This window comes from Mercenaria mercenaria, unplaced genomic scaffold (genome assembly GCF_021730395.1).
Source record: "Mercenaria mercenaria strain notata unplaced genomic scaffold, MADL_Memer_1 contig_4408, whole genome shotgun sequence".
In the NCBI taxonomy this organism is placed as follows: domain Eukaryota; kingdom Metazoa; phylum Mollusca; class Bivalvia; order Venerida; family Veneridae; genus Mercenaria; species Mercenaria mercenaria.
In genome coordinates this window covers 1-67,435 of record NW_026462634.1, presented here as the reverse complement: position 1 = coordinate 67,435, position 67,435 = coordinate 1, and the positions used below count along the sequence as shown (strand labels likewise).

Below are 67,435 nucleotides of genomic sequence, written 5' to 3'. Positions count from 1 at the left end.
TTGTATCGTGTTTTCGCGCTTTCGCCTTTGCAGTTGAGAGGGCAAAAACGCGAAAACACGATACAAGATCGCGAAAACACGATACAAAGAATATCGCGTTTTCGCGCTATCAATATCGTGTTTTCGCGTTTTCGCCCTAATTGTCACGAAGGCGAAAATACGAAAATACGATGGCAGATCAAGAGCGAAAACGCGATATTTTTGCTTCGTATTTTTCACATTGTAGCATCGTGTTTTCGCGTCAAAATATCGCGTTTTCACGTAAAAATATCGTGTTTTCGCGATTTCGCACTTAGGACGACAACACGAAACTGCGATGGCCCCAACGGAACACCGTACTTGACCGAATACAAGGTACAAGGAATCTGATGGGTAGAGAAAGGGAGAAGAAGCAAAATATCGTGTATAACTCTACTGAATGAGAGTCTGTTTTCTACGGAAACGTTTATGGGCCTCGCAATGTCGCGTTAGATAATGCAAATATTGACATATTTTCGCGAGAAATCGACATATTATCACAACAAGTCGATATATTTTATTGACTTATTGCATTCATTTTTTCAATGTTTAATAATTTTTCTCGAGATCCGCGTAAGCTATAAAGATATCTCGACATAGTATGACGATATAAAACGCCCCTTTCTTGATTTACTAAAGTGAGTTCTCGTAATATATTCTAGCATAAAACTGCTGTTCTTGTCACTTTTTGGGGGTGTTTTAACAAGAGAGAAGACGTGTGTTAAACGAGAGATTTTCGCGCTCACGTGCTGTTATAACACCGTTTTATATATGCGCGTTCCGTGGCAAAGCGTAAACGTATTACGGCTCCAAACGAATAATTCAAATGGAAATGACGTCAACGTGAAAAAACAACTCAGATATTCCCGCGCATTTCATGGAAATTTAATGACGTTGATGTAGAATGTACTTTTGTTTTAAGTGTTAACAATAACATGGTTAAGGACTATTACCTTAATAGCCCTTGCTTCAACTACCACTTTTAATTCTGTCTTGATCTTTCATCTAACTAACAATTATTGGTAATTAATTCTTTTATTATCACATCATATACAAAATCCAACCAAATGTGTCATAATGAAACAGTGATTACACAAAAAATTACCCTGATTTTACATAATTATTAGTAGTCAGTCACTCTCAATACATGTTGTACTTCTTTTACATTTTTCTATAGAAATGCATTACACAATGCAATACAATGAGATGTTAACAAAGAAATGCATTAAGTTGTCTAGAATTCCTTTACAGCATGCTTTTAAATCAATTTTTAAAATATTTCAACAAAAAAAAGTCAAAATACATGTGAACTGGAATAGGCTGAAAACCAAAGAAAATGTTCAGTTTTTAGGAGATCCTGATTTAGAGAGATTATTTTAATATAAAAAAAATCTATATCGATTGTTCAGTTTTCAGAGATGTCGGCACTTGGCAGTTCCAGTTTGAAGAGATTTATAATTTCTATATAAAGATTTAATTCTGTACTAACTGTTCAGTTTTTAGAAATGTCACCTTTTCAGATGTACCGCTTTGGAGGAACTCAGAGCTGTATTTTCAAACTTTCCAGTCAATTTTGTCAATCTTCTATTGATTTAAAAACCAGTAGACAAAAATCTTTTTGTTATAATCCTTGTATAACAGAAAGAGAGCTACAGTGGTGTAAGGGTAAAAATTCATATACCTAACCCAGAGACTGCAGACTCGAACCCTGGTATAACTTTTAAATATTCACACAGCAGTCTCCAAAGTCTTAAGCACAAACATTAGTGAAAAGTCAAGAATGCAGCCACAGTTACCTTAGTTCACCCACCTTGTAAGATCTTTCTCTTCAATAAAAGTGACAGAAATAAGTTTAAACCCTGAATATCTGATAATTCACTGTCTATTTCACAGAACACAGTTATCACATTCACCTTAAGAATGTGGTGTATTGGCAAAGAAGGTTGGATAGTTATATTGACGAGAAGGCCCAGATTCAATTCCCACAGTGGCTAAGTGAATCAATTGCCACTAACTGATGTGTGTTTGAAATCTCCCTTGACCTGAAGGCTTATTTCATGTGAAAAAATATCGGTACATCCAGCTGACTTACGAAAGGTCAGTAGTTGAACCCAGTACCTGCCCATGACTAAAAGAAATGCATAAAGAAGCACCAATGGTCTTCCACCACAATCAAAATATAACCTATAGTTGTGTTGGTGTGAAGTTAAACCTAATGAAAATAACAAACAAAAATTGTAACAGTTTTCAATCAATTCGCTAGGATATACCTGCATTCAACATGCAAATACCAGAACTTAATAAAATTTGCTTATTTTATAATTATATTTTGTGGGTTTTTCTGTTTTGGACTTCCTTTATGTTGGATGGCCCCTAAGAAATTTTGCTCAGTGTTATTTGCATTATGATTTATACTGATGAACATGTAAATAGAGTTTATACAGTCCCCCAGTGTTATCTTGATACAGCTTTAGCACAATATTATGATGTTGAAAAATGTCGAAATAATGACATCATAGCTGTCAAAATATCAAACCATGTTCATATGTGAAAAAATAACAAGCGGCTGTCACTATTAGGCCTAAAAAATTCTTTGTTTCTGGTAACATGCTCAAAAAATTAGGGTAGGTAGGTCGCAAAGTATTTTTTTTTTTTTTGATTTTTTTTCAAAATTATTTTTGTGTCCAAAAAATGAATACAAATAAGGGGGTTATGCCTTTAGAGCATCAGAAAGTTGATTTCTAACATCACTGGCCATGTCAAAAGGACTGGGAGTTGCACATGACACTCTGTCTCACTGAAGCAAACATTTATGCCAAATAAAAAAAAAGATTACAAAAAGTTACAATATAAGTTATTTGTAGTAATAACAAAGGGAAGTAAATCTTAAAAAAAAATTGTAAGTCCACACAAAAATCCTTTTCAGTAGAGATATGTCAATATACACCTCAAAATTGGATGTAACATGCATGTTGTACTACAGAAAAGTGGTCTTATTTTTCCCTACGACCAGTAATAAACAAAGTTACAATATGAGCTATTTATAGTTACAACAAAGAGAAGTAATTCTAGGTTCTTGCGCATGACACTCCATCTCATGATGGTGAACAATTGTGCCAAGTTACATCAAAATCCCTCTATGCATGAAAAAGAAATGCTCCGGACAAAGTCATTCTTGTATCTGACATTTGACCTCTAAGTGTGACCTTGACCTTAGACCTAAGGACCTGGTTCTTGCGCATGACACTCCGTCTTATGGTGGTAAACATTAGTGCCAAGTTACATCAAAATCCCTCTATGCATGAAGAAGAAATGCTCCGGACAAAGTTGTCATTCTTGTATCCTTTGACGTCTAAGTGTGACCTTGAACTTTGAGATAGGAACCTGGGGTTTGCGCATGCCACCCGTCTCACTGTGGTTAACATTCACGCCAAATATAAACAAGATTGCTCCATGCATGTCAAAGTTATGGTCCGGACAAACAAATCCGGACGAACGGACGCACGCACACACGCACGCACATACACCGAACAGCCATTTGGACAACTATGTCTTCGCTTCCGCAAGAGGGCTCAACAAAAAGTGCATTAACTTTAAGTTTAAGTTTACATTATTTCAGGTACGTGCGGGCATTTTGATCTTTTTTCTTTTAGTTTCTTAAAATCGTCGGTCTTAGTCTCATTCTCCCTGTGCCCACATTATCCTCCTTTCTCCGCACCCCCCCCCCCCCCCCCCCCACCCCCTCACACACACATAAACCCCCTCCCTCTCCCTCTTCAAAAAATATAAATATATTTTCTATTAATTGTCTTGGTATTTGTGTCATAGATTTCTGTGTCATCATTCATCCCGTTCCCCATCCATACCAAACCCCTACAAAGGGGAGCGGTGGTCTAGTGGATAAGGTGTCGGCCGCTCAATCCAGAGGGCGTGGGTTCGAGCCCCACTCGGGTCACGACCATGACTTCACATATGGCATCAGTACTGGTTTTCCAGGAAGCGGACTCGAGAGTGGTTCCAATAAGCATGAAGCTTTCATCACAATCGAGCTTAAACAAATTAGTATAAACTAAACCCCTACAAACACACAATTCCATTACCAAATCGTATTTAGTTAGTTGAAACTTCATAATATTTCTGTTCTAAAACACTGGCCCTACAACAAAATAATTTCACAGCTATTTTTCTTGTGTGACTATTCAAGCAAGGTGTGGAACTCAGGTGAGCGATCTAGGTTCACCAAGGCACCTTTGTTTCTATACGTAATAGCACGTATTATCAAGATAATTATTGGTATAACATAACCCTGTTAGTTCTTCTTCCCTCGAAAAAGTATACAAGAATGTATGCCGTCGGCCTTAAAGCTAACACCATATTATTCTATTATTGAAGATTCACGTTAATTACGTAAAATAAAATTTTGAAATTTACACAAGGAATTGTTTATATATGACATAATGTCAAATAGGAAGTGCGACATTTTAGCGTTGGTGTTAAGACATATAACGGTGGGCAAATTTTTGCGACATTTAACGTTAAAGGTGCGACATTGAGCGTCAACCTTGCGACATTTAACGGTGGTTGCGACATTTAGTGGTGTTGCGACATTTAACGTTGCCACACCCAGCCATTGTCTGTGTCTCAAAATTCAAATTTTGTTGCACTTATGATTGATTAGCAATGGATTGAACTAGCTAGGACTACACCAACAACAATCAAATAAATAATGAATAGAATGAACTTGAATACATGTTTATCTTAAAATCACGCTCACATTCCTTTCGGTCATTTGTTTTTTGGAAAGACCGAGAAGAAGGATACCAAATTTTCACGAATGTTTTACCAATAAAACAGGAACAATAAAACAATTAGTCCTATTTCAAATGTGTGTTTTCACTGAAAAAGTAATCACATAAAATATACAAAGATATATACACGCTTTTACCATTTCTTTTCAAGAACGTTTGGATACTCTCTGATTATATACACACCAACACATTTTAAATTTGAAAATGATGTTGTTGTTTTTTTAACTTTCCTTATATGGAACTTCTTTGGTCCAAACCTTTAAATAATGCTCGACAGAATTTTATTAAAGACTTATACATGGTATATCGTCATGCATATAATAAACAACATCTGCCCCAATCTGAAATTGCTTCTTTTAGCTCCCGCTAGTTGTGACAGGATATTTTTTCATTTCAAGGACAATCTATCGCAGATTACATCTGTAGTAAATGACATACAAACATATATATATATATATATATATATATATATATATATATATATATATATATATATATATATATATATATATATAGACAGACTGACTGATAGACAAAACGACACACAATATATGGATACAATATAGAGAGAGCATTTTATGACACTAGGCTTATTCCCAATTGATCACGGAACTCAAGCCGACGTGCTATTTAAATTTTTTTTTTTTTTGCAAATAAAGTATTGATGCGATTTGGGTGGTTATTCTATTTCTGTCAGTAGTGTGAAAATGTAAAAGAAACAAGTTTTATTTCGCGTAATAGCAAAATATTCAATATTTTTTATATTGTTGTTAATCTGAATGCAAGCATTTTTCTGACTATATATAGCGCCGTATGGAAACTATAACTGACTCCCGGCATGCAGAACATTACCAGTTTCTATCTTTTTCTGACCTTGTAGCTATTTGAGAAGCGGTATGATATTAATTCAGAACAATGTAAAAGTGTGCCATTGTGTTTCTCGCCAATCTAAATGGATGTTATTTTTATGCCCCCGGCATCTACTGATGCGGGAGGCATATAGTGATTGTCCTGCCGTCCTTCCGTCCGTTCGTCCGTCCGTACGAGGTTAACCAAATGGGACCGTTTCGTCTAGCATCGATACCCTTTACTAGAATGACTTGATACTAATGCAGATGTAACCTGTGGCCATTCCTCATCTTCAAAGATCACCTGACCTCAGTTTGACCTTGACCTTGACCTCGTTTTGGACCTAGGTTGCTTTGTATGGGCCATCTCTTGGATAACCAAATGGGACCGTTTCCTCTAGCATCAATACCCCTTACTAAAATGACTTGATACTAATGCAGATGTAACCTGTGACCATTCCTCATTTTCAAACATCACCTGACCACAGTTTGACCTTGACTTTGTCCTCGTTTTGGACTTAGGTTGCTTTGTATCGACAAGGATGCCACCGGGGACATCAAGCGTTTATTGAACGCAGCTTCTTATTTTTATTTTTATTCTTTTTTGGAGGGGGAGGGGGGAGGGGGAAGGGCTGAACTTGGGATTTTGACAATGACATCTTAACGTTGATACAGTCGAACTTCGATGGCTCGAACTCGAGGGTCCCGTTGAAATAAGTTCGAGTTTTCCGTTGTTCGAGCCATCCAAATGGCGGCCATTTTGAATTTGGGAATTCGAGAACATGATGTGTTACAAACCTTACATCGTAATATATTGTCATATTGTACCTACATGTGTGTATGATACGATGATTTGTAAAAATAACGCTGAAATAGTCTTTATTATTTATTTTCAAACATGACATAGATACGAAAAAACATAGATAAAGCACTAATATATAATCATAAGAATTTGGTGAAGACAGCATTAAATAAGAAGACATGAATAGCAAACCTTTATGAATCATAGTCCAGTGCAAATATTTTCAAATATAAACACGTTAAAACGCAAACAATTAATTCACGGACATGTACACAGAAATATTTGAAAACAGTACTAAATGACGTCACATGTAGACATAGGCTATAAATAGACACATGAAATCTACTCAACTAATGAGCATATCAGTGAGTCATGTACAGTATACAGTTTTACAGTTTATTTTTTTGAATAAATCATTGATGGAGAACCACCGAAGGTTTGTTGAACTCTAATTTGGAGAGAGATTTGTACATAGTTCTAACACATGAGATTGAGTTTTTCACATTTGATGATGGCGTTATATATTTAATTTCTAAAGTTTTTTTTATCTTATTTTCGTTTTGTTCCTGGCTTTCCAGTAGCCGACTTAGCTATCCCCCAGTTTCCAGGTCCTAAGTTATTCAGCCATGCTAAAGCAGTATGAAAGTTAACATTGAATCTCCCGTTTTTATGCAGAAAAAATAAAAACAGACATTGCTCAATTATTTTAGATAATTTTATTCGTATTAATCAAAGCCCATTAAAGCATTGCAGTGAACGAAAGCCACTTTGTTTAATTTGTTTGTCGTATACCGACGCTAATTACATAAGCGTGTGAAAATTACGCACGCGCCGGTTAAAGGGGAAGCTTGGCGAATGTCAGGCAGAGGTGTGAAACACAAGCCATTCCGGCGACAAATTGGCTGTTCGACTGAATGGGTGTAATTATCACTGTAATTGAGCCGAAGGGACCACCAAATGAGTTCGAGAGTTCGAATTTTCGAAGTTCGAGCGATCCGAGGTAGAACTATATAGAATAAAGAAGGAATAAATTCTGAACCGGGCGAAGAGTTCGAGCGATCCCGGGTGTTCGAAATATCTTAAAGTTGATACATGTAATTTTAATGGTTATTCTATTCGTATGTTACTATTTTCTAAGTGCAGATGCGGCTATATATTGCCGTTTTATACACTTAGTGCGTGTTTCAACAAGAGCATCGCCTAGATTCACACACTATTTTTATATTTATACTTACAAAAAAGAGGAATACATTTAAAGACATTTCCCTGCTCTAAATAAAATACTTGTAAACTGGTACGTAAGTATATCCTTCAGACTGCCTTCTAATTATAAAACAGATTTCATGTAAAAACACATTTAATAAAGTCTTAGCAAGTTCTACCTTATTTGACTGATGAAAAGGTAGACAGGCGAGCAAGCATATACACGGATAATATTGAATAACAGTGATCTTAATATTAAAAAAATTAAAACCTATATCACCTTTAAAAAGAAAATATCAACTCAATGCCGATTTCATCATTCTATTACATGTAATACATATTATCTTTATCAATTAACTCTAAAATGGATTAATAACTACACTGCTACATATTTTAACCTCCATGCTTATCACACAATAGGTGTCGAAAAAAAGATTAGATTGGGTTTGAAATGTCCAAGTAGGGGTCGAATGTCCAAGGAGTTGGGGTTGAAATGTATCGGGGTCGAATTTATGGTCTCTTGAAATGTCTTGCAATCGCAAGTCCAACCGAAAGGCTAAATTACGATATTTGATCTGCCATCGTATTTTCGTATTTTCGCCTTCGTGACAATTAGGGCGAAAACGCGAAAACACGATATTGATAGCGCGAAAACGCGATATTTTTGTATCGTGTTTTCGCGATCTTGTATCGTGTTTTCGCGCTTTCGCCTTTGCAGTTGAGAGGGCAAAAACGCGAAAACACGATACAAGATCGCGAAAACACGATACAAAGAATATCGCGTTTTCGCGCTATCAATATCGTGTTTTCGCGTTTTCGCCCTAATTGTCACGAAGGCGAAAATACGAAAATACGATGGCAGATCAAGAGCGAAAACGCGATATTTTTGCTTCGTATTTTTCACATTGTAGCATCGTGTTTTCGCGTCAAAATATCGCGTTTTCACGTAAAAATATCGTGTTTTCGCGATTTCGCACTTAGGACGACAACACGAAACTGCGATGGCCCCAACGGAACACCGTACTTGACCGAATACAAGGTACAAGGAATCTGATGGGTAGAGAAAGGGAGAAGAAGCAAAATATCGTGTATAACTCTACTGAATGAGAGTCTGTTTTCTACGGAAACGTTTATGGGCCTCGCAATGTCGCGTTAGATAATGCAAATATTGACATATTTTCGCGAGAAATCGACATATTATCACAACAAGTCGATATATTTTATTGACTTATTGCATTCATTTTTTCAATGTTTAATAATTTTTCTCGAGATCCGCGTAAGCTATAAAGATATCTCGACATAGTATGACGATATAAAACGCCCCTTTCTTGATTTACTAAAGTGAGTTCTCGTAATATATTCTAGCATAAAACTGCTGTTCTTGTCACTTTTTGGGGGTGTTTTAACAAGAGAGAAGACGTGTGTTAAACGAGAGATTTTCGCGCTCACGTGCTGTTATAACACCGTTTTATATATGCGCGTTCCGTGGCAAAGCGTAAACGTATTACGGCTCCAAACGAATAATTCAAATGGAAATGACGTCAACGTGAAAAAACAACTCAGATATTCCCGCGCATTTCATGGAAATTTAATGACGTTGATGTAGAATGTATTCATTTATTAGGTCTTTTCCGCTAAAATGTACATTAAACATAAAACTGCTGTTCTTGTCACATTTCGGGGGTGTTTTAACAGGAGAGAAAACGTGTGTTAACAGAGAGATTCTCGCGCTCGCGTGCTGTTATAACACCTTTTTATATATGCGAGTTCCGTGGCAAAGCGTAAACGTCATTCGGCCCCAAAACGGATAATTCAAAACAAAATGACGTCAACGTAAAAAACAACTCAGACATTCCCGCGCATTTCATGGAAATTTAATGACGTTGAGCTAGGATGTATTCATTTATTAGTATTTTTTCCGCGTTTTATGCTAGAATAGCGTTAGCGCATGTTCGTTTCGTGTTATAACATCTGCAGAATCCCTTGGGATACGTTGGTACCCTCGCCCTACGGGCTCGGGCACCAACCAATCCCTCGGGATTCTGCAGACGTTATAACATGAAAAAACATGCGTTATCCCTACATTCTAGCATAAATCTGCTGTTCTTGTCACTTTTCGGGGGTGTTTTAACAGGACAGAAAACGTGTGTAAACAGAGAGATTCTCGCGCTCGCGTGCTGTTATAACACCTTTTTATATATGCGCGTTCCGTGGCAAAGCGTAAACGTCATTCGGCCCCAAAACGGATAATTCAAAACAAAATGACGTCAACGTAAAAAACAACTCAGACATTCCCGCGCATTTCGTGGAAAATTAATGACGTTAAGAGACATTATATCCATTTATCAGTTTTTACGCGTCTTATGCTAGAATAGCGTTAGCGCATGTTCATTTCGTGTTATAACATTTGCAGAATCCCTCGGGATACGTTAGTACCCTCGCCCTAACGGAATTGTAGCACTAACCCTGTTCCTAGAAGCCTGGCTTACCACCAATATAAAGTGACCGTAGTGCAGTTTAAACTGTACTTTAACAATTACAGCACTTAGTTTGCAATTTTTGGGAGCGCAGTGTCCTAAGAAGCGGTTCCTAAAAACCACAATAACGTCATGATTCCCTTGAATTCTGACAACACACAAAAGAAATACGAATGTACACAAAAAGTTCCATATTTCCTGCCATGAATAAAAGTATACACTATTCAAGTTGACCACTTATAGTATGTAAGTTCATAATCCATGTGAGGTGACAGATAGCAGACAGTGTTACAAACACATTTGTCCGTCAAATGCAATGCTACAGATATTTTAGGATATCCAAGCAGTCTTAATTTTCTTCATATAAAAACATCAACATTTTATTTATTTTTGCCTTTAATCACCTTTTTAAAGAAATCCGACTGTATTCTAGATTGAACTTATTTATATTTTTAATTAAAAAAATTGTTGTTATTTTCGGACGTTTTTTAATGAAATACATTCATAAAACATAATCATTGTATTTTCTTTTAATTTGAATATTTACTTTTTCTTATGAAATCCATGTTGAACCTAGATCTGCTTTATGAAAAACATCATTTTTGTTATTTAATACAAAGGTTTCTTGGTGTTCATTTATGAAATCCATAAAAATAGAAAAAATAATTTTAAAAGAATTGCTTCTCTTTCACAACATCTGACGGACGTCTGTTGTGAAAGTAAAGCTGTGGATATTTTACTGTGAGGTTGTTTTCTTTTTTAATTTTCTTTATGTTTAATTTGTTTGCTGTTGCTGTTTTGGAAAAAAATATGCACTCAGAAAATATTTATAAAAATGTGTTATGTGCTAGTGATATGTTATTTGTTCACAGACAAACCAAACGGTGTATGCAGTTATTCTCTGCTTCATACTATCTGTCAACGAGTAGCATTAAAGCACTTACAAATTGCCGTAAACCAGAAATAAATTTTTAGTCTTGCTATAACTAGCAGCTTTACCGAGTCCCTTTATAAAAAGGCAAATGATCCGCCGAGTGAATATTTGGTGCCTAAGTACTCGTAAACTGCCTATACACAGTGAATCCGCATTTTATTCTGGAATTACTATACGTTTTTATTTTATATTTATATTCATTCTTTACTCTGCTTGACAGTCCGCCCGCTTAGCTCAGTAGGGAGAGCGCAGATCTACGGAACGTGAGGTCGTGAGTTCGAGCCCTGGGCGAGGCGTATGTTCTCCGTGACGATTTGATAAAAGACATTGTGTCTGAAATCATTCGTCCTCCACCTCTGATTCATGTGGGGAAGTTGGCAGCTACTTGCGGAGAACAGGTTTGTACTGGTACAGAATCCAGGAACACTGGTTAGGTTAACTGCCCGCCGTTACATAACTTAAAATACTGTTGAAAAACGGTGTTTAACCCAAAACAAACAAACAAAACTCTGCTTGACGAGACCCAAGATTCACGCATACATACTGAATCCTTAACCCAACCCCACCTTTCCTACGCCCCTGGTCACTGTCACTGAAGTGACTTTGTTTACATATAGTCGGGTTAAGTCGAGAACTTGCGTTAGAAAATCAAGAAAGGGGTGGTTTATATCGACTTGTTGTGATAATATGTTGATTTCTCGCGAAAATATGACGAAATTTGCGTTATCTAACACGACATTGCGAGGCCCATAAACGTTTCCGTAGTTTTCTGCTCTCCAGGACTTCAGGTTAATATAATATTACTGATACCAGATTGGCGAGCGTATCGAGCTGAAAATTTCTTTCAAAAATGCTCTGATATAATAATATGATAATCCTCCCCGTAAAGTTTGGCAATTAAATATATTTTGCATTCCAAATCCGGAATTCTTAGTGGATTTTAACACAGAAAATTATGTTTGTTGATTACTTTAGGGTTAAGTAGTATAATGTCAGCAAGCCTTGGGAAAAACGTATTATGAGAAGAAGCCTTTATTAGGGTGCAAGATCCTTGTAGCAAGTGGTAAAAATGGCAAAATTTTACATTTGTATCGACTTTTAAAGATAATTTTAGTTAATTTAAAAAGCTCCTATCTTTACATCTAAAGAGAAATCAAGGGAAACCGTCAAACAGACGTAGAGTATGTAAAAACGAAAAACGTGTTATTAATAGATAGCTTACTTCGATACGTACTGCGGGCCACGGACTGTGGACTTACTATAGGGGTTTTCTCAAACTGTATATGTGGAAGTTATGCATATCTGAACAGTGACATATTTATCATCCGCTTCTAATGCCGTAATACTGTTTCCATTTAAAATATCTGAGAAAAGACAGTTATAAGATTTATTAATATCCGTCTTACTGTATAAGAATTACCGATATATTTTGTGTTACAAGCATTCTTTACAGCGTGGGGGCATAAATTGTTTACCCTTTTACCTTTTATATCGCTTTTTGTTTAATGTATCCATTCAAATCTTTCGACTACCGTATTTATAAACAAGAAGCTAGAGGATCTATATCAAGCTTGTTCTTTTTTATTAGAAGTGCTGCAACTTATTTATATGTTTGCTGTCAATTTCGTGAAATTCTAGTTAGTATTCGCTAGCAGTGAAAACGGCTGTTTATTCAACAATCAACATACCCTATAATCCAGTATTTGAACCAATGACCTCCTGGTGAGGAGACAGACACTCGTCCCCTGCGGCCGCAAGAGGTTCGCCTATTTTAGTCAACAGGCCCCTAGGCCTAAAAAAAAATAGCTGAGTTTCTGGTGGCATGGCCAAAAAAAGTAGGGTCGGTAGGTCGGTATTTCTTTTTTTTGTGAAGCATTATTACCAAGTAAATGTAGCCCACAGTCAGGCTTTGAGCTGTGTATTCGCCATCCCTAACTATAATTGTCGAAACGACATGTCATAAAAGCAACCTGATAAATATAAGCCAGTTAGTTCGATCGTTTATTCAACACTCTGTCTAAGAGCTAAAAGAAGTGTGTCGGTATCTTGACATCTGAAGTGGAGATCAAAACGGTATAGTTGCCCGAGATTGTCATGGCATTACGTCATGTTTTCGCGCCATGTGACACATCACTGTCTGATTGTACCGCCTCGGTTCTTTAAATTGCTGAGAAGAAATCAGTAAAAAAGGTTTCTTCTTTATTTTTTTTTAAAGCGAATGTGCAATATCCCGTATAAACTGATAGGTAAATATGTTAAACGATGAAAGTGGATATCCTACCTTGGTGACCTATTTGCTCTCACGGAATCTACATTATTGTTTGAGAAGATGATTACGTAGTGTCGTGTCAAAAATACATGTACAAAGATTCATTTACTTATTAAACTTATTAAAAACCACAGCGACATCATACTGCCTTATTTTAAAACCACAACTCTATTTACGTTCACGAGGTCACGTAAAGTGTTCTGCCGCACTTACAGTAATCTGTTTGCTAAAAATCGTTTAACTCGATGTATTTAAATTGCTGTCGTTGTTTTCATTGTTTAAGATTTTTTAATGCTGTTTTTGTACTTTCTTGTCAAAAGTCTGAATTTTATTACCATAGTATGTATTATTTATTTACTTTTAAAAATAAATATATAAGTAAGATCGCGCTGTTTGAAAGTTTACAAATAATTGTATGAAAATTTGATCGTTTTTATAGAATTTTGCCTACATTTCTGTCGATACCTTATTAAAACTGTCATAGAATTGGAACTGTATTACTTCGTAAGCGGTGTTGAAAATTTGAAGCGGATATATTTAAAGATGAATGCACTACATGCCTTTTTAGCTCACCTGTCACAAAGTGACAAGGTGAGCTTCTGTGATCGCGCAGCGTCCGTCGTCCGTCCGTGCGTGCGTCCGTCCGTCCGTGCGTCCGTCCGTGCGTAAACTTTTGCTTGTGACCACTCTAGAGGTCACATTTTTCATGGGGTCTTTATGAAAATTGGTCAGAATGTTAACCTTGATGATATCTAGGTCAAGTTTGAAACTGGGTCACGTGCGTTCAAAACTAGGTCAGTAGGTCTAAAAATAGAAAAACCTTGTGACCTGTCTAGAGGCCATATATTTCACAAGATCTTCATGAAAATTGGTCAGAATGTTCACCTTGATGACATCTAGGTCAAGTTCGAAACTGGGTCACGTGCCTTCAAAAACTAGGTCAGTAGGTCAAATAATAGAAAAACCTTGTGACCTCTCTAAAGGCCATATTTTTCATGGGATCTGTATGAAAGTTGGTCTGAATGGTCATCTTGATGATATCTAGGTCAAGTTCGAACTGGGTCACGTGCGGTCAAAAACTAGGTCAGTAGGTCTAAAAATAGAAAAACCTTGTGACCTCTCTAGAGGCCATACTTGTGAAAGAATCTTCATAAAAATTGGTAAGAATGTTCATCTTGATAATATCTAGGTCAAGTTTGAAAATGGGTCACGTGCCTTCAAAAAGTAGGTCAGTAGGTCAAATAATGAAAAAACATTATGACCTCTCTAGAGGCCATATTTTTCATGGGATCTGTATGAAAGTTGGTCTGAATGTTTATCTTGATGAAGTATAGGTCAAGTTTGAAACTGGGTCAACTGCGATCAAAAACTAGGTCAATAGGTCTTAAAATAGAAAAACCTTGTGACCTCTCTAGAGGCCATACCCTTGAATAGATCTTCATGAAAATTGGTCAGAATGTTCACCTTGATGATATCTAGGTCAAGTTTGAAACTGGTTTACGTGCCATCTAAAACTAGGTCAGTAGGTCAAATAATAAAAAAAAACCTTGTGACCTCTCTAGAGGCCATACTTTTCATGTGATCTGTATGAAAGTTGGTCTGATTGTTCATCTTGATGATATCTAGGTCAGTTTTGAAACTGGGCCAACTGCGGTCAAAAACTAGGTCAGTAGGTCTAAAATTAGAAAAATATTTTGACCTCTCTAGAGGCCATATTTTTCAATGGATCTTCATGAAAATTGGTCTGAATGTTCATCTTGATGATATCTAGGTCATTTTCGAAAATAGGTTACGTGCGGTCAAAAACTAGGCCAGTAGGTATAAAAATAGAAAAACCTTGTGACCTCTCTAGAGGCCATATTTTTTATGAGATCTTCATGAAAATTAGTGAGAATGTTCACCTTGATGATATCTATGTCAAGTTCAAAACAGGGTCACGTACCTTCGAAAACTAGGTCAATAGGTCAAATAATAGAAAAACTTTGTGGCATCTCTAGAGGCCATATTTTTCAATGGATCTTCATGAAAATTGGTCAGAATTTTTATCCTGATGATATCTAGGTCAAGTTCAAAACTGGTTCACATGAGCTCAAAAACTAGGTCACTATGTCAAATAATATAAAAAACGACGTCATACTCAAAACTGGGTCATGTGGGAACAGGTGAGCGATTCAGGACCATCATGGTCCTCTTGTTTTTGTGTACGTGTCGATAAAAAAAGTAACGGCGATGATATTACGATAGGTCGCACGTGCTCGTGGAATGGAAAATTACTGGCATGACGTTCGCGGGTAAATTCCAGTCAATCCAGGTATTTTTTAGGGATGTAATTTCTTAGTTTGGTAAAGTTACGACGTAAAAACAATACGCCCGATCGGCCGAGTGCACAGAGATGTCCACTTTTTAACTCGCTAATATGGCGGGCAAGTAGAATTTTACACAAATACCGTACAGTCGGTCCGGCCTTTACTCGGAAAACGGCGGTCCGCGTCAAAATCTTCCGGTCTTGTCCGTCGGACCGACGAATTTCGCGATGAGTCTGGACATTCGCGGTTATTACCAAGAATTTTGAAATCTGACATGGTCGTAGATTGATTTTAAGAGATGCCAATGAAAAACTGCAACGAACAAGCATATATCATCGGTAAAAAAATAACTTTTATCATAAATATAGGTCAGAAATTGTTACTTTATTAAAAACAAAAGGCTAGCTTTGAATTTTGTTCGTATGTCACATATTTTCGCAACCCCAATTTTCGGAAAATTTTTGTCATTTTAATATTGAAATATTTACCTATGTAAATTAATATATTTGAATATCAATTATTTTATAAAACATTGGGAAACACTCGAAACATTTATTAAAACTGTAAAGAACTATAACAGGGGTCCGATAAGGTGATTACATCGCGTATTGAAAGTCCAAAATCGCAGAACTGACACGTGTCAAACGGAGTAAAATGACACTTGTCAAACGAAATACACGATAGGAAGTGGCATATTATTATAGTAGTTGGTATTATTATAGTAGTTGGATAAACATCGGAAATATTGTGTAGAAAATGACGCTATTGAATTTTTTAAGCCAAGTAAATGACATACTACCGGTCTTCTACAGAACCGGTACCATCTTGCGTGTAATGTCGTCTGCCTTAAATTGATTTTGCATCGTTTACTTCAAGTGTTTAAGGCTGAAAAGCATCGTATTTACATAGATAGGTGATCAAAATACAGCCGTGGTTGGACGTAAATCTAGTTAAATTCAAAGTTTTAAGCAAATCGCAAAGTATTCCGTAGAGTTCATTTCATGCCTAAAAAGTCGCGTGCATCAGCTTTCGTGTTTGCATGCATTTGGTGCAAATTATATTTTGTAAGCTTGAAATAAAATTAATGCAATTATAAACCGTCAGTCCGCTCTGTGTATTTGTCATCCTTGAGGTAGTGACACGTGTCACGAGCAAACGCACTTAAGCGTGACTTAATTATTGAGTAAATTGTAGTGACACGGAAGGTATAATAGCACAGCGGTTTTGTTTGATCTTGATGTCCGGGACACCGCTTCCGGTCTAAAATGTAAACAGACCCGGAAATGAAATTCTTATAGAATATAGCAAATACACATGATATACGCAAATAACAACCACGGATACTGTTATACACCATTGACACTATATCAGTGCTATCTATTAACATTCGTTTAGTGCCAGGAAATCATCACGTCGACTACTACGCTAAAACCTGAGGTGCCTCCACCCACTGCTATAGCTTTTCCACCGATCTGTCAAAATTTTTAATGTTATATGATCATATTAGATCTGCTTGATGTGTTGAGCTTGTTTGCCTGTAGAGTGTGTCTACTATTTTACTATCTTTTTCTCTTTGTGTAAATTATACATTGAAATCAAATATATACTAGTCACTATAAGCGGCTGTGCCGTACACACACCTATATACCAATACATATTTACATAGCGGCTGTGCTGCATACACATTATGTATAATAAAGTAGCACGGAAAGGCCCAGGCTGACATTTTCTTGATATCTCAAGAATTGTGGGTTCTACGCTAGACCCGAAAGAAGAGCACCATGTCCGGTATAGTGTGTCGAGGCATATTTGTATTTTAAAGGGTAAAACAGTGAACCTCATTGAAAATTTAAACTTGAGGAAAATATCATCAGAAATAGGGAAAACCCTTGGAAATGTTATACGTGTTACACCACTGGCGTCTGGTAGTCTACTGTTAGAGTTGAAAAGTGCGGAAGCACTGAATATGGCCCTAAACCTCTCCAATGTATACATTGGAGGGGTTTATTGTGACATTCAACTGCCGTCTTCAACTCCGACATTTGATACTGTTATACATGGGGTGCCGGTTTCGGAAAACGCTACAGATTTTGTCAAACAATTAGAATTTGACACATCTAGAGGAGCTATTATACTCACAGCTCAACGTTTAAAAACCAGATATGGAAAAGATTCTGGGGCTATTAAAATTACATTTAGTGGAGCCTGTCCTTTGCAACTCAGGCTAAAAGATACTAACATAGTCTACTTGACTGAAACATATGTACAGCCCCCAACTCGTTGTTTTAATTGCCAAGATTTTGGCCATGTGGCAAGTGGTTGTAAAAGACTCCCCCCCCCCCCCCCCGGTGTTGCCGATGCTCCGGACAACATAGAACCGACTCCTGTAGTTCGCCATATATCAAATGCATAAATTGCGGAGATGATCATGCGGCGGCCTTCAGGGGTTGTGTTCAATACACAAAAGCGACTGCTATTACGGCTATATCAAAAAATAGAAAAATCTCATGGGGTAGAGCGGAGGCTATCTTGGCGGAGGAATATGCCAAGATTGAACAAGAAAATCTAGCCCGGGGTCCGGGGACTGAGCCCCCCCCCCCCCCCCCCCCCCCCTGTTCACCGATAAAAAGACAGGGGGAACAGTTAGCACACCCGTTACAGGGTAATCAAACAGTACATGATCTGTATAGTGAGTGTGTGCGGGGGAGGGCTGAGTTCCCGGAGGCCAGGGATTCGAACCATTCCGGGGTTGTTTTAAACAATATGTATGGTAATAAAAATGAAACTTCGCAAAAGGCATCTACCCCTATGGGATTCAAAGTACAAAAGATAAATATGTACAAAATATTTCAGAAATCTCATCTACAAAAGAAAATACTTCAAATAAAGATAGAGTGGGAAATAGTGAAGTTCCACAACGTGAGACGCCGAACTCACCGTCAGTCTCTGCGGGGTCTAAGGACGTCACTGTCAGTGATGACGGGGGGTTCGACGTCACGGATGAGGACTCAATAGTTTCATTGCATTCGTCACTTTTCGATTCTAGCACCTCTCCTCCAAAAAATAATAGTAAAGGTAAATTAGATAATTACAGTAATTTATCAATTTCGGGTTTGGTGGCCATTGATGAAACTCCCACAAAAATGGAGTCCATAGTAGTTGACAGGTCTGCACAAACGTCACCTCAATCTGGTCAAAAAAAGTCAGTTCATTTCAAAATTCAACATCAGGAAAAAATAAAGCATGCAAATATTGACGATTTGACTAAAATTATTAAAAACATCATAGTAAGTAAAGCTAGACCTGCAAATAATAAATTACATTATTTCATTCAGAATAAACTAATCAGTGGTCTGGATTTAGGATCTAATAAGGATGAGGTGCTAGATAGTAAAATCAGCAGGAAAAACATATATAGAGCAGTATCTACCCAGGGCACCGCCATGATCGGTGGGGGTTGTAATATTCCTAGCACCCCTAGAAAGTTAAAATGCGGTAGACAGCAAATCAGCAAACTTATTAAGACGGTATTAAGTAATAAAGTAGGGGGAGGTAACATCAACCATGTCTAAGTCTCTAGAAATTATCAGTTTTAATATGCAAGGCTTGTCTAGTGTCAAACATACTGAATTAAAACTTTTTTTAGATAATAACCCCCAGATTAATATTGTATGTGTTCAGGAAACAAAATTTACCAGTAACCGTATTAGGACTATTCCTGGATATTATTCAGAATTCAAGCATTATTCTAAGCCAAAAATTGGTAGAGGTGATTTTGCAGGGGGACTAGCAGTATATATCAAACATGGTATTAACTATGAGGTGGTCACTGTAGACAACCCCAGGGACAAAGATGGGGAGGTGGTCTATGAATTTCAATTAATAAAAATATATACAGTAGGATCCCCCCTATTTCTGGTTAATTTATATGTAAGGGGAGATAACCTGGAATCACTGAATAGGATAACAGATCATCTTATTCAAGATAACAATCTACAAGACTGTGTGATAACAGGTGACTTTAATGCTCATCATGAAAATTGGGGGTCAAATTATACAAATAGGAGGGGGAGGGATATTTGGAATCAGAATTTGGTTATTATGAATGATGGTACCCCCACAAGGTTAGATAAAGGTAGAGGTATTTTCTCCTGCATAGACCTCACTTTGGCCAGTCCCAAGATTTCGCCACAATTGGCATGGGGAGTTATTAATGATAATATGGGTTCAGACCACTTCCCTTTATATATATCTTTAAATGCAAAAATACAAGAAAATATAGAACATAAATATGGGACAAAATACAATTATGAAAAGGCAGATTGGTCTACTTTTCATCAGTTATGTTTAGGTATTGAACCTGAGGATGTCTACAGTGATGAAATTGACACCTTTACCACCAATTTAACTAATAAGATACTGGACATGGCTGAAAAATCTATTCCTGTCTCTGCCTCTGGACCAAAAAGGGGCAGGTCAGTCCCGTAGTGGAATGATGCCTGTAAAAATGTGGTACAGGAAAGGAAAAAATCAATAAATCAATTTAAAAGAAACCCTAGTCCTGGTAATCTTGACAATTTGACTCAGGCAGAAAATAAAACTAAACAGGTTATCTTGGAAGCTAAAAAACAGAATTGGGTAGAATTCTGTGAAAGTGTATCAACTAGTAAATGTAGTGCAAAAATATTTTGGCAAAAAATTAATAGAATTAAAGGTATAGCTTAGAACCCTGTACCACTATTAAAATTAAATAATAATATAGCAAAAAGTCCCCTTGAAAAGGCTCAGTTTCTGGTGACGCACTACAAACAGGTCTCAAGTGACTCAAATATGTTACCTGAAACCCTTCAATACCAGGCAGATTTTGAGTCACGTCACAGAAATACAATATATGAGCCGGGGGAAAATGATACCCCTTTAAATTTACCATTTACTCTTCAGGAATTAAAGGAATACATTTGTTGTAAAGTTGGATTTTTACAACATCAGGTTACGTAACATACAGTTTTAGTATTGCATAATATAATCTAACAGTAATACTTTATCATAAATGTTTGTATTTTCATATAGTATGGTATTTAAGTTTTGAAAGCATAGACTTTTAGCTAGTCTATTAAGGGCATTCAGCTAGTCTATCAAAGACTGCTGATTTATGTAGACAGATCATTTTTCACATTTACACAGTTCAGTATATTCATTTGCTACTTTATTGTTGCTTATATACTTCATAGTCATCAGTACTTTCTGTTCATCTTTATTGTTACAGACTGCATTCACAGGCACCAGTATCGGACCTGGGACAAAGAATATGGCCTTGTTTGTCATCCTAAATGAGTTCAAAATGAAAAATATGTAATGAAATATGAGCCCCCTACAAAAGATACATATGTCTACTGAAGGCCAGAATCTCGAGAATCGAGCCTGCGAGCAATGGGTTCAATTCCCGGGCCGTTGTGAAATAAATTCTCTAGACATTTGAACAAACTACCTATCACTATTTCACATGTGCATTTAGCTACAAAATGAGACCGAGCCCAAGTCTCTAGCCCTCTCCGTTCATGAAATATCTATCAGAAAACGAGCGACTTTTTGCTGCAAGTTCTAGGTAGACAGAAATGTGGCACAACGAAACGGTACGAAATCACGGACTAAAAGATGTTTGTCAGCCTAGCAAGGGTCAAATTCATTTGCCATTAATAACAAGTATTACTAAATATGTAAATCATGGCCACTCACCACCGTCAGTAGCATCTACTATACGTGATATTTACTTTTATATTTTTCCGTCGGTCTTTCAATTGTATTCTCCGCCATTAAAACCGATACGATAATATCCGAGTAGTTTTGTACGAAACGTTGCGATTCTGTCGGAGGTGTGTCGCTATTGGCCAATCAGAAATTGCGTTTAAAAATACCTAATGAATTCTGTGCAATGGCGTAGCATTCAGTTGAAAGACAGTGGAAAAATTTGAAACGCCAATATCGCGTGTTTGAGATTCAACTGACGATTGTGAGTGGCCTTAGTTTATGTGTTTATTTATACTATTTAGTATTTTTTATTGAATTTGAGCCGTACTCGGCGGACAACCATACTTTAGTCTATGTTTACGTACCGATTCTTTGTGCCGCATTTATATCTACCAGGGACTTTCAGCAGGAAATCACTCGTTTCCTGATAGATATTTCATGAACGGGAAGGGCTAGAGACTTGGGGTCGGTCTCATTTTGTAGCTAAATGTATACAGGAAAAAGTGATAGGTAGTTTGTTTAATTGTCTAAGAAATTTATTTCACAACGGCCCGGGAAGTGAACCCTTTGCTCGCAGGCTCGATTCTCGAGATTCTGGCCTTCAGTAGACATATGTATCTTTTGTAGGGGGCTCATATTTCATTACATATTTTTCATTTTGAACTCATTTAGGATGACAAACAAGGCCATATTCTTTGTCCCAGGTCCGATACTGGTGCCTGTGACTGCATTTAATATCATTACATATTTTCATTTTGTATTTCCATCAGCTATTTTTAGTAAGACCAGCTATGAAAGAACTTTGAGCTATTTTTAGATTATAGACAAAGAGTTTACATAAGCATTGTCAAGGTCATAGCTGATTTGAAAGATAAATGTTGAATGGCTTATCAGAAAAATGCTGACCAATCAGAATGTACTTTACATCCTTCATGGATGACTGCATTCTGGAAGAGTTTACCTCAGTAGAATTTGAGAGCCATTTCTTCACTCTGTAAGGAATTTTTGGACTGACAACATCTTAAAAACTCTCTTAGGGTTTAGTAATTAATAATCAATTAATTTTGTATTTATTTTTGGCTATTTATTTAACCTAAGAGTTTTACTAAATTCATAGTAACTTTTCTTTAAATCAGTAAGTAATTTTCTTTAATTAAGTAACTTAATTTCTATTGTTTTAACAGCAATTACTCCAGATTTTTATCTTTAAATACTTCAGTAATTATGGGTAATTAATTTATATTGCTGTTATTTTTAGGCACAGAGTCATATAAGTACAGTCACAAAATACATTAGGATACTTTAATTATACCATTTAACTGTGAATATTATTTACTGATTTGTCATCTTTATCAGTATTTTTGGCATTTTTCTAACTTGTATATTTAGATCACTTTGTAAAATATTAGTTTAGAAAGATAAGTAAAAATTTGGTTGGTTTTCGAATTAATTCAGCATTTGTGGTTTTATTTTCCCTTTCAAAGCAAAGGGTGGTGTCATCCTGACGTGTCAGTTATTCTGACGTAATAATTTACTACTAGTAATCTGCTAGACCACTGCTTCCAAGCAAACTATTAAACGAACATATAGTCATACTGTTCAAAAAGACAGCGGTTAAGTAAACTAAATTTTTATTCCCCACAACACATTAATAAAAGGCGTGATTCTGCGGCGGGGCTTGATATCCTGTCCTACCAAATGTTCAAGCACCTGCCCGATACTGCACTGGAGTTATGGTTGATACTATATAACAGGGTGTGGCAGGGGGGTGTGTACCCGGCAGTATGGAGGGAGGCATGCGTGATACCATTACACAAAAATGGTAAAGATAAGAACGATCCCAAATCGTATAGACCAATTAGCCTTACCTCCCACTCAGGGAAATTGCTTGAGGGGATGGTTAAGGCCCGTTTGGATCATTTTTTAGAATCAAATAACATTATAAACCCCTTTCAATCTGGCTTTAGAAAGGGAAGAAGCACTTTGGATCAGCTTGCTCGTTTGCAGCATGATGTGATCTATGCCAAAAACAGATCACGTTCAGTGCTAGCAATATTTTTGGATTTAACTGCAGCCTTTGATTTAACTTGGCACTTTGGTGTACTATATAAGCTTAAAGAATATGGTATCACGGGTGCCTGCTTCCAATACTTAAGGTCCTTCCTTGAGGGCAGGAAAATTTCTGTTAGGGTAGATGGGGTACTCTCGGATCAAGAACCTCTTGAACGCGGGACACCTCAAGGTTCGATCCTCTCACCGTTGCTCTTTTCTATTATAATCAACGGTCTCCCAGATACTCTTTTAAACTCTGGGATGGTCATCAGCCAGTTTGCAGATGATTCTGGAACATGGAAATCAGGGTCCAATGTGGTCAAACTAGCCCAAGAAGCACAGGCAGGGTTGGGCTCTCTATGGGGATGGGCTAAAAACTGGGGATTCAAAATTTCTGAAACTAAAACAGTAGCTATTCTTTTTGGAAATCAAAAACAGCACACTTTGAACGTTAATTTAGGCGGCACACCAATAAAATTTGTTAAAGTTGCTCGATTTTTAGGAGTATTATTGGATAAAAAACTCACATTCGAGCAACACATATTAGACTTGGTCAAACGGTGCCAGAGGGACTTAAATGTTATGCGGATGTTAAAAGGCACAGATTTTGGGACTGATAAAAACAGCCTTTTACTACTGTACCCTCATACGTTCAAAAATAGATTATGGTGCTCAAATCTATTCTGGTGCTAGCAATACTCTACTCAAGAAGCTTGATAGAGTTCAAAATACTGCCCTGAGGTTGGACCTGGGTGCCCTCAGCTCCACCCCTGCACATGATCTTGAGGTGGAGGCAGGAATACCTCCCCTGACACTAAGAAGAATGGAACAAACATTAAAATATTGGACCAGAATTAAGGCCTGTAAAACTAATAACCCTGTTCACTCTTTATTAGCGACAGGATATTTCGCTAGGTCTAAATTCAAAAACTACAGTCTTCCATTTGGTGCTCATTCTCAGGAACTAGCTGAAAATTGTGGCTTAAAGGATGTAAGAGTTGCTGAACACAGGCCCTCCCTGGTTCCGCCATGGACTCTCAAATTGCCAGATATAGATATTTCATTAACAGAAAAAGTGAATAAATCTGATTTGCCGCAATTCGCAAATACAGAAACAAAAATCTATTTTGAAAAATATACAGGTCATTTACATATATTTACAGATGGATCAAAATGTCCAAAATCAGGCAAGGTAGCTTCTGCTGTTGTGGTACCATCAAAGAGTTATGAACAAATAGACAGGTTAACTAACAATACATCCATCTATACAGCAGAACTCCTTGCCATCAGAAACTCTATGTGCTGGATTTTGGCCAACAAACCAAGTAAAGTGGCCATATTTTCAGATTCACTCTCTTCACTGACCTCACTGTAATCAAATAATAGTCAGTCGAGGCCAGAATTGCTGACAGAAATTATTAATTTATATAATGAGGGCCTAAACGCAGGTCTAGATGTCACCATAGTATGGTGTCCAGCACATATAGGTATATCTGGTAATGAGAGAGCGGACTTGGCGGCCAAGGCGGGACTGTTGTTAGACAACATAACCAAAAATATTGACCTCTCACCCACTGAGGTATATTCCAGGATTCGAACCTATATTCTTGCCAAATGGCAAGCATCATTGCCTCTAGGCGAACCAAAAATTAAACATATTAAGACCTCAGTGGGGCTCAGCCGTCCACATAACTATTCACAAGATAAAAAAGTAGATAAGGTCATAACACGGCTGAGACTGGGTACAAACCTGCTGCCAGGCCTTAACTATACACTTAAAAATATACTAGATCCACCAAAAACTAATAGAATAGCTGTTTTTAAAGCATTAGAAAAATTTATTTTAGATTGAAGATTAACAGATAAAATTTAAATATAAATATCAATATGCTCTACTGCTTCCCACATGTGTTTCCTACCTTATTTAAAACATTAAGTACAAAAATAGTATAATGGCTTATACTGATATTCTTATACTTGACAATAGAATGACAAGTATAATATTTTATGAGATAAAACTGATATACTTATATATTTATAGTAAAGGTCTAGCTGAGTGATCTATCAGAATTGCTTTTTGTAATGTTGAATCTAGTTTTTTATGAAATTCTCAACTTTTTATACTTGACAAAATAATCATGTATAAAGGTATATTTATTAGATTTGTCAGAAATAACAATCCATTTTTATTAAGATTTCACTAGTGGTATCAATATGTATAATGAAAAAATCAGATTTTATAATATTAATAATGTTTCATACTTGACAACAACAAGAAGTATGAAATAAATTTGTCAGATTTGTCAGATATAATAATTATCTCCATCAAATTCTAAGTTGTGTTTCCTAGAGGAGCGTGCGGACTGACCGTACATCCTTGCTGTATTTAATATAGTTGTAAAGTCTAAAAATTAAAAATATTAAATAAATAATATAAGGACTGTCTTTGATATATCTTATTACTTTAATAATATAGAGCACAAAGATGGGTAAGCAGTAGACACAAAATAACAACAACAGAATAGATCTAGGGGTGCTAGTAGTTTTTATATGGATAATAAATTAATAATAGTTATCCATCTGTTTTTCAATAATTTATAGAGATATACCAAAATAAGAATATTTAATTTAAACAGTAGGCACTTTGTGCCCTGTATTATGTTAATTAAGAACAAATTCCGAAGGCGGCCAGTCTTGCTTTCAACCAGTGACCATACTAGTATGACACTAGAAATAGTAATATAATTAAGTTTCCTTGCAACAATTTATATCATACTAGTATCAATAGACTAGTATAATTATTTAATAGTGAATCAGAACATAACTAGAAGCTTGTAGTATCATACTGCTGTTTCTATTTCATTTTTAATAAGAAAGTAAGGTTGATGTCTGGTATATGTAAGGATCGTCTGAACAGTCTTACATCCCTCTGCATAACTGGATATCAACCTGAAACCAAAATACATACTAACAGCAAATAAACAGTTAGGCGGTCAATTTATACTAACAGCATCTTTGGTTACATACTGACAGCAGATTGATATATATTGGTGTTTACTACAGCTTCTTTAATACATATTATTCATTGTTGTCTGGTGTGGTAGACAGATTATATATTGAATAAGAAAAAATTAAAATGAAGTGGGGTAATATAGTAAAATTGAGGATAATTCATGTTAAAAACATATATTTTAAGAAAAAATGATTATAAGTAGCAGTAATAAAGCTATATGTTAACTAATAATACATAAATAAGGATATAATAGAGATAAGTATATGATAAAATGCTAGTTTATATATAAAATCAATAAAAATAGTAATAATATAGTATATGACAGTCCCAGATAAGATGGTGACTTTGAGATCCATATTATATATAGAAAGGGATGAGAGAAAATTATCCTAACTCATAGTTATTTAGATATATATTTACACGGCTAAATACAACAAACAGAATCTAAAAATATTAAAAAGTAAATCTTTTAGAAAGAAAATAAGGATGGGTGAAAATGGCTTTTTTTCAAAAGTAGATTTTTAGTTTTTGACGTCGGAAATTTTTTGGGTATGGGTGTGATATGAATGGTTGATAACATTAGATGCGCATATATACAAAGGACAAAATATGAAAATTTCGTTAAAAAAATTATCAAGAAAAAACGTTTTTTTAGAATTCTCTAAATTTACCATGTTTTCCTCCCCCCTAAAAAACGTTAAAAAAAACTAGTGGGAAAATATATTATATAATGAACTTCAAATATAACATTTAAAAAGTAGTTTCTGAAAGTTTGAATAAAAAACATCAAAAAATGGTTGCTTAGCAACCGTTTTCTATACATATATAAAAATTCATGAAATGGCCGTATTTCCCCTAATATGTAATAGATTTTAATCATATTTGATAAAATAACACCTATATTATAGATAAACATAATAGACTAAATGTGATTTGAATATGTATTAAGATATAAGTACTAATGTGCTTTGAAATTTTTTACAAATCCTGACAGAATGTTGATAGAACAACGTATTACACCCTGCAGGATACCTCAAAACAACCTAATTGGAGCCTCACATTCCATTAGAATCACGTGGTGTCTGGGTTATGTCTGCGCTATATTTAGTAACTTCGGTTAATTTTTAGAACATTTTAGTTCAACAATATAAGTAGGGAGAATTGGGATTAATAAATAAAAAAACAAAACAAAATAAATACAGGAGACTGGCCGCACCGGAATAGTGAATCACTAGAAGGAATAGTCGAGACATATTATATTTATCTATAACCGGTCACCCCAGAGAACTCTAATAACTGCTAAGATATGAATTCAGCTATATTTACTAATAGCTGATGCAGTTAAGGAGAGAAAGACAGGTGTAAACAAATAGAACAAAAACAATAATTAACTAAAAATGTGTTTGTTGTTTGATGACCTGTATCCTTATAAGACAGTACAGACGCCATGGTGTACACGAATGTTATATTAAAATTGCATAATTTTAATTGTTGCCATATCATGTGACCCTTATATTTAACTTGTATATATTTCACATGTAATTATTTTATATATTCTGTTATTTTAACAGTGGCCCTAATAAGTAAGCCGTGAAGCGGTGTCTTACATATATTTGATTGTTTTTATTACTTACATTTTAAATAGGGTCACATGAGAGGCATTGTCTTAAATGTTTTTGTCTGATGACCAATATTGTTTATATGGGAGGTCGGAAGCTACATGTTGCCTGATATGTTAAAAGACTCCATATTGTACATAAATATTTTTTCCTCTTTTAACATATATAATTTTAGCAGTTTACTGCAATAATGGGCTCATTGTAAATAATATGGAGTATAAGTCACCTTGAGCCCATACAAGAGTGGGACTATCTTATATATTATGTTCATCAAGATAGCCGCACCACATACCAGGCAACACAGAAATTACTGATAGCAAAATGGGGCATTATTGTACAACTCAGAATTTTTCTGAGGGGTTCGAATCTCAATGTGTTATCTGGCAACATTGTTATTCATATATGGTCATCAGCAAAACCCAGTAATAATAAGGTCCAGACAATATACAAGTATGAAAATTGAATATAGATAAAATGACTGAGACAACATATAAAAAATGGTAAATTGCTATTCAAAATTATTTTATTAAGTATTAAAAATGATTATTTTCCATCTACAGCAACAATCAGGTGGCTCAGTTCGGTTTTTCTGGATTTTCATAAAAATCGGATTGACCTACTTGATTTGTAAACAACTTTCAGTCAGCCAATCACGACAAAGGATGCAATGAGGTCTAAGCCAATCAGCGCTGGCCTACCAAAAGCGTGGTTCGGCTGGTAAATGTAAACAAACCAAAGTTTCTTAGGGAATTTAGGACTTTGTTGTCTCTGTCAGTCCTTGAATATAGTTTTTAAATAAAAAATAAGTTTTAATAAATGATATATCTTAAAATGGGGAAAGCAAAATGCCTTGATACACTATATGAGGTACATAACAGAGGCCAAATACATATAAATGATGACACACAAATAAGACAGTCTACTACTATTTTTCTTCTAACTGTAGTTTTTAAAGTAAATGTATGGGATTAAGTTCCCATCTTATTCACAGCCCACTGGCGGTTACTTTAACTTACTTTGGACTGTGAATTATGGTACACACTCTACATGTAGCATATAAAGTGTAGTTAATTAATCGTAGCTATGCTCGCCCATATGGCGAGGGTAAACAACCTCAACACACACACTTGATCTTAAAGTCAAAACAACGCGCTATCGTGGTCATGCATTAATCAATCTAAGCTAAAAAAAAATTACGGTCGGCAGTTAAAATTTACACAGCTATTTTTTTTAGGCCCTATGCCTATGGGATCACAGCAACGTATGTTACAAGTTAGTACTTATTATAATAATTGAACTTTTGGTATTAAAGTATGTATATAGTGTTTATGGAAACATGGCGTTTCGTATTGCACTCGCGATGCTGAACTGCTACTGTACGACGCACAATGTTGAATATGCACGATACAATGCGTGACATTTTAACGCACCGCAGTAAAAAAATGTCGCACGTGCTATAATATATTATTAACCATTTCAAACCCTACAAATTAAGTTTTATAACGTACTGAATTCATTCAGTTTTCCCGGCCACCCTATCGTGATATACATGATGGCAACATTATGAATTTTTACTTGAATATTAAATTCCAGCTGAGACATGACAATCCTTACTGAATAGTTACTTGAAAATAGTCATGAATTTAAAACTTAAATTAACATGCAATTTTAATATCAATTAAAATGTTCCATTATCGAAAGCATGACTCAAAATGTCAATATGAAAATGTCTTTGCGTGACCTCAGTCATCAAGACCGAGCCTGTATTAATCATTTTTCAAAATCTGATACCAGATTATGTGAATACGAAGTGGCTATTCCTTTTTTTTATTTTTAAACATGCTGACACATAAATGATTCAGGATGTTGTCGCTAATTATGGTAATGTTTCCGATAAGCTATTCTTTTTTTTTATTTTCAAACATGCTGATACATAACTAATTCAGGATGTGGTCGCGATAATATGGTAATGTATCAGATATCGTTTCGGCGGGGATAAAAGATACATGTATGAGAACTTTCTGTATGTGTACACAAAATGTTGAACGAAATCATTCAAGATATTTCATTAAAACTTCTATCTTATGGAACATTCTACAGTTATCAAAATTAATGAAAGATAATGACTTTTTCCATACAGAAGTCTACCAGAACACTGTATTTATACTATGCAACAAAAATTAAACTGACTTTCATTTTATTCAGAATTTTAATTATTTTTTCACAACAATATTTTGTACTGCTTTTTTTCTTATCTTGTTGCTAGAAAACCAAGTCTAGGATGGACGAACACAAATTAAAACCAAACTGTTTTATAGGAATCGCCGTCATCTTCAAATCCATGTTTCAAGTTGTACTTCTTAAATGCATGAACTTATTAATTTTAAGGTGAAGTATTATCGTAGTATCGTGGGTTCGAAACTTCACATGTCGTGTAGTTCAAGTCGCACGGAAGATAGGTAATGCCAGAAATGTCTCGATATCAAAACAAAATGTTTAAGCATATGGATATTCGAAGAACATGCTAAAGGCAAGTAAAATGCGACTGAGTATTTAGATGACATCTGAAAATTGCGATTACATGAGTTAAATGTAGCCTGTTTACTATTCATACATTTTCAAACGTATGTATTGTATAATAGCAGATAATTATATCACAATATACTGATTTCTACAATGAAGGCAAAAGTAACTACACATATAGGTAAAAGAAACATATATATCATAAGTATGTTTTCTTTCTTGCGAACCTTTAAATATTTTGAGAAAACCCCTACTGTAAGTACGCTATCCGCTATCTCTAGTAGGTTGACCTGATTTCAAATATTATTTTAAATAGTGATAACAGTGTTAAATTTAGAGTAGGAATTTCCTTTATTTGTTACTATTAAAAGCTGAGACGGTTATATCGGTGTATTTTAATTTAACTTTTTAAACATTATAAACATTATTGTTTATAAATCATGTATTTTCAAAACCGAAATATAATTAAATAGATAAACAAATTATAAATTGAAAGAATGAGAACGACAAAGAACGATTAGGTTAATCACCTTTCAACTTACAAAGGTATGATTTCTTATTTATGTTTTTCCTATTTATTTGTTTTTGTTTCGCAATGTTACTGAGAACTTTTATCATTGCAGTGTGATACAACTTTTATCATTAAAGATCTATGTTTCAGTCAACGACTGCTGTTGTTTATATATATATTTATTTTACTTTATTATAGAAATTTCATATGTATGTTTAATAAATGTTCTGTTATATAGATAGGTTATCGTAGTATTTCTTTACATTAAAAACTTTTTTGCGCCATTTGGCGGTTCCACACGTTCCCACTTTGCGTTGTGGGAGTCTCCGAGGCCGAGTGGTTAAGGTCGCTGACTTCAAATCGCTAGCCCCTCGCCGATGTGGGTTCGTGCCTCACTCGGGGCGTTGAATTTTTCATGTGAGGAACCCATCCAGCAGGCCTACGGCAGGTCGGTGGTTCTACTCAAGTGCCCGCTCGTTATAAATTAATGCAAGGAGGGGCACCAGTGGTCTTCTTCCACCATCAAAGCTGGAATGTTGCCAAATGAACTACGACCTTAAACCCAACAAAACAAATAAATGACCCCCATACTATTATAGCATACTTCAAATACATTTTGACTTAGAGTCATGAAATCATGTAAAAATGTTATCAATTTTTATTCAGCATGTAAATTTATGTACCAAAGCTTTGCCTTTTAATTTAGATTTCACTCTGCAAGACCTGAGTTATGGCCCTTGTCAAAATATGTATCAAGGCTATAAAAGTTTATGTTCCATGTATCTAAAGTTGTGCACTTTATATTCTGTTTTGGATTTCTCTCTACCAGACCAGAGTTATGGTCCATCACTTAGTCCATAAAAGTTAGTGTTGCATATATTTTTAAAAAAAATTACTTAAAGACATGAACTATGTCTAGTGACAGGAAATGAGGGTACCAGTTTCCTATGGACACACGTCAAGTTTACAGATGTGTTATGTATAATTCATAATATACGTACAGCTTTTCATAAAGAAATCATTAGAAAGTCTTATTATTAAAATATTATAATGAGAAATGTAATTAGATTTGAAATGTGTATCATTATGTAAGTTTGATATCCTTTTATTTTACTATCTCATTTAACTACTACCTCCTGATTCATATCATTTTATCAAATTGAAAATGTCTGATCAGTTCAAAGTTTTAAGTAACACATATATAATAAATGGACCTCCAGGTTCGTATCATTTTTACCAGATTGAAAATTTCTGATTCGTTCAAAGTTCTCAGTAACACATATATAATACAGTCAGACCTGTGTTAAAGACCACCTCTGCACAGAGACCACTTGGCTCTAAAGACCAAATGTTTTGTTTCTCATTGTAACATTTACAGTGTTTATTACCTGACTGTATTCTATTGTTTCTCTGATTGGCTGAAAACGGTTCGAAAAGTAATGAATACATATCATATCAACTTATCTTGGGTTATAAATAGTACGAAAATAAAAATAGATCGAAGTAGGTGCTTGGAAAACCAATATCAACCTGAATTGGTCTACATTTATTCGTTATTTCTTTATTAAAGATAAAATTGTAATAACACGACTGACTATACATTTATTCATGTAATAAAACAATTATTGACTTTTTCATAGGTTGATATCAGGATTTAACAACCCTCAAAAAGTTATATTCACCTCGCCTTCGGCTCGGTGAATATAACTCTTTTCGGGTTGATAAATCCTGATATCAACCTATGAAAAAGTCGATAATTGTATAATATTAACCTGTGAATAAAGACCACCTCCCAATAAAGACCACATCTTGGCTGTCCCAAGGGTGGTCTTTATAGACAGGTTTGACTGTAATTGAACCTCCAGTTTCATATCATTTTTAACAGATTGAAAATTTCTGATTCGTTTAAAATTCTCAGTTAAACATACCTGTTTTAATGAAAATAAAAGATGTTAGATGCAAATAGTTTTGTAAACAAATAATATATTCTTGATAATAGTACTTTCATATCCATATTAATCTACAAATGTTTCTAAATGAAAATTCTATTTTCGTAATATTTCAACACATTTCGCGTTATTGGAATACAGATTGTATTTTTGAACAACATTGTTATGTTGAAAATCATCATTTGAAATAAGTTGTAATTATATATTTGTTTTCACTAATTCTATTTCAACAATGGCGAAAGTTTCTGAAATCAGTAAAGGTTTTTGGGATAATTTTATATCAGTTCTGACGTTGCAAACACTGCAAATTATAAATTCACATTCTTCGATATTTGCACGATTGCTTCAGGATTTGTTGATGAAATTTCAATAAATATGAAGGATCATGTCATTGTCAATTTTAGCATTATGTAACTTGGGCATTTTGAAGTCCCACGTTGTATTTCCATATACCATTTTTCAATTTTAAAATAACTTTATTAAAGTCTATATCAATATTTAGAGATTGGTTGTGAGAGAAAGATTTCACTTACACTGAACAGATGGCGGATAAATACTTCAGACTTGTGTGCTTTGTGGTGAATATTTGTCCTGAACCTTTAAGAGAATTTTTCATTAAGCTTGCTAAGGATGATCCTAGGACTTCCTATACGGACATTGATGCATATTTGTCCCAAAGACATCAAGATGTGATACAATTAAAAAGGAAAAGAAAGGTTAGGGATGATCAGTATGACTTACTGTATCCTGGCAACGGCACCGCTGATGTAAATCAATGGGATGTGTGCCTGCTTATTACATTGATTACGGAAATGTTTGATGCAAGTCTTCAGCCAATGCAAAAATATCATCTAAATGAAATTCGCGGGATAAGAAACCAGTTGCAGCATCTTCCAAACACATCAAGCATATCCGACGAAGATTTTGATATCTATTGGGGACGCCTTGATACAGCGACAATGACTTTAGCTAAGGAGATGTTCAACGCTACACATGAAGCAGAATTTCGCCAGAAAATTTGTGACGCTAAAACTAGTCACTTACCAGATCTTGGTGATGCTTTACGGATATGGTATGAAGAAACAAATCGGCAAATGGCGGACACAATTCAGGAAATGAAAATCAAATTAGATGAAGTTGGATCCAATACAATGGAAGCAACGTCAATTCTACGGAAGGTGACTGTAGGAAAACCAGGGCATGCAGGTAAATATTATAGTCAGTTACATTCTGTATATAACGTATATTAGTTAAAATATGTATTAAGTTCCGCCGTGTAGATTACCATAATCCTTTCACCACCAAGGCATTTAAACAGTTTAAAGCCAATTTGTTAAATTATTTAACACTTTAACCTTTCCATTATATCAGTTTCACAAGCATAAGAGTTGTTTACCAGGATAATATGGCAATCGAGGTTATAGCTATATTTATTTTTTTATTCCGAAACATATAAATAATATCAAACAAAATAATAATTGGAAACTCTTAAATCTAATTTTAGACATAATGCATAATATTTTTTGTTTCGTTTCGGTCTTCTTTGTTTGATATGAAAGCAAATTGGGCAATGATATGGTGTTCAATGTTAATGAAAAAGAACGTTACATTTAAATAATCAGTTCAAATGTAATATGTGTGCTATGGAATAAAGCAAATTGTCTTTCTAAAACTAAGAAATGAAAAGTAAAGATAAGTTAAAAGAAGGCAATGCGAATACAATAAGATTGCACTTTCTTGATGTTTGAAACGGGTCTTTCATAAAGATATTTTGAATTTCAAATAGTTTTCATTTTTAAGGAGACAAAAACAAAAGAATAAAAACTGTAGACGGCATTCTGAAGAAACTTCAAGGTTTGTATATAATTTGTTCTTTACATTATTGCACAAATGCATGTACCAGTAAAACATCTGTATAACAATGATGCTTTAGTATATAGTTCACAATGTATAAGATACTTTTAACATTGCTAGAATTTGTTTTTGGAAGTTTTATGTCTTGTTTTGAATTTTACTTTTGAAGGACAACCATTACATATTAAGTAGTTTCATCTGCAAATGACTTTTATGACGGAATTTTGCGTAATCGCTAGCCAGAATAAGGTGCTCATGCTGAGCTGTTTTGATCACTTGCCCCCGTCGTTCATTACACGCGTCCAATTTCTGTTCACATTTTCCAAAAACATTTCCTCTGGAACTATTCAGTGCAAGTTGACGTAACTCGGCATAGATATTGCTTAGACTGCTACTCGTCGATTAAACTAAAAATATTTAAAATGCATGTCCGATTCGGAAACCTTTTTTTGCCAAAATATCTCTGTACATTTTACTGTTGATATTGAATTGAAACATCGCATGTGTCTTTGGGGTTATACATCTAATTGATAGCATCAAGTCCCTGTATTCTGGCCAAATTATGTTCCCTTTTCGACCTAGAAAATCCTGTTTAAAGTTTTGCATGCATGTACATATAGCTACTGCTTAAACGCATACAGCTTTGAGACTTCTCTTTTCTTGTTTAGGTCAATTTACAACCTAATTGGACCAAGCCCCCATAACTCTGACTTGCATTTTGGCCAAATTATACTCCCGTTTGGACTTAGAAAGTACTAGTTAAAGTTTTGCATGTAACTTATTATCTTCAATTTATTTATTTTGTTGGATTTAACGTCGCACCGACACATGAGAGGTCATATGGCGACTTTCCAGCTTTAATGGTGGAGGAAGACCCCAGGTGCCCCTCCGTGTATTATTTCACCACGAGCGGGCACCTGGGTAGAACCACCGACCTTCCGTAAGCCAGCTGGATGGCTTCCTCACATGAAAAATTCAACACCCCGAGTGAGGCTCGAACCCACATCGATGAGGGGCAAGTGATTTGGAGTCAGCGACCTTAACCACTCGGCCACGGAGCCCCTTATTATCTTCAAAACTAATGCAGATATTGAATTGAAACTTCACATGTATCTTCGGGGTTATTAAACTAGGTGGTACCATCAATTCCCATAACTCTGACTTGCATTTTATCCAAATTATGTCCCTTTCTGGTTATGCGTGTTAACCCCAAAACTAATGCAGATACTCTGGATTGAAACTACATAGATATTTTAACATCTTTTTTTGTCCTTTCCCTAAATAAATGAATAAAATATCTTTCAAGTCAGTGTAGCATACGGTGGCACAGTGGTGACATCCGCAACGCTTTATTTATATTGTGGACACAACTTAGTAAATTGTGGCCACAACTTAGTAACTTATGGCCACAATTTACTAAGTTGTGGCCAAAACTTAGTAAATTGTGGCCACAAATTAGTAAATCGTGGCCACAACTTAGTAAATTAACTGACAAACTGACAATAAGCATCTACAGAAAGACTTGTGCCATTAATTACACTGATGTTTTGTAACAACAAAAATCAGTGTTTTTGTAGAGTTTGAACATCTTTTGTTAGTTTAATGGTGGAATGAAGCACAAAGTGTTGCATGTGAAGATCTTTTATTCTGCCTTTTTATCAAGTAGTGTAATATGTCACAACTATAACGGTAGAACAGAAAGTTCACGCTATTTTTGGTTTGAACGCTGCTCAGTAATACCTTTGAATACCAAAGCCAAAGTTGATTTTATTTCAAAGGAGTTTGATATAGTTTTAATTTGAAATAGTTATTTTAACTGAATGTTTAATTACCATCTTGTAAAACAATTAATTAAAGGTACATGTATGTTTCTTGATATCGTTACTTGCCCTTGCATTAATTTGCCTATCTTTTCAAGAGCGCATTGAATATGATTGAAATATAGCATGAAAGTTTGTCACATGTCCTTGCCTAATGTATAAAGAACAAATATTGGCAAACATTATGGTTTATATAATATTTTGCCAGTTTAACAATGCTTTACGTATTGAAAAAAATAAATATCATCTTAGTCCCATATAAAATCAATAAAATTATATTTTTTAAGAAACCTGCATCTACTTGGAAAAAAAAAACTTTATGCGCTTTTCTTTGCATGTCCTTTGAAATAGAATTAGCAAAACATGTCATAACAGCAGTTCAATTTTAGACCCAAATGTCACGCTTTATTTGCACTTGGCCGTAGCATATAGGGAACGAGGTCTCTTTCCCTGTGATAAAATGGTATGGGAATCATTTCTTCTCAGAAAAAGATTTCCCAATCTCGAAATAATTTCACACGGATATTTTGAAATTGACTTTCAAGATTGTTCAAATTATACTAGAGTATACTGATTCTTTAAACAACGTGGACCCGAGAGTCCATAGACCACTATAACACAGTCTCTATTTCCTATATGTATCTAATTTTAATTCAAGGAAATCTTTCTTGGAAAAAATCCTACAAAAATTGTTCAAGCTTTTGCGAATCGGAAAATGCATGACTACCATGGGGTAGAACTCTTTTTGTAACAACTTTGGCGTACTTAATTGAACTAAAATAACATGGCAAAATGAGTCTCAAGTAAACTACTATTACATGTACTAACATTGCTTACATAACAGCATGAAGCGGGGTTTTATACATGTTAAAATTTATAAGCAATCTAGAGCGTCTACAATTTACTTGTGTTACATTTGATTTATTTTGTCAATTTAACTTTTCATTCATTAGTCTTATGTATGCACATTTACATATAAACTTTCATCATAAATGATAAAACATTGTACATATCCATTGTTAAAGAAGAATTACAAGACTATAGAGGCTATATATATTAAAGGTTCACAGCCTTTAAAATTTCAATATTCCTTACTCATTATTGATTACGACTCCGCCTCGTTTTAAAGTCATGAGTTAATACTGCGTCTTAAAATAGCCCAAACCATACATGAAAGCATTGCTAATGAACAATAATTATCTATTTGTATCTATCAGCAAGTTTTGAAGCAACAATCAAGGATTTACCAGATAACTTCAGTGCGCCAGAAAAAGTGTCTGACATCCGAACAAAACTACGAGATAATCATCACGTGGTTGTAACAGGAAGTTACAATAGTCGTTACTTTGAAACAGCACTTGCAGCCATTAAAGGAATGGATTACGATTACAAACGAAGTGTCGAAATGCACAAGTCTTCGGATTGGCGCCATATCGATCCTGAAGATGTTGATTTGGTCCTCTGCAGAAATCCGTTTGGAAATTTATCATATGATATAGACAAGTCCAAAAGTATGGCTGATATATTCAACAGTATGATGCATACAACTAAAGGGGACGATGAAAAAACGTTAGACATCATCATGGTAACAGACTCGGCGATTTTGGCGAAGTGCAAACAATTCCATGATCATGGTATCCTCGAAGACGTTGTAAAGGTGTTCGATGACACAAGCGAAACTCATCCGGCAGATCTTACTCTTGGTACGACATTTTAGTTTATTACTTTATTCTTCGACATATAAGTAATTAAGAAATAATTCATAGCAAACCAGTGGTTAAACACTTTTTATACACGACGGACATTAAAACAATGAGTCAAAGAACCATTAAATATTATATTATATTCCTCTATGGTTGAGAGTAATAATTTCACGAGGGCGTAACCCGAGTGAATTATTTTGTACGACGAATAACGCCCGAAGTGAATAAATAAATATAGTGTTGAAACAAGGTTTAGCTATATTTTTTTCGATTCTTGTACATTTTTTATTAGCTCACCTGTCACGTAGTTACAAGGTGAGCTTTTGTGATCGCCCTTCGTCCGTCGTCCGTCCGTCCACAATTTCCTTGTGAACACGATACACATTTTGTACTTGATTTTATTCAAACTTGCACACAACTTGTATGGACATAATATCTCGATTTCTTTCGAAAACTGGCCGGATCCCACCATGAGTTCTAGAGTTATGGCCCCTTATAAGGCCAAACTTTGCTATTTTTTGGCTTGTAAACACGATAGATTCAACATTTTGCAATCAACTTTAATCAAACTTGCGGACAACTTGATTTGGCATAATATCTCAGTTTCTTTCTTATACTGGCCAGATCCCGTCATGGGTTCTAGAGTTATGGCCCCTTAAAGGTCCAGAATTTGCAATTTTTGGCTTGTGAACATGATAGACAACATTTTGCTACCAACTTTAATCAAACTTGCACACAACTTGTACAGGCATAATATCTTGGTTCCTTCCGAAAATTGGCCAGATCCCGCCCTGGGTTCCAGAGTTACGGCCCCTTAAAAGGCCAAAATTTGCTATTTTCGCTTTTGCTATCATATAGAGACTTGATTTATAGTTTGATTTTATACAAACTTATATCTTCAACAACAATACATCCTGGATTCCATGATGAATCTGTCCGAACCAAGCATCGGTTCCGGAGTTATTTTATCAATGATTATCTCCCTTGATTTTAATGAAAATGGATTTATATCAATAAGTACTTATAGGACTCATTTGAAATTTCATTATTTTCATTAGTTGGACTGAGACAATCAGAATAGATAACTATGGACTGATTTTATGTCAAATTACCTCCCTTTATGTCAAATTAAAAATTGGTATATCTTTGTAACTAATGAAGATTCTGATTTGAAATGTCGTTTATGCTCTTAGTTGGACTCGGACAATCAGGGTAGATCATTTTTGACTGAATTTATGACAAATTAATTCCCTTTATTTTATGTAAATTAATACACATCAGCGTTTAATGAGATTGGTTTTAAATGTTATTTAAGTCCTCTAGTGTAAGGAATAGTCTTGCTAGTACAAAAATGCAGTATTAGAGCCTAGGACCCTGTGGCTCAAATTGGCCGTGACTAGTATGTGACCCATAGGTCAAAAGTGACTATTACAAGAAAATATTTATTCTGATGATATTTAATGTGTATGCCTATTTGATCTATGTCAAAACTTATTCTTATTAGTAAGAGCAACGGTACTCAGGTGAGCGATATAGGGCCATCATGGCCCTCTTGTTGTCAAATTTAGATCAGATGTGGTAGATCTGTTTCTTCGAGAATCAATGGCGCCAAATGGTAGGTCGTCACGCTCCTTTGTTTATACACGCCGGGACCGGAAATTGTAATACGTCTTGCTGAATAGTTCAGTTAGAGCGCAATTCTAAATGACGGCGAACTAACTCAGTGTATGTGTGTAAATTAATCAAAACAGTTGTGCTATGTGAGATTGTTTTAAATAAAATATTTGATCAAATTTGAAAGCTCTATTTCTCGATGCGTACATAGCGCCAAATATCACGTGGACGTGAACATAATTTTGGTTGTTATGATTTAAGCATTTTCTAGTCATATTTCAATTTTAACACGTTCGAATTACACCAGGAAGGGATGCTAATCTGGAATTCGTTTTCAGTCGTAAGTGGACGGAGTAAACCAGAATAGCCAAAGTAGGTCATTTTGCGAAATGTGTTTTATCGACAAGACAATACACGGTAAAACCATTCTTTGTTTATATAAAAGAAAATCATATAAGTGTTAGAATAAATAACTAATACTTACTTTCATGAAATATTTATTGATTGATTTCAGAGTGCAGAAATCAGGATGTGTACTCAGCTTATTTGCCAGTTAGCAACAACTTGAAAGGTAAACATGCTCAATATTACAATATCTATAGATAAGTGCCTACTAGTACTACATGTAATCGTTTATTCAATTTTATTACAGTGGTAAATACTTGTATGATTACAGTCATCGGGCTATAATCTGTGCTATATTCCCGGTCTGTATTCAACATTATGTTTACAGGGCTAATAGTAAAAAAGCTGAATATTATTCAAATATCATCTTATAAAACACTTATTGAATGGCTTGCTGTCAATAGACGAAAATATTGGCTATTAGTCCCTCGGACCTCGAACAATAGTTTTGACTAGATCTATTGATCGGCAAGCCACTCAGTTAGTGTATAATGTCCAAGTACTTTTTTATTGTTTCAATAAAAGACATGACCAGCAACTTCCTGAAGCAATATCGAATCAGCAGCCGTCAAGTTGACGAAGAAATCCTCAGGAAAACTAGGCATAAATTCAAGGCAAATAAAGCTATTGTGCTGACAGGACCTAAGAAATGCGGAAAGACATCAGTAGCAGTCGCCATAGCTTCTTCTTATAATCCATCACAATGCATACTTCTGACTGAACCAAACGATTTTAAGATGATTGATTTAAAAAATACCTGTTTGGTAATCATTGATGAGTTTGCAGGAGAGTACTGTTATAGCAAGGAAGACGTATACAAATGGTACAGCATGTTTAACCATGTGTATAATGCCATAACGTCAGGACAGATGAACGCGATAATCACGTGCGAAAAAGGCAAACTTGACAAATGCTGCATGGAGATTTCACCACACCCTTTGCTTGAACACAGAGTAGACATGCCCGAACGTACCACTGCCATCAAACAGGAGATGATTCCTCAAAATACAGAACGTAAGTAGGAACTAAGAATGCTGAAATGACATTCATTTTTATAAATTCAAATTACAGTTGGACCTTGGTATCTGAAACTCACTTATCTCAAACTTCCCGCCATCAGAAAGTAATGTTTAACTCCAGTCATTATCATATAGTGTCAATTCGACATACTGCGACTTCGTTTATATCGAAGTAAAGCTAAAAACCCGCTAGTCATATATCTAATTTTTAACGTCTCTGTTGTGTGTGTAATGGTTAAACAAATTCCTTAGACGTAGGTCCGTTGCAAACATGAAATCAATAAAAATATTAACAAAATGAGCTTCAAATTGAATAAATTGTACATTCATTTCCTGTTTACACGTACATACGAGAGTGATTCAATAAATGCTATCACTAATAATATACATAATTATACATAAAGCACGGTAGTTTCATGTACATGGTAACTGATGTTTAAGGACGCGTCACGTTGAGATATTTTAGCATAAATGTTATACACAGTTGGTACTAAATTTTGTTTTCAATATTATATGCTCATTAGATAAATTCTCAATATCTACATAAAAATAAGGGATCTCTTTTTGTCGTACTGTGAACGCTGTGAATGGTCTTATTTAGTGACATGACTGTGTTTGAAACAATTTTGAAAGGAATTCTTACTAGATTTCGATCGACAAAACGGCAGTTAGTTAATAACTACTAATAGTCTTTTTATTGTTTTAATTTATGTGTGTAAGCAACAATATACAAGAACATTTTAATTAAGGGGAAAATCGAACTGTCAGGTAGAAAAACAGCAAAACAGCTTATTCAATATACAAAATGTCAAAATTTTCAGTCTTTCTTAGAACAAGGAAAAGATTATTAAGGCTGAACATCCATCTTATATTCCTGACCTAAGTCTCTGTGACTTTTTCTCGTAAGTAAACGCTTCGCCCCTAAATGCCTTTTTTGTTCTGCAAAGTCTTTCTTAATAGTATACCAAGAGGAGATAACTTTTCAATATTCATTTCATGGATAGCAAAAATGTGTTTCTGTGCAAAGAGAATGCTCTAAAGTTATGACGTGAAAATTGTAGGCCTAATAAATTGATTTATAGTTCAGACATACGAAGACAAGTGAGACTTTTCGTTAAGTAAGGCAACGGCAACATATTCAGCGAAAAGTACCTGCACCAGGTATCATTTTAAGTCGAATTTCGGCGATCTCGAAATAAAACGATTACAGATACCAAGTTTGTTGATATTACAATGCTTTTAAATATAATTTCCAGGAATTGTTTTCAAGATGATAGATATTGCAACTTGATTACTGTATTATGGCAGTATACAGAATTCTAACACGATCCGATTCAATTTCCCATTAAACAAAGAAAGCTGAAAACAGTGAATTATTATACAACAATTCACTGTTCTGACGTCACAAGTATTACGTCATAGCGTCAAACGGCATAGCGGTGCGCTGGAAAAGAAACCGATTGAAAACGGGCCAATATTTAATTGATGCCGTCAAGGATGTACTTTATAATCCTTGGTAACGTGTTAGAATCGAAATAATATGTCTCATTTAGTGATTTGCTCTTGAATAAAATCATTGTTTGTCGTTCAGATGCGTATTATTATATCACTCGGGTTCCGCCCTCGTGGTATAATTCCTTCGCCTCTGAACTCCAAACAATGATTTATTCAGCGACAAATCACTAAATGAGATATATTATTTCTTAATCATTGTAAAAATCATGAAATCAATGTCCGTTATAAGTCCATTCAAAGGGTCAGAAATACATCAAAGCTAAAACTTGAGAGTGCAACTGCATGCCATAATTAAACTTAATATTTTTAGATACTTTAGGTGTCGTGTACAACTCTCACGGATCAGTAAGTTATAATACGGTTATGGAAACAAGTCGTATGGGAATTGTGGGAGCGTTCAACACGCCTTATGGCAATGACAACCCGACGATCACTCTGAGATTGCCGCAAGGAGGAACAGCTCAAGACCAAGACATCTCCCCTACAGGAATACCAGGGTCATTACAGAACTTCATGACCAGTAGAAACCTATTTCCCACCACTAGGAACAATATTGTACCAGCACATGCATTATCAACAGAAAGAGGGGGTAACAATTATTATCAAAGTTTGAGCTCTTTTTATCTACAATATATATACACAACTTAAGTCGTTGTTTAAAGATATACTTATTTTATTGAATGAAAGCAACCTTAATGAAGCAACTGGCATCGCCTTAACAAGTAAGAACTTAAAATTAATAAGTCTACTGACATCGCTTCATCTCTAAAAATTCTCGGAATTTTGCGACCTAAGCTGATATTTATTTTATTTTTGCTAGGTAATGTATTGTACGAGTATGGGGTGTTAATATACCACTATCATTGTAAAATATGTACGTCTGTGTCCATCTAAGTGCTGTCAATATATATCAGATATATATAAAATGGTCAAATTAAAGCTATCATTTAATATGTTATTTTAGATATTGTAAACAACTATGCCGGATCAACAGATACAGGTATTGTGATGGAATTAAGTGGAAATGAAATATGGGGAGCATTAAACATGCCTTATATAAACGGCACGCTAGCACAAACAGTATCAACAGAAATTGGAGGTAACAATTTATTAAGTCTAAGTTCTATTTATGTACTACAATGATGATATAAACGAACGCAAACCATTGAAAACCTTTTCATTAAAAAAATCAAATTCTATTTCATATTGAGATATTGCTTATGACAAGTTTGGCGAAACGGTTAACTCACTGAATAGAATTAAAAGCCAACGACCACCTTGCTAAGCTACCTAAACCAAAATGGCGGTATTGATGCAGAACTTCTTGGCACAATAATTTTTGACAAGACTGGGCTGGCTAACAGCTTTGTTCTGCAAATTATTTTATTACACCAGTTAAAGAATCATTCTTAATTCATTCGTGGAAATTCCACGGATGATTTGAGCAACAATGGCCGCAGTTCTGCTAGACTACAAATTCTTCATTCTACAAGAGAGAAATGATGAGAGGTACTGCTTCTTTTTCAGGTGGTACAGGCCCGCTGTCTCAGTTTCATGGACATCAAAGGTATAGTTAGGGTGAATTGAAACACTCAGATTTTATTTTGGTGACTTACTTGTTTTAGATAAGACTTTATCAGGAATCGTTTAGACTTTCATAGTGAATTTTTCTTTAACGGATTTAATAGCGATTGAAATTTTGCACGCTTGTTCAAATTTATTCAAAAAACTATCCGGCAGTTTCTTAAATATGAGCGTCTTTGCGCAAAATTTTAGGTGAAACTCGACGTCAGTTTTTTGCGATGGTGCAGGACCTCTACCTGTCATTTTGTATGTACGTCTGTAGGTCTGTTCATCAGTTAACAATTTCGCTACAGCTCAATAACCAGAATACTTTGACCTATGAATCTTAAGCTATGATACTCAAACTTTAGTTAAATATTGCTCATGGTTTTCCATTGATTTGAGGTCAATGGAACAAAGGTCAAGGTCAACACAAAATCGATTTCTCTCAATATGTTGAGACTCCATTGACCTACGATCTTCAAACTTAATAGGCGTATTGACCAATGCGTGTATGGCGCGGGAGCTTCTAATATTATGATGCTGTAAAACGAGCAGCAAGCTTGATTAATCTCTTGAAAATGACTTGTCCTGTACGAAATTTTACGCACGTCAGTGGCACGGATTAGAGACGGAAAATGCTCAATTTTTCCAGGTGGAATCCAGACGGAATTCAGTTTTTAAGGTATCTGAATAAAACAGAGATTTAAATTAGCAGGAAAAAAATTCGTGCGGATTCCGTGCGGAGCAGCTTTATGCACGTCATTGGGCAGGAATATGTAAATGAGACGGAATTCAGAACAAAATTCCGTTTGGATTCCGTGCGGAAGTATTTTACGCACGTCATTTTTCTAGACAATTGGCATGGCCCATATGCTTATTGGACCGACAGTAGGGCCTGACCGTGGCCAAGTAGTTTGGTTGCTGGCTTCAAATCACTTGCCTCTCATCGATGTAGGTTCCTGCCTCACTCAGGGCGTATAATTTTTTTATATAATATGCTGTTTATAATATATTCTAACACGGCCAGCGAATAACCTACATAAAGGTAGAGCAAAATCTATCTCGAGTTATTTAAGAAATAATTTATAGCAAAGCAGTGCTTTTTCACTATTTGTACACGATGGGTGGTTATACGTCGGGCGCAATAATTTCACGAGGGCGTAGCTATAAATTATTTCGATTGTTAGATATGTTCTTTATTGTAAAATTTATATCAAATATGATGGAAATGTTTCATCTCACAAGCATGGCGCCAATAGTAGGTATTTGTTAAAACACGCCAGGACCGGAAACGGTAATACTTCTTGCGGCAGAATTCAGTTCGAGCAAAAATTATTGTGAATTATTCAGCAAAGCGAATAACTAATTCAGTATGTGTATAAATTAAAACATTTGTGCAATATGACATTTCGTTTAAAACATGTTATTAAGTAAAATATTTCATGAAATTTGAAAGCGCTATTTCTTGATGCGTACATGGCGCTAAATATCACGTTGACGTGACGTCAACATAACATCGTTGTGATGATTAAAGCATTGTTAGCCATATTAGAATTAACAAATAATCAAGGCCTTCGAGTTGTTTATCGTCTAATTTACCACGGTTCAGAGTTCAGATGCGTAGGGATTGAACCACGAGGGCGTTAGCCCGAGTGGTTAAATGCTGAAGCATCTGCACGATGTTCCGTGGTAAATTAGACAATAAATAACAAGAAGGCATTGATTGTTTTCATTCTGACATGCTCATTGATATATTTTAATAGATATTATACTGGACTTCATTTACGCAAGGAGTAATGTATCAGACGTCACCCGGCTTTTTGACGTCATAATTGACGTCATAATGCTCTCTTACCGGTCCGCGCGTCAACCGTTGTTTATCGCAGAATATATAGAGCTTGATTTCCTTCTTTGTTTAACTGGAAATCAAACCGAGTCATGTTAGAATCTGCAATAAACCACTCGCGTACAATGACGTCTTCCGATCCAGGTGTGTAGCACGGTCGAAAAAAAAATAGTTACCTTTTTTTTCTAGAACTGTTGATACTAGATGTCGTGTTAGAATTGAAATAACAAGTTCCCAAGTGTGATTTATCTTAGAATAACCCTAGTTTTTTGTCCTTATGCAAAACAATATATCACTCAGGCCTACGGCCTTCCTGATATATTTTTATGCAAAAAACTCAAAACACCTGTTATTTTGCGATAAACCACACTTGGGAACTTATTATTATGCCCCCGAAGGGAGGCATATAGTTTTTGAACCGTCTGTCTGTCTGTCGGTCTGTCGGTCTGTCAGTCTGTCGGTCTGTCGGTCCGTCCGCAATTTTCGTGTCCGGTCCATATCTTTGTCATCGATGGATGGATTTTCAAATAACTTGGCATGAATGTGTACCACAGTAAGACGACGTGCAGTGCACAAGACCCAGGTCCGTAGCTCAAAGGTCAAGGTCACACTTAGACGTTAAAGGATAGTGCATTGATGGGCGTGTCCGGTCCATATCTTTGTCATCGATGGATGGATTTTCAAATAACTTGGCATGAATGTGTACCACAGTAAGACGACGTGCAGTGCGTAAGACCCAGGTCCGTAGCTCAAAGGTCAAGGTCACACTTAGACGTTAAAGGATAGTACATTGATGGGCGTGTCCGGTCCATATCTTTGTCATCGATGGATTGATTTTCAAATAACTTGGCATGAATGTGTACCACAGTAAGACGACGTGCAGTGCGCAAGACCCAGGTCCGTAGCTCAAAGGTCAAGGTCACACTTAGACGTTAAAGGATAGTGCATTGATGGGCGTGTCCGGTCCATATCTTTGTCATCGATGGATGGATTTTCAAATAACTTGGCATGAATGTGTACCACAGTAAGCCGACGTGCAGTGCGTAAGACCCAGGTCCGTAGCTCAAAGGTCAAGGTCACACTTAGACGTTAAAGGATAGTGCATTGATGGGCGTGTCCGGTCCATATCTTTGTCATCGATGAATGGATTTTCAATTAACTTGGCATGAATATGTACCACAGTAAGACGACGTGCAGTGCGCAAGACCCAGTTCCGTAGCTCAAAGGTCAAGGTCACACTTAGACGTTAAAGGGTAGTGCATTGATGGGCGTGTCCGGTCCATATCTTTGTCATCGGTGGATGGATTTTCAAATAACTTGGCATGAATGTGTACCACAGTAAGACGACGTGTCACACGCAAGACCCAGGTCCGTAGCTCAAAGGTCAAGGTCACACTTAGACGTTAAAGATCATTTTTCATGATAGTGCATTGATGGGCATGTCCGGTCCATATCTTTGTCATTCATGCATGGATTTTAAAATAATTATGCATGAATGTGTGACACAGTAAGACGATGTGTCGCGCGCAAGACCCAGCTCCGTAGGTCAAAGGTCCTAAACTCTTAATATCGGCCATAACTATTCATTCAAAGTGCCATCGGGGGCATGTGTCATCCTACGGAGACAGCTCTTGTTTCTTAATTAAACATAAAAAGAATTGCTTATTATAATATAATACATTAATTAGCTCAGATCTCGGATCATCTCCGCAAATGTTAATGATGCGGAATTTTGAGGATTATTGAGTCGAGGAAATCCGTAACAAATCCAGAATGTGGAAAAAAACAGCGGATATTGGGAGAAAAGCATGTATTGGAAAAGTTCCCCAATCAATGTGGAATGCAGAGTATTGAACCACCGAATGCGGAAATAATGCGGAAACTGCGAGAAGATCAGAATTGGAAAAGTTACGCAATTAAATGCAGAGTATTGAGCCACCAAATGCGGGAAAAAATGCGGAAATTGGGAGAAAATCGGGTATCAGAAAAGTTCTGCAATCAATGCGGAATGCTGAATATTGAGTTGAGGAAATCTGCAGCAATTAATCAGAATGTGAAGAAGCTGCGGAAAATTAAGAGAATTTTCATTTCTAAATACGACAAGCTTTAATTAGAATGAAAGTTTGATGACGGACATGGGGTGGTCACAAAAGCTTGCCAAAAACATTTCGCTCTAATATGAGCTTATACAATCATATTCAAAATCTTTAAAATTATGTTTTTTATTCAATTTTAGTTAAATGTATTTTCACACACAAGCTCATACAGTGACGCATATTAATGCCTGAAATTTAATTAATTAAAACATTAAATGAATTAAATATAGGCACAATTATGCAAGTGGACATTAATCTGATGATACAGTAGTCTGAATTTAATTTATCTGAAACACAAGATTATTCTAAGCAAAAGTTCCAGCTGTATACACTATCAAACTCGGCAAATGCATTCATGCTGCTTTGTGGAACAAAATTCACATACTTTTAATGTCAGAACAATGTGAATGCCTCCAATAATTAAATTGTTGTTATTCGTAAAAATGGTTGAATAACTGTTAACATAATTAATAGATGATCGACAAATTGAACTGAAATACTAAAAGGGTCAAGTTATTTTCACTTTTTAATTATGATGAATCATGGCAATAGGTTGCATTTCCACTACTGTCCATGAACAGGCTAAATCAAACCGTACAATTTCGATTTTGTCTTGTTGAGCTTCCTGTGGATTTTCCATTGTTCTATTTAAAAATGTCATTGACAACAAGTTTTCTACTGATCTTTGCTGGATTTATGTCGACATGTGGGAATATATCCAGCACTGTGAGTTATCTGAAAAACAAATAAAATTTACAAAATCAAAAGTGTTAAATATTCCTTAGAAAGCATTTTAACAAACAGAATAAACCTGAAATTGCAGTTACAGATAAAATCATGTTCAAGGTAAATTTGAACTTAATTTGTAAATTTCAATCGTGCTTAAAATTTTGAGAAGAGTTCAAGACTTGGGAAAATACTCAAAATTTTGTAGGGGCTACAGCCTGTATTCAGATTTCAGAGGCAAATTCATTAATAAACAAAATCAATGTGTACTTTAAAAGGAAATTAACAAATAAAAAAAGACTTAATTTATCATATTTTGATTTTTTCTTTTTTCAAAATATACGTTTGAAAATGGGGGACGAAATGACCAATTTGAAATCGCAAAGCGGGACGAAATGACCAAATCGGGGACGAGTTGACTAGAGGACGAGTTGACTGTAAATCGTTTGTTGTGGGCCTACTTTGCAAATGCGTGGCTCTAGGGCTTTGTTTTTTTCCAAGAAGTCCACCCTTACCTATATTCTTTTGCTTCCGGAATTAAGTCGCAGGATTTCTCAACGATGAATTGTTTGGTCAGCGTGGTATGCTACTACAGAACCACAATTTGGCACAACATAGTCACAGAAAAACATCTCACAAATTTAAAGATGGCGCAAAAACTGCAGCTTCGGAAACCAATAGAAATACTCGAATCATTGACCCTCGGTCTTACAATAACCAATCAAATATGCCAATACAAAATGGTCTCCTGCGATGGCCAACTTTTGAATAATGCGACAGGTAACCAGCAACTTCCCGTAAAAGCTGATTTGCTGAGGTATCTTCGGTAAACAAACATGGCGGCGCATGAGATCTAATAGCAATAACTGTACTTTCTCAATATTTAGGCGTTTTCAATTAAAACTGGTAGTAACATAAATGAAGTTTCATTTTAAATGGAATAGTTTTACTGGTCTTAATTGTATTTATACGTAAAGTTGTCGCAAGTCCGAAAAAATACACGTAAATTTTGTCTTATGATTCATTCGTCCCCATTCAGCTCGTTCCCATTTTTACAATTGGTCCGACTCTCCATGAAATTTACACATACTGCCTTTTAAACATTGTATTTTATACAATGTGTACAAATTAGTTAAAAACAAATACATTGGCAATTTTTATTGACTATCCTAGCTTTTCTACATGATCATTGTTTGTAATTTAATGTTCATTTATTTTCTATTTCATTTTCAGCAGACTATGAATTTGAAGAATAATTAAAGCCATACTCAACAAAGCATTGGCATATCACACATAAGTCTGCTTTTTGAAAACAAAGAACTTATGAGATTTATAATTAGATGTGCCCCAACATTTACTCCAAATGCTTTTAATATATCTTGTAATATCTAATTGATTTACAAAAAAATGATCTGAAGAAATGTCAGATTGTATGCTTTATTAGATTTTTTTTAAGCGAAAACAAATCCTAAGTCAGACTTCTTCTAGGGACCTCCGTGGCCGAGTGGTTAAGATCGCTGACTTCAAATCACTTGCCCCTCATCGATGTGGGTTCGAGCCTCACTTGCGGCGTTGAATTCTTCATATGAGGAAGCCTTAGCTGGCTTACGGAAGGTCGGTGGTTCTACCCAGGTGCCCGCTCGTGATGAAATAATGCACGGAGGGGCACCTGGGGTCTTTCTCCGCCATTAAAGCTGGAAGGTCACCATATGACCTATCATGATGTGTCGGTGTGACGTTAAATCCAATAGGCCTTTTTCTGGAAGTTAGAAAATTTCAAAGTCAAACTTTCGCCTTTCACAGCTCTGTTTGTCTTACATGAATTGGTTGCGCCTGATATTTTAAAGATTATGCCTGGTTTTCTTGCGATTTACGCCCGTAAGTAAAATAGAATTACCAGTCCTGCAACTTTAAGCCTGGTTCTTGTCAAATAACAACCCATTACCGTCACGGCCTGGTTTATGCTTCAAAACCAAGTGTAGTACGTCTCATTATTTCATAAGGGCTACTGGGACTGATTTAAAACATGATTAGTTGGAGAAAAAACTGGATCTTGGAGTAAAATCAATTGAAATATGCCTCTTCTTTGGAGACTTTCACACAGTACCCATTTGATAAAAACAGCACAATTGCAACAACATCTACACCACACATCAAAAGAGAGTATACGCATTAGAAAAAAACTAGCCTTAAATTACAAGGTATATCTAAATTTTTAGAGATATCTGTGATATCTAAACAAAGAAAAATATTCAAGTGACAATTTTTTAAATCTTGCTAGCCAGATTTTACAATAATTTTACACAAATGGTCCTTGTGTGACCCTCGCCCAAGATTGTTCAAAACATTTTCATTAGTTAGCAAACCAGTCAAATTTATGTCACATTTTTTTTTAATTTCTGAAAGAAAATTAATGAAACTCTTTTCATTCCTAATTAAAGAGGTCCGCCAACATTTACTGCAAAAATATCTTGTAATATTTAATTTATTTAAAAGAAAAACCAGAAAAGTCAAAATTACCACTAAGTTTTTTCAAAGTATAATGTCCCTATCTTATGAAATAGTTAAGGGTCAAAATTTCCGCAACTGAAAATGTCATAGTAGAACTTCTCCGCATTATGAAATTGTCAGAGTCAGAATTTCCGCAACTGAGAAATGTAGTGTCATTATTTTGCATGTTTTCTGTAAAAACAAAAATCATTTTTTGCAGAAACAAGGTTTCAGCAATTTTTCCGCATTTTCTCCACTTGAAATGCAGTGCGGAAATCTGAGCTAAGTGCGATCAAATATAGACTAAAACTTTACTAGATTTCAAAGTAATGTTTTTCATTATTCCTTTGTATCCATACTTTGTTTTACTCTTGTTTTGGGGCTTGTAGGAGTGCAAAAATTTTTAAGTGGAAAAAGTCCGTGTTGTAAAAATTACTAAGTGCCAAAATTCCGTCTACAAAATTTGACTAAGTCGAAAAAGTCCGTGTCTACCAAAATGACGTATGGGTTGCAGGAGGAAAATAATGAGAGTTCACACGGAAAACTAAACTTATCCGCACGGAAAAATGAAAGTCTCCGTACGGACTCCAGAAAAAATCCGTGTCCGTGTCAATTTCACACGGAATATTGCAATTCCTGTCCAATGACGTGCCTTTTCCAGGCGGATTCCGTCTGGAATTTTCGTACAGGGTACTATATAAGTGTTGTTGTAATTTGTATTCTTTTACGTAAAACCGGATAAAAATGAAATAACTTGATATTTTCTCTTCGTTACTTATAGCACATTTCTCATTTCATTGAACTTTATTTTACAAAAATAGAAGAATACATAATATTACGTTAAATATGAGAAAACTAGGCGAAAATTCTGTTCAGCTTGAAAATGTAACGTTTTTTCCCTGTCTACAGACGTAATATCACGTGCTTTGTTTATTAACGCTGCTGTAAGAAAATAGGGTTAAAATATTAGTTTGACATAATATTACATGTATTTGTCGAAAAACATGTACAAGAAAACATTAGTTTTAAGTTCAGATGGGAATATCCGGTTCTCGGGCAACTGCTTGCATGGTATCAGCAGAGCATTCTCATCGCCTTTAGCTACTATACAGTTAGCCCTTGTACCTGATATTCCAGTCAGCACCTACAACCAGTGAAAGTTTATGTTACACATAAACGTTTAATATAGCGGCTATTGCGATATTACTTGTTTAATTAAAGAAAACAGGCATAAAATGGTAAGTAATGACCGGATGCATTAAAACACGCGTTTTCCACGCATTACTATAATAAAAATAAAAACAAACTGATGTGGCACATATTTCATATGGGACAGACTTCTGCCAATATTCCGATTACTAACTGATACCTGTCTGATATCGGCGTGCTCATTGGAGAGCAAATTCTATATTATAAAGTACAAATGTACAAATAATAAACAGGAAAGATTGAATGAAAAACAAGACAGTATAATATGTACATTGTAAGCTCGCATTGGCGAAAGTCATAAGAGCAATTGCAAGACCCCCGGCGCCGTCGCCGGTAAGATTTGTAGACACCTCGTTAACGGTTCACAGCAAACTCACATCTTATTACCAGTCACAGCATAATGAAACTTCAGAAGTGGCTTTCCCTTGTCTGACTTAAATTTCATAGCTCTTGATTTTATTTTGATTGAATTATGTCCGTTCTTACACTTAGCCTTTTCTCACCAAAATTAAGATCGGTTTTAGTCATGCATATGTTTAGAAGGAGTTGTCAAAGACAAGTTTTAGGGCTAATAAAATGCATATTTATTTTCGGTAGATTACGGTTTCAGGCGTGTAAACTTTCCAATTTAATTTCCGGTTATCATTTATCGATATCAGTGAAAAGTAAAAACAATGAATGAAAACTTTCATAAGATCGGTGATAAAGATTGTAACTAAACAAATGTATTATTTATAACAGTTTCTTTAACTTTAAAAAAAATTTCAAGTACTTTCCAAGTGTAGGAACTTTGTTTTTTCTTTTTTTATTTTGTCACATGACTGCTCAATTTGTATTGCTGCGATACGTACCGTATCGTTGCATCTGTATCACGATATGTATTGTATTCTGAGACTAGCGTATCGTTACACCCCTATGTTTTGCTAAAATGTTTTCAGAAAAATGCACAATTTTCTTGGAAAGTTTACAATATTATCGTGATAGCTACCTAGCTGTCTTGTGGCAGAAATATGCCAGAATAGTTAAAGGTTTCGAAATTGAGCCACAAATTGTGCCTATTCACATGTGTAAAGCTAAAGGTCGTTTTAAGTACATTATTTTCCAGTTTTGTATAATTTATTTAACATGTGCTACAGGAAAGATTACGTATAAAGTCTATGCAAACCTACTCTGTTTAATTTTGATATCTTAATTAGATTAAATATATTAAAGGAGCACATTGTATAAGATGCATTTCCGGGTATATTTATCGTATAAAATCATTAAAGTAAATGCTTTTATGTCTTTACAAAATGAATATTTTGGTCTGACATAACTTTGTTGTTTATTCATTTTAGAGTAGCACATAACCGGGCAAACATTCCAGGTGCACAGAGATTAACAAGTTCACATGTATGGTCAATCAAGGATAAACATAAGAGTAAAATCCGGGTAAAAGGTGATAGAAATAAATGTAGTATCTATGGTAGTTGCCTTTTACCTTCTGGAGAGATTCTGTTAGTAGACAGGGTTAACCACAGATTGAAGAAACTTGATACCAGGTACCAGGTGATCAGTGTGTGTGATATGCCTGCAGATCCCTATGATGTTTGTTATATCGATAACAATGTAGCTGTAGTAGCACTGAGCTTACATAAACTGCAGTTTGTGGATATTAGGGGATGTATGACACTTACCAAGTCTGTTGATACAGGTCCTTTTTGTAAAGGACTGGCCTATGGTAATAACCAGCTATATGTTATAGATAGCAGCTCCGTCTATATATACAGTAAAGACGGTATAAAGCAGCGAATTCTATATGAGTCTGATATTGGATTCTTCGTAAAAATTGCTCTAAGTGATGATGGGAGTTTGATATACATCTCAAACTCGATTGTAATCATTGACAGCTTAGACAAAAGAGGTGGACTTGAAACCATTGACAGCTCAGGAAACCACCTGTACACATTTACTGATTTTGAACTCTGTAGTGCCAATGGAGTTTGTGTAGATGGTGAAGGTCATGTCTTGATGTCTAGCTTTTTTTCAAACATGATACTACAACTTAGTTCTGATGGTAAGAAGAGACTGGGACTCATAACACAAGGATCTGATTACATAAACGATACAAACACATTGTGTTTTGATAAAGAAAATACAACCTTGGTAGCAGCTGGTAATAATGATAGCATCTGGGTTTTAAAACTACAGTAAAAACATATCTATTACTTGATCGTTAAATGTATGCAACAAATAAAAGTAATGCTTATGGTATTTTAAATAGATGTACATATTGAAATTTAATTTTGGTTTTGCATCCTTACATTGCCTGTATGTTTGTGTTACGAGAATGTGAATGTCGTACAAAAGTAGGTATTAAAATGTTTTAAATTAATTATTTGTTGTATGTTTTTTTTTATCATACGAACTCATCTATACATCAAAGAAACGATAATTTATTAGTCACAATTTCTCCGAGCTCTCTTGCACGCGCACATCGTCTACGGAAGAAGGCTAATTAGACCAGCACCTTAACTAGGTCAACGTCAGGACTTTTAGTAAACGTCACATGACGAAAACCAGGAACAGTGACCGTACAAAGGGAATATCTGTCAAATGGGCTGCTTCTTGCCGATGTTTTATCGGGTCGGATTCTCATCGAGCGTTCATATGCCGATACCACGCAACAATCCGAGAGCTTGCTGTACCGGAATCTCTCATCGTCGAAGCCGGATTAACTTCCCCAAGTATTTATTTAGAGATTTGGCCCCAGCTGGTACATCGACAGTGAAGAAGACATCAGCACTCCGTGGTCCCGATAGGGGCACATAAAGGGAAGAGGGCATGGACGTCCGACGGACGGCCTTTTAAGACCACATCGACGGGGTGCAGTCCAGATGACCAGACATTTTGTTCGCACACAAAAAAGGAACCTAAACTTAGGAAATACTAAATGGAGATGTTGTAAATAGTCGGAAAATCACAGAACTATGCATGTGAGACGACCATTCAAATTAGAGCAACAAAACAACGCCGAGCATAAACAGCGCGGAAATAGAATCGACACAGCACAATAATTAAGGCAACAACTTAACTATGTAGACAACATAATCAGTGCTTCAGCACAGTAAAGAGTCACCCATATGTTTCGCCTGTGTCGAGTATAAACATATCCCCTAGTCACAAGCTTTACGACTTGACTTAATATATTGAAATCACATATGTCGTAACAATCACGCTCACTACTCGAAATTTAGCCGACTTCGTTGAAGTGCAGTGACATAATGTACTAGTAGTGAGGGCCTGACGGGCTGTGTGACGTGACTATCACATCCACTTGACACAAATTAGGCAATATTATCAAGATGGAGTGTTGTGGCATCTATTGAAGGCCGATGTAAGGTTCAATCGCGATCACTAATTACAAGTATATTACCAAGGTGCAGAGCCATCATGTAATGAATGTCTTTATATTGTGACAATCGCATTCAGTAATTCACTTGGCGATTTCATTCAAGAGTGTTGATTCATGTATTGAAAGTTTTATATCGTGACAATCCTGTATTAACACAAGCTAACTGACTTTGTCGTAATTGAGCGCCATCTAGGGTAACGTCAAACATTATGCTTGACGACGCCACGATCTTTGCGTTCTAAACGTTGACGGTAAACAGCATGTATGCTGAAGATTTCATTTAGCATCCAGCTTTTCGTCATATGTAAACAATTAAATATCTGCTTGTAGTTCAGACAAGGAGTGTATATAACTACTGCCTACTTTAAATATATTTTCTGATATATTCGTTTCCATCAAAGCTGGAATGAACCCCTTGAAGCCGAAAAAATATTATATATTTATTTATGTTTATAGTAAAATATGGCTAAGATTTTGTTAGCATTTGACCGTATTCATACCTAACACTCAGATAAAAAATTTCCGCCGTTTTTTATCGGTATGTGTGCTGTTTTTGTTGTTGTTTCTTTTGTTCAGATTCGATGAATAACGTGACTGTGTATTATAGCTGGATATAGCCGCTAAATCAACTTTTGCTTGAAACAAAATCGGGTGATATGAATGAACTGAAGTATGAAATATGAAAGATCGGTGCCGTTTCCAAGCTTTAACGCAACTATTTAGGACCCGGGTCAATCGAAACGTGATCGCGCAGAGTCTGTTTTAAAACAGCACTATAGGAAATAGAAAAGGAAAAAATTATTATGAATTAACGGGAGGGGGAAGTGATAACAATGAATTTTTTGCGTTTTGATAATTAATTGCTAACTTTATTATTTATTTTTAAATTAATCATATTTGATGGCTCTTTGTTTCATACATAACATAATACAAGCATATCTTTTCAACACAGAAAAAAAAACAATTAGGTCGGGCTACAAGTTATCTCAACGTCGGCATATACAGTCAATCCCACAATATTAACTTTCATCTTTTTAAATGAACACTTTAAACCATGCTTTACAAATATGTGCAATTCAGATTGTAGAATAATTCCCGTTTTCATCCAGTCAAAAATTACCCCACCCCTCATGTCGGACCGAACTACACACTGGTTGGAGCGTTCACCCGTCATTCGAGCGGTTATCATTCTGTCCGTGACTAATATTTTGTCAATGGAACAGTTACAAATTACTGTGAAGAAAGAGTTTAGTGCTTGTAAAAAATAAAATGTTGACGGAAACGGGCGTAAAACCCAAAAACAAACTATAATTATTCCCGGCTAATTCTGACTTTTAAGTTGGTCGAAATATGCACAGTCATAACGACATGAAGTTAATGTCAGACGTTAAAAGCGTACGGACATGAAATAAATAAGTTATTGTACTTATGCATTTGTTAACCATTTATTGTTAACGTGTGTACGCCGTTTCTCAACAACCTTTTGGAACCGGAAAACAGATTACAATATTAGAATACGCTTAAAATGAAATTTCGTTTGTTGTAAACTCTTTTGTGATTAACTTATTTTCCCCTAAACTACAAACAGTTTTTTCGAAGTTTTGATGCACAAAATCTGCGCGTGAAAATTGGTGTAGGGGAAAATTTAAAACAATACAGTGAAAACGAAATCGGAGACCCCTGTATATTTTTTGCTCATTTTACAGTAAAATAAATTTATAAGATCATTTATATGATATTTTTAATCTGTGGGACAGTTTTTATAAACTACTTAGTCATTCAGCTCGAAAGCAAGAATTTCGTAGAAAGATTTTGGCATGATTTTTGCATAAAGTAAGCTATCCGCCGGCGAATAGCCGGAGAACATAATTTAAAATTACATCACCGTCTTTGAATTAAAATTAACCGCCGTTAAAACGGCAACGTCACAACTATTTAGGGCAGGGCTAAAACGTGATTTTCCGACGCCATTTGCGTAAAAGCGTGCATTTGACCTTTTTAATAATTGCACATCGGGTGAAGAGCAGCTTTTGCTATTAGTTAAACAAGTTATCAAGGAGGCAACTTGAATTTGAAGATCCCGCTCATTACACCTTCTTATCCTAAGGCGCAGTATAGTTATGTCACAAGCTTGGCGACTTAATAAAAGCGGAGTGGTGTCATGTTTAGTCGCAAGCTGGTTGACTTCATCCAGATGCTTTGCCGTCATGACTGTCAAAGATTGGCGATTTCAATCAGAAGAGGGACGTCATGAATTTATCACCACCTACTCTAGCTTATGCCCACACCAAAACTTGGTCAGATCACTAGCTGATTACTGAAGGAATCACTGTGTAAAAGTCAAATCAAAATAAGTGTAGACCAGTCTGTAAATACTGTCTCTTCTGTCAATGGTAAACCTGTTTCCAAACTTTTCCATACACTAAAACTTTTCATTTTATTAGTATAATCTTTTTATGTATGTTGTTTCGTCAGAATCACCGGATTTTTTCTGTATCCTAAATTCAGTGTTGTCGACCTCTGTTTTCAACTTTGTACTTCTGTTCTGTCACCCACTAACATTATTCCTAAAATTTCTTTAATTGACAAATTAATCACCACATATGTATAAACATCAACATATATATGAAGTCTGGAGTACATCTGACATTGTAATATAATATAAAATTCTGGTTCATGTATTTTTTTAAGAGTATCCTGCACAAAGCGCAGCAAAAATTTCTCTCAGAACTGATCTATAAATCAATGTTACTTGTCAATCTGACTGCACATCATTAAACGACCACACATTTACAGTTGACACCTCATCACGAACTCTCACTGGGGCTGCATTGTTGTACTCGCTCTTACTTGGAACTTTACCAGTTATAAGAAGGGGAAATGTGGTCTGTTCTGTTCTTTATTATTTCCTTAGTATCTGTTCTACCAAGACATTTCTCAAACTGTACTCTACTTATATCTGGTTCTGAAAATAGACATAATCATATCTGGTTCTGAAAATTGACAGTCAATACAATTCGCATTGTTACAGAATACTAACTTGATTACTTATTAAATATTTTAAAATTATGTATACTAGGTCTTTATTAATCTATTCATAAATCATCATGATATAACATATTTAAGCACAGTGATCCATTACTCCAGAAAAGATAAAAGAACCTTAAGGCCTCAACAGACGTTAAGTTCTAGTTGTACAACACTAATTATCTCAAAGATGTACAATTTTTAAATTGTACATCTTTCACATTCAGACAGTATTCCACTCCCATATAAATAACAGAGCTTTACCTAGTAAACATAGTGCATCAGGCATTGAAAAGAATGTAACCATTATTAATAAAAAATAATATCCCACGAATTTGATTAAGCATGAAACAAATGAGCAACGCCATGAGAAAACCAACATAGTGGCTTTGCGACCAGTATGGATCAAGACCAGCCTGTGCATCCAAGAAGTCTGGTCAGGATCAATGATGTTTGCTTTCAAAGCCTATTGCAATTAGAGAAACCGTTTCATAGCGAACAGCATGGACTGCGCAGATGCTGGTCGAAAAGGCACTATGTTGGTTTTCTCATGACGCGGCTCAAATCATTTTAACTTTTCAGTGTCATCCTTTTTTTCCATTATGCATTGGAAGCCATTTTATATTCAGATTTGTGTTTACTTTTTGAGCAGTTGTTTCTGGAATTTCATTCACCTGCCTCTTATCGAAAACTTTCGAAACAGAACATGTCCTAATCTGTAAGTCAAGAAAGATTTACGAAATCAAGGAATAGCATCGTACACACGATAACATTTGGCTGCACATCTTAAATCTAATTGGTGTTGTATACAACAAAAACCTACCGTCTGTTGAGGGCTTTGGAATGAACTTAAATAATTAATAAACAATTACAGTATCAAATGACAATACAATATATTGTACACGACTCACCAGACTTTTGGGCACTGTAAACCATAAATGAACAGGAACAATGCCACACCACTTTGGACAACTTCCGCATTTATTCTGGTGCTGTGCTATTTTGTGTTGATGTCGTATGTATTTTCATGTTGTTTTTTTAATTTTTCCAGTATTTATTTTGGAAATTTTATGGAAAATGTAGACAAGCTTACTGTCGCTAAACCGGAATCGCCTATTCCGTCGTCCGTCCCACAAGGCCGTCGCCTCGGGAACCCCGGTCGGGTGGCTCCTGGAGGGAAACCGGTACCCCACTGCTCGGACTGACTGCTTTATAATTTCTGACTTTTACAGCCACAGTTTGACCGTCACAATATAAAACAAAGTGTATACGTCGGATTAATTCGACTAACAAATTATGCACCAAGTCCAAATCATAGGGGTTCGGCTCATGCCTAGGTCCAGGCACTACCCTATAAGAAAAACACAAGGGTAATAATTTCTTTTAGAGCAAAGTTTTATGTCCCTTCAGTTTTGCGCTTGCTGTATTTTCTCTAAAGGAATAATTTCTAAAACTATATATGTCATTTATTGTCTATTAAATTCTGCGCACGATGATACCAAATTTTCTTACATGCGTGCAAGCAAACGCGAGAAAACTGCATCTGAACTTTCAACAATGTTCCGAAATATTGTAGTCGACGGAGACCCTGTCCAAACTGAAGCAACGAATGAACTCCACTAAAAAAACTTTAGATCGATATATGCGGACAAAGGTAGGTCACGAGCTAATTCGCAACAATATTTGATCACGATTTATCCTTCTCTTACATGAAAGCTCCGGGGAAGATGCAGTTCTGTGTTGTTTTTTGATCGACCGTGTTTTCATTCACATGCATCCATATTGTTGAAATCAAATCGAGACTGACACACCTCCAGCATCCAGTTGTATTATTGGCTGATCCGTATATATGACAGCCTCGTTTTGATTTCAAGAATATGGACGCGTATGAATGAAAATTCAGCGATAAAAAGACAAAGCAGAATTACATCTTCATCGGAGCTTTCGTGTAAGAGGTAAAGGGATAAATAGTTATCAAACATTGTTTTGCATTAGCATGTGACCTACCTGTCCGTATCTATCGCATAAAGTTGTTTTAGTGGAGTTCCATCGTTGCTCGAGTTTGGACACGGTCTCCTACGACTACAATATATCGGAACATTGTTGAAAGTTCGGATGCAGTTTTCTCGCGTTTGCTAGCACGCATGTGAGAAAGTTTGGTACCATCGTGCGCGGAAATTAATATACAACAAATGGCATATATAGTTTTACAAAATATTTATTAAGAACAAATACAGCATGCGAAAAACCGAAGGGACATAGAACTTTTCTCTAGTTGAAATGATTTCCCTTGTGTTTTTCTTATAGGGTAGGGCCTGGACCTAGGCATGAGCCGAACCCCTGTGGTCCAAATGTGGTTTTCTTGAGAGTGTTGTGAAGATGCAGCTGCTGATTACATTTATTGCAACGTTTAAGCTGCCTTGACAAGTGGTCCAATTCAATAAGTCCTTCCTTCCTGCCATTCTGGAAACTGGACAAAGTCCTCATGGATCACCAGTGTAGGAATGTTCCGAATGCCAGACAAACTGTCCTTTTTTACGAACCATATTTAGATATATAGAAATACTTCACAGTCTGTTTCGGTACTCTCGACAGCTAACAGTTACTGATGGCAAACGTAAAACAGATGACAGACGTCGTGAGACGAAGTATTCGTCAACTTTTTAGCCAAAAAACTGCATCAAGACGACACTTCCGCATTGCGCCAAAACAAACGACCGCTTTACGAAACCGGTGAATGTCGTTAAAATCTCGCGATAAACTTGGATTTAAAGCCTCAGCGAATAGTTTCCTTCTAGCTTTTCCATTAAGACGCCGATTACTGAGGATTCTCTTGGAAAGCAAGCGAGAAATAAGTAAATTTCAACACACTTAAATTTTTCGACTTTACGTAAACCGAAATCATTCGCGCATGCGCACAAAATGTACCTAACTACCTACAAAGGACGTGAAATAAAGGAAAAATTTTGATGAAGATATTTCTATGCTGCATCGTAATTAAATGTAAATCAAAAATAGAAACCTGTTGATAATTATCTGATAGTAATAATTTTACATAACTGAAAACAGTTATAATAGATTAGACAAACTTAAAACCTCGCAGGGATTTGTACTCACCACCCTTCAAAAATTGTAGATTAATAGACTGTAATATAATTCTACATTTGGACTTTTGAACGTATTTCTGAATGAGTGAACTCTTTTCTTTCTAGTGATCTCTTGTCTTGCTATTTAACAGATGGACATAACTATAGAATAAAAGTGTATAACTATATCTATTTTAAGCTCACCTGAGCACGAAGTGCTCAAGGTGAGCTTTTGTGATCGCCCTGTGTCCGTCGTCGTCCGTCGTCCGTCCGTCGTCAACAGTTTGACTGTTAACACTCTATAGGTCACAATTTTGGCCTTAGTGAAACTTGGTCAGAATGTTACCCTCATTAAAATCTTGGACGAGTTTGATATTGGGTTATCTAGAGTCAAAAACTAGGTCACTAGGTCAAATCAAGGGAAAAGCTTGTTAACACTCTAGAGGTCACAATTTTGGCCCAATCTTAATGAAACTTGGTCAGAATGTTACCCTCAATAAAATCTTGGACATGTTTGTTATTGGGTTATCTGGATTTAAAAATTAGGTCACCAGGTCAAATTAAAGGAAAAGCTTGTTAACACTCTAGAGGGCACAATTTTGGGCCAATCTTAATGAAACTTGGTCAGAATGTTACCCACAGTAACATCTTGGATGAATTTGATATTATCTGGGGTTAGAAACAAGGTCACCAGGTCAAATCAAAGGAAAAGCTTGTTAACACTGTAGAGGCCACATTTATGACTGTATCTTCATGAATCTTGGTCAGAATGTTAATCATGATGATCTATAGGTCATGTTCAAATCTGGGTCAGGTAAGATTAAAAACTAGGTCACCGTGTCAAATCAAAAGAAAAGCTTGTTAACACTGTAGAGGCCACATTTATGACCATATCTTAATGAAACTTAGTCAGAATGTTAATCTTGGTGATCTTTAGGTCAGATACAAATCATGTGGGATTAAAAACTAGGTCACCAGGTCAAATCAAAGGAAAAGTTAGTTAACACTTTAGAGGCCACATTTATGACCATATCTTAATGAAAGTATCTTGATGATCTTTAGGTCAATAGGTCAGGTGAGCGATACAGGGCCTTCATGGCCCTCTTGTTCTCTGTATAGTTTTAAATAATACTGTTTTCTACCTGTAACTATGTAACGAGATGCCTGATTACAACAACACTAATATCCAGTAGCATTTTATATGGAAACTATGTACGGGTATGATATGTTAAACGTTCGGTGGTAAAATATGCCCTAGCGCTTATGCAATAGTCTTAGAACGCATTTAAACTCGTAATTTCTGTGACATAGACTGACTTTGCATCTTGATAAAGAGATTGTGATAGAGCCGCGTCAGTAGGGACACAATGGATCGCGCTAACATTAGATATGCAACCATGGGCGGATCCAGCGGGGGTTGGTCAAGCGGGGGTGGGGCAGGGAGGTCCAGACCCCTCCCCCGAAAAAAAAAGAAAATTCAAAGTTAATGGTGAAAACTCTCATAGTTGACCAAACAGTACAAAAATCGTATTATAACGTACTGCGTACATCAGGAAACATTCATTGCAAGACCTTTAACAACATACAGGAAAGCCTTTGGAAAAGATCTCTACCGTTTGAAACACGAATTGTTTTAGACCACACGACAAACATCCGCATCCACAATAGCAATACATGATTTATATCCCTTTAGAAGTCGGCGAGCTTAAACTTAGTCAAGGCCAGTAATGATTTTTTCATCCTTGTTCATCCGTACCCCACTATGCACGTTTTCATATCATGGGGAAATTTGTAAAATAATATTGGATTTCTAATTTTGAACTGATGATTACATTTTTATGGGATTCAGATTCTTGTTTTCTGACCCTAAAACGTCGAAATTCGTTCCGTTGTCCCCGAGGAACGAAAATGTTCACGTCTTCCACCAACAGGAGGGGAACGCCCCCTCCCGCACCTACCTCATCTGGGTATTATTATGATGACATTCGTATAATGTGATGGTACAGTATATACCAAACAAATATATTCAACAAGAAAATAATCTGTTGAAATAAAGTGGGTTGGGTAAGATGTAATTTTATTATTTCACATCATTTAATTGTTTATATACTTTAATATTGTTATTACATTGACAACAAATATTCTAGTATAGAAGCCCAAAGATAATAAGATGAAGTTTTGCTATTTAACATAAATAAATAATGAATTACGCAAAGTTACCTTTTCAAACTTGGCCGCCATTTTGATGACGTCATAGATCTGTCCATTTGCGGAACAAGGACTGGCGACATGTCCTTTTGTGACCTTCAGACATGGCCCAACAATTTGGTATATATCGCCAATAATCTTTTTTCCGATCGCACGGGATCCCCGTTCTGACTACACTATACTACTCGATGTATGATTTCAAATCATATATGATAATCATTAGCTGTTTTACTAGTAGAGTAAAGATGTTTTGTTCCCTGAATAAACCATTCAAGCAGATTAGTTTAAACATATTTTATTGCTCATTCAATATTTACAAGCATATATAACATTTTTTACAAACATAAACAAATAGGCAAATGTGTCGGGCCACAAGTTCTTACAACATCAGATGACGGCCCTCCCCATTCAAGCAGATTCTTCGAGAATTCAAACTGTTGATTCTTTTCTATTCATATTTTATAGGTTTGTAAGGAGAAACTAGAGTCCAAGATCTACCTCATGTAGGGCGCCCCTAAGAAATAAAAGGTAAGGGTAGACAAGCAGGAAAATACAAAACAGTTGGGTACCGCCCAGGGATGACAGGCATCAAACAATGTGGTGGACACCCAACCTCACTCAATGTAAAACGTATATGGGCGTAAATGCAAGGGAGCGATTTGGGAGGGTTAGCGGAAAGAATCAACAATAAATAAAACGAGACAATATAATCATGTACATGAAATACGACACGGACAAAAACAAGTTGAAAATAGGGGTACCGCTTGGGAATGGTCAGTAACCTATAAAATGGAAACTTGAGGTTTAAAAGCGTGCCATCCTCGCACCTACCCTACTTTCAACAAGTTAGACAAGACTGTGTAAATAATATAAGTCCCCGTCTCTAACATTTATGATAAAATAAAAGATCAAGTAAAATATATAAACAGTGTCAATCGATGTATAGTTACTGCATTTACTCAAAAACTTGTCTAAAGTCAGAACACCAAGAGCATGAATAAGCAAGCTGCAAGACAAAATTCTCCTTTCGTCCGTTTTATGTAGGATTTTGGAGAAAACATCACCCAGCCTTATATTTTAATTTGTCGTCGCACAATCAAATAGGAAAGCGTAGGGTCTAACTGTAGATGGGTCTCACAGTCGCCAAATAGCACTGTGCTTGACGATTTTTACATCGTATTCTCTCTTGATTAACTTTTTTACACAGTGATGAAAAATAATTAACATAATTATCCGAAGTTTATAAACTGCATGCCCATAGTATGCGTGGTGTGTAAGACCAACTTTTAGAACTGTTTTAGATTTGTGTATCTTTTTTATATGTGATGTAACATTTAGTGAAAACCATATCGGTAATCCTGTTGTAAAAACGTTTTGGTAATATGATTTATTTTATCATAAAAATCCTCTAACTTTATGCAAGCTCTTGCAAAACGAATAATTTGTAAAATATAGACACTGTAACATGTCGCTCGATGGACATCCCATTCGTATGTAGGTAGTAGACAATTTCAAAGTTGAAATCGTCTCTTTTATCGTCTCACATTATTGCTAATGTAGCAGGCATTATAGCAGTTTCCGAAATAGCTGTAACATTAGGCATTTCATTGGGATGTGTTCATGAAATTGTGAATAAACGCTTGAAATAATCAAAGGTGTATGCAAGGTGGATACCTCCATATTTTGACAAAAGACTCGAATGGGTAATGTTGCAAAAACGTCTAAAACTCTATACAAAGTGCAAATGAAAGGATGTTTAACGAACATCTCATAGGGATAAGACATCAGTATATTATTTCAGACTTTAAAGGTGGATAAACAACAAAAGGGCAAAAGAAACGATTAGTTAACACAAAAAGACATTTATCATATCGGGACTGTTTTCAGATTAAAAGTGACATCTTTAGAATGTGCATGTAAATACTGTTTTGTATTATTATTAGACTTTATGTTCTTTCATGGCAGAAAATAATTTCGTTTCATCATTATTGATTATACACTGATGATATTCAATCAAGTTCTGTCGAAGGATGCAAATTGATAAAAACATAATCAAAGATCTTACACCCTCGTGGCGATGGATTCCAACAGAAATGAAGTGTCGAGAGTGATTAATATAAATTGTAAAACTTGCTTCATAATCGACCAATAATAGATTAGTATAAACTAAACTTAAACATAAACATAAACTTAAAACAATACGCTCCATTTGACAAATCCGAATAATCTGAACAATCTTGACGAACTTATTTCAAAATCGGGCAAATATTAAGTATATAGCTAGATTTGACATAGACAATCTCAAGGATTCCCTCCTTGCATAAAATGCTTGAAAAGAAATAATACCATGTGACAATTTGCTATGTCAAAATCTGAAGTAATGATGTTACAACATACGTACTATTACTCTTCAAATATCAATTTGTGAATTTATACCATATCTAAATCATAAAAAGTTTACAGAATGTCCCTGTTCTTTAACATATTTCTCAACACACTATTATATTCCATAAGTGTGTACTAAATGATCATTATATTGTTCAACAGCCATAGTAATTTACTCTTGTTTGTAGGTTGCAAACTTCTCCGTTTATATCGCATGTGCAAGGAAGTAATTTTAGAAGGGGCTATTATTCTCAAATTTCAAGGCACTGACCTCCAGATTTTGGGAAAAAAATCTTTCTTTCAAATTGAAGTTTTGTCATATTATGAACATTAGGATGAATTTTTGTTTTTAAACTATTTTTAAAATGACAAATCAAGAAAAAAAACAGAAT

The 67,435-nt window shown here is 35.5% G+C and overlaps 1 protein-coding gene across 3 annotated transcripts; it reads left to right on the top strand.

Moving 5' to 3' along the window:
* The first annotated feature begins 21,615 nt into the window (after positions 1–21,615).
* Positions 21,616–55,317, top strand: LOC128553860 (uncharacterized). Of its 3 annotated transcripts, none has more exons than XM_053535049.1 (10): positions 21,616–21,675; positions 33,583–34,286; positions 34,881–34,934; positions 37,972–38,457; positions 40,586–40,642; positions 41,002–41,490; positions 43,321–43,599; positions 43,975–44,109; positions 44,538–44,577; positions 54,281–55,317. In XM_053535049.1, exons 2-10 carry the CDS (start codon positions 33,623–33,625, stop codon positions 55,134–55,136), a joined length of 3,060 nt encoding a protein of 1,019 aa, XP_053391024.1. In that variant the 5' UTR covers positions 21,616–21,675; positions 33,583–33,622; the 3' UTR covers positions 55,137–55,317. The 3 variants fall into 3 exon arrangements, with proteins under 3 accessions (XP_053391024.1, XP_053391025.1, XP_053391022.1); XM_053535050.1 differs by lacking the exon at positions 21,616–21,675 and adding an exon at positions 30,922–31,166 and having other exon boundaries at positions 43,330–43,599; XM_053535047.1 differs by lacking the exon at positions 21,616–21,675 and adding an exon at positions 30,927–31,166.
* Positions 55,318–67,435: the final 12,118 nt, after the last annotated feature.

Excerpts from the sequence above, each read along its gene's own strand:
- LOC128553860 (XM_053535049.1), top strand. The coding sequence starts at position 33,623 with ATGGCGGATAAATACTTCAGACTTGTGTGCTTTGTGGTGAATATTTGT. Across the intron at positions 34,935-37,971 it reads CATTCTGAAGAAACTTCAAG|CAAGTTTTGAAGCAACAATC; the intron begins GTTTGTATATAA and ends TGTATCTATCAG. Across the intron at positions 44,110-44,537 it reads AGTATCAACAGAAATTGGAG|GTGGTACAGGCCCGCTGTCT; the intron begins GTAACAATTTAT and ends CTTCTTTTTCAG.